The sequence below is a fragment of the Podarcis erhardii genome (assembly GCF_964252035.2).
Source record: "Podarcis erhardii genome assembly, chromosome: 16".
NCBI lineage: Eukaryota > Metazoa > Chordata > Lepidosauria > Squamata > Lacertidae > Podarcis > Podarcis erhardii.
The window spans coordinates 3,385,328-3,457,416 of record NC_138514.1 but is presented as its reverse complement, the minus strand read 5'-3'; the positions used below and the strand labels follow the sequence as shown (position 1 = coordinate 3,457,416).

At 44.0% G+C, this 72,089-nt stretch overlaps 1 protein-coding gene across 1 annotated transcript; it reads left to right on the top strand.

The window, feature by feature from the left end:
- Window positions 1–43,700: 43,700 nt before the first annotated feature.
- STC1 (stanniocalcin 1) lies at window positions 43,701–69,141 on the top strand. Its single transcript, XM_081843840.1, has 4 exons — window positions 43,701–43,997; window positions 52,010–52,152; window positions 55,698–55,909; window positions 65,049–69,141. The coding sequence occupies exons 1-4, from the start codon at window positions 43,880–43,882 to the stop codon at window positions 65,317–65,319; spliced, it is 744 nt and encodes a 247-aa protein (XP_081699966.1). The 5' UTR covers window positions 43,701–43,879; the 3' UTR covers window positions 65,320–69,141.
- Window positions 69,142–72,089: the final 2,948 nt, after the last annotated feature.

The following is a 72,089-nucleotide window of genomic DNA, read 5'->3' as shown; positions in this document are numbered from 1 at the left end:
GGGCGCGCCAGGCAGCCCCTCCTCACAGCCCCGCCGCCGCCGCTGCTGCAGCTGCTGGGCCATGTTGCATTTTCCTCGCCTCTCTGCCCTCCTCCTCCGGGCAAGCGGCGTCGTTTGGGCAGCAGCGCCAGCGGCAACTCGCCTCAGATCACCTGACACGGACCCGCCGTCGCCGCCGTGGCTACCTTACCGTAAATACCCCAGCCCAGGCAGCAGCAAGAAGAAGCTGGCAGCGGCGGCAGGTTAGGGGTTAGGGGCGCAAATTACTTGCCTTGAGTGTTTAATGTCTGGACAAAATATAAAGACTTATTAGAAAATAAGACCCCGAGGTGGTTATCACCTATGGAAGCTAAAGCAGTGAAAAGACCCAATATGGAGGTCAAATGGCCAAAGTATTGGGAAATATTAGAAAGAGATGGAGACAATTGGAGATTGCAGAGTTTGGAGAAACTAAAAGATAAAGTGCGAGATTGGCTACATTATGCTCAGATTAAAGAGGCTTTTAAATTGGATAAAAAGTTAGGATTCCAGGTGGAAAAATCGAAATTGGAAACAGAATTGTTAGAACCTAAGACTAAATTACTTTCAAGAATGTATAACTTGCTGCTGAGGTGGAATACACAGGATGAAACGGTTAAATCAGCTATGATAAAGTGGGCACAGGACATTGGGTATAATATCATGTTTGCTGACTGGGAAAAGTTATGGACCACCGGTATGAAGTTTACGGCATGTAATGCCTTGAAAGAAAATATTATGAAAATGATATATAGGTGGTACATGACCCCAGTCAAGCTAGCAAAAATATATCACCTGTCAGATAATAAGTGTTGGAAATGTAAGGAAACTGAAGGAACGTTCTTTCACCTCTGGTGGACTTGCCCTAAGGTTAAGGCCTTCTGGGAAATGATATATAATGAGCTGAAAAAGGTATATAAGTATACCTTTCCCAAGAAACCAGAGGCCTTCCTTTTGGGCATTGTTGACCAGAGGGTGTTAAAGAATGATCGAACATTATTTATGTATGCAACAACAGCAGCAAGGATACTCGTCGCTAAGTATTGGAAAACTCAAGATTTGCCCACGCTGGAAGAATGGCAGATGCAACAGATGGACTACATGGAGCTTGCAGAAATGACCGGCAGAATCCGAGACCTGGGAGAGGAAGCCGTGGAAGAAGACTGGAAGAAATTCAAGGACTATCTACAAAAACATTGTAAACTATATGAGTGCTAAGAAGGATGAGAGATTTGAAAATAACAGGGCCCATAAAGTTAGTTGATAAGATTATGAGAATGAGTGAATTTTATGAGAAAAATAAATTTTGAATAAACATTGTGTTAAAATTAGGTATTTAAGACCTCGATAAAAATATTCAAAGTTAGGGACAAAACATTGGAAATGTGTATAATAAGAATTGAAACAAGGTGACAAGTTGCTGGCTAAAGTTTTATAAATTTGGAATGCAAGAGCGGGAGATGTGAGGAAGTCCAAAAGATGAAGAAAAGATGGGTACTACAAGATGTTAAATTTTATGTTTGCTCTTTTTTCTGTCTATTATCTGTTTATTCTGTCTTTTCTCTACTGTATCAACAAAACTCTTAATAAAAAAAAAATTATTTTTTTTTAAAAAAACAAATTACTTGCCTTGCCCCGGGTTAGGGGGCGCAAATTACTTGCCTTGCCCTGGGTGCTGACAACCCACGCTACGCCGCTGCCTGTCCCTGAATCTCAAATGGATTTTTTAAAAATGGGAAATGCAACATTGAGCCCCCAAATCAGATTGAACCTCTGCTGTAAAGCACAGGAGGCTTTAGTCCTTTTCTGCTGTATTGTTTTCCCAATTTAATTCAACCCCCTCCCCAAACTGCAATTTGCCCTACTGTGGACAACATGCAGCTACCATGCAGGTACCTGTCTCATTTCTCCAGCCTTCTCCACTCTTGGCAAAGAGCTGCTTAAGGGAGAGCAACTCAGATTGAGAAAATGCCATTTCATTCCCTGATCCTGGACCAATGTTTCAGAGAAACCTAATCTCATCTGCTTTCTGCCCTCTTCCTCTCCAGTAATCAGTTCAGAAATACAACAGCCCTTGCATTGCTGAACAGGGAACATTAAAAAATGCCTTTCAAATCTGTTTCCAATTCTGGGCACCACAATTTAGTAAGGATACTTAAATCCAAGCTGGAATGTGTGCAGAGGAGGGCAACCAAGATGATCAAGGGTCTGGAAACCAAGCCTTATGAGGAACGGTTGAAGGAGCTGGGTATGTTTAGCCTGGAAAAGAGGAGCCAGAGAGGAGATATGATAGCCATCTTCAGATATCTGAAGGGCTGTCACATGGAAGAGGAAGCAATCTTGTTTTCTCCTGCTCTGGAGGGTAGGACTCGAACCAATGGCTTCAAGTTACGAGAAAGAAGATTCCAACTAAACATCAGGAAAAACTTTCTGACAGTAAGAGATGTTTTGACAGTGGAACAGTCTCCCTTGTGAGGTGGTGCACTCTCCTTCCTTGGAGGTTTTTAAGCAGAATTTGGATGGCCATCTGTCATGGATGCTTTAGCTGAGATTCCTGCATTGCAGGGGATTTCACTAGATGACCCAGGTCCCTTCCAACTCTGCAGTTCTATGATTCTGTGAAATCACACACACACACACACACACACACACACACACAAAATTGGGGAAGGAAGCCATTTGTGGGACTTGAATAGAATAGAAGCTCAAAAACTGAAACATACAGGGAATTTCCAGTGCAGGAATTAGAACCATCACAATGGCTGATAAAGTGAATGCATTTGCCAGGCAATAAATAAAAAGTTGAAATTATATCCAAAAGGTTGAAAGATAATGGATTTGTGTCCAGAAATGGTTGGATTGTGGGATTATCACTTTGTATGAAAAATGGTGACCCTGAAGTTTTTATGGCATTTCTGGCCAAGGATTTATTGGCCTATAAAACATAGTTTTAGCCCAGCTCTAAACGCTGCTTTGCAGAATCTCTCTCTAATGCAAACGACTCCATTCCTCAAGTCACTTACTAGAGAAGAGTCCCACTGGAACTGCAGCTTGGAGATAATGGCAGAAGGCTAATTTCAAGCCTAAGATTTCAGCCTATTCATGCTCTTTAAGTATAAGAGAATTTGATTTGTCATGGTTCTTTTCTCTCCCCCCCTGCCCCCCCCCCCGCTACCATCAGAGAGAAATACAGCAAGTGCCAAATGGATTCTTTAGGGAGAAGAAACCATTTCGATTTAATGGGGAATGAATTTGCTTTATATGGTAACCAAACCCAGCAGAAAAAGATTGCCCTTATTAAAGGTTTTCATTAAACTGAATGTGCCTCTGAGTCTCTTCCTGCTTTATGTTCCACCAAATTGAGTGTTCTGTTTTTTAAAGAGCTAGATCCATCAGCTGGTAGATACTGGAGAGCAACTCGAGCAAAGGCATTTACTTTTGCAAGGGAATCCAAAACCACCCCACTGGTTTTGTGCTGATTAAGGGGGTGGGGGTGGGGAAGGGAATCCTGCTCTCAAAACTGTTAAAAATTGAAAACCGATGAGTTTTAGTTTGGGTCTGGAATAGACGTTTCCACTGCAGATGCCTTGTTGCCTATGGCTTCCCTTCAAAAAGAATATTGTAGAGATGGAAAACTTCCAGATAAGGGCAACCAAAATGGTGGAGCAACTATTCCCATCCGTTGTAGCATTTGGGATTTTTTAGCTCAGTGAAAAGGCAAGGAAGAGGTGACAGCACAGAAGTGTATAAAATCATGAATGGTGTGGAGGGAAGTGGAAAGAGAAAAGTTTTTCTCCCTCTGTCACAACACTAGAATTTGAGGGCATCCAATGAAGCTTTGCTGGATGATTCAGGATAGACAAAAGAAAGTACTTCTTCTAATAGTATATATTTTAACTATGGAATTACAGTATATAAGAGGCTGTGACACCCACCAACAAATTCATGGAGGACACAATTAAATTCTTTTATATATATATATATAAATGTTTATTAAGGTTTTACATAATAAAACAGATATCACAATCAGAAAAAAGAAAAGAAAAAGACAATCAAAAAATAGCATGAACCAAAAATGACAAAAACAACAAAAAACAGAGAAAAAATTATTCCTTGCTTACTATCTTTATAACCCTCTTTCCTGACTTCCTCACATCTCCCTTTTCTGTGTTCCCCTTTACACAATCAAATTCAGCAATTTCCTGCCCTCTTTCCAATCTTATACCCTATTATACATTTCAACCTATTATGCCTTTGGTTTCTTTTCCTTTTAAAGCCATTTATCACATGTTCTTTATAACTTAATCCCTTGTATCATTTGTTTAGTCTCGACATAATAATACTCTGGTCTTACCCCTTTTTTCTCAAATCATTTTTACATATTTCTTTTTACCATGTCACTGATGCCATATTATCTTTATATCCAACATCATTTTAACATTCAAACATTTTACAATGTTTTTGGAGATATTCTTTGAACTTCTTCCAGTCCTCTTCCACCGACTCTTCTCCCCGGTCTCGGATTCTGCCAGTCATTTCTGCCAATTCCATGTAGTCGATCACTTGCATCTGCCATTCTTCCAAAGTGGGCAAATCTTGTGTCTTCCAATACTTTGCGATGAGTATTCTTGCTGCAGTTGTTGCATACATAAAAAGTGTTCTATCTTTCTTTGGCACCAATTGGCCGACAATGCCCAAAAGGAAGGCCTCTGGTTTCTTTAAATTCTATACAGTATATTGTAGACTCTGGGGAGCTGCTGCCAGTCAGTGTAGACAATGCTGAGGTACATAGATCAAAGCTCTAACTCAGTAGAAGGCAACTTCCTGTAGCCCTGTGGTTAAGAATATGGAGAGTGCTACCACTTCAGGGTGCTTCTACCACATTCTTCATGTATGGACCATACCTATATGTGTCACCTCCCTCCTTGAGAAGGGAGAGGGCATGAAACCTCTCCCTCCCTCCCTCTCTCTCTCTCTCTCTCTGGCATGTGCTTTCTGTAAAGGCTGAGCCAAAAGCAACTGTCAGGGGCAACTCAGGAGATTAGAAGCAGGAGCCAAACACTGAACCAGACAGTCAAATTTGAGGGATAAAGCTAGGAGCTAGAGCAGGGAAATGCGCAGAAATACACCAATAACAACTCACTAATGCAGCCATATCTTGCGCTTCAGTCCTTGTCCTCATTCCAGTTTTACTTTCCATTCCATCCCATAGAAGCCACTGCCTGTCTATTCTAGAACCATAGGTGCCAATTCCCTGGGTGCCTGAGCACCCACAAAATTCCCCTTGAAGGGGCCGGGCACCTACAAATTTTTGTGTCAGGGCCATGCACGCTGCATCGCACCCATGGTCCTGTGCACCCATGGTTGCATGACCAAGCTGGCACTCCTTTGTGCACACACACACACATACCCCATGTGTGTGCAAATAGTAGGCACAATTCATCTGGAAGCTCTCCTGCACAAGACCCTTTGAAAAGCCAAGAGTAACTATCCTGATCTGGCCTGCATACACACCATATATTCAAAGCACATTTATAGCACACACACAAAGGTTCCTGGGAACTTTCGTTTCCCCACCACAGAGGTACAATTCCCAGGATCCTTAAACACTGCAGTTCATATGAGGGGGGTAAGTGTGCTTCAAATGTATGTTGTGTATACAGCCTGAATGGATTCTTTCAGTTAATCAGGATTGACTCCAAACATTTGCAGTACTATTTACTGACTTATTTATTTTTATTTTTATTTTTGTTTTTGTTTTTATATTTATATTTATTTTTACTTTATTTATTTATTTAGTAAGGAAGGAAGGAAGTATACTGTCCTCGGAGTGGTTCACACCAGAAAGCACAATATAAAAATACAAAATACATGATAAAAGCAAGAATGGAAAACACAAATCAATAAACCTATCTCCAGTTTGCGAACAAATTTCAGCTCACTTAGTCCAGAAAATTTCACTTGGTTAAAATGTTTTAGCGAGCACAATGAACTAGGTGTGAAAGAGGAAACTGATGCAGAAAGCCATATTTCACTTTCATTGTTCATTGCAAGGCGAGGAGGGGAACCTTCATTTCTCCCTTATGAATTCTACCTCTATCCATTCCTTCCTGTGTGAATCAGTAGAGAGCTTTGTGTTAAATGTAAAGGTTCAAAAAAATCTTTGTCCTTGTCTAAACTTTGCATTGGACACCTTGTTTATGAGCTGTTTAAAGAGGATCTGGGAATCAATGAGACAATGTTCAATAAATAAAGGCCAGAGACATATAGTTTTTCATTTCTTTTACATTAGTGCCTGAATATAAGAGACGATGCATTATACCTCCTAAATCATAGTAACACTGATATAATTTGCTACAATATGACAGGTTCTCATCAAAATCTGTTGCTACCTTGGCATTGTCACTTAAAGTAATTTGTACACCGCATTAAAAAATAAACCCACTTGGAAAGACCCCTGCTATGTTTTAGGACTCCCTGAGTACACATAAGCAACCAAAATGAATTTATTGCCATTCCAACCATTTATAGCCAGCCACCTGGTTAACCAGAACTGGGTTAACTATTATGCTAAATACCCAGTGGAATAGTGATCTAGCCAAGGCAGGGGACCCATCTATGTTGCAATCTGTGCTGTGCCAAAACGTGTCCGCCAAGTTCTTGAAGGTTTTCCTCCTGCACAAAACAGGCTTCTGTCTTGTTTGGAGAAGTCCTTTAGGTGGCCCTGTGACTTACACTGCATTCCTCCAAACAATCCTAGAAACTTGTTTACCCTTCAATTCCCTGCACCCTTAACAAACTACAGATCCCAGGATTCTTTGTGGGAACCCATGTGCTTTCAATGTGTCGTAAATATATAGCGTGCCTATACGGAGTCTTTTTTCCATTCTTGACCTAACCCCTTTAGATCCAAGATTTCTGATCTTGCATGAGCATACTGATAACCCACTTGCTTCCACGGAGACAATACTGGAGAAAAGGAATTGCAGTCAGGAAAAGGCGTGCTGAGAGGAAGGAGTAAAAAGTACTCAAGCCATAAGGTTCCTGCCTTTGCAACCTATCCCAACAATATCTAAGTAAACTCCAATAGACAAGAAGGGAAGGCTCAAGAACAGCAGTTGCGGGCCACAGAGCACTCTAAGGAGGCTTTGGAAAGTACAGCACATAGAATGATTCCTGCCATTCCCCAGAAGAGGAAGAGACGGGGGTAGGGGTGGGGTGTAGGTGATATTCTAAACATAGTTCACAACATATTATTATTATTTAGTTATTTGTCAGTACTACAAAAAAGGCCCCAAAGCAACTTGCCACTGTAAAAGCATTCATGAGCTAGGGTCATAGGATATGATGATACCCAAACCTGTAATGGTGCTCATTTTTTAGTAGGGCTCTGTCCTTCTTTGTTATTGGTCATCCTGCAATAACATAAACAAGGACAGATCTTACTCTACCCTACTAAAAAATGAGCACCAGTACAAGTTTGTGTATCATCATATCCTATGAGCCAAATGCCTGAGTGAACTGGATTTGCCTGGTGCCTAACAGTTGATAAGGTGAAGACACCAGGAGTATGTCTCTAAGAAGAATATTAGGCACTTGAGGACCCACCACTGAAAGAGTGACCATGGGTCCTACTTTACAGAGGACAGCACTTTATTGAACACTGGTCCAGTTTAAGCTGAGTTTAAAGATAAAGGACTTGAAGTTCCCCTATCAGCAGTTTGCACCCAGATAGCAAAACTCAGCAGGTACATGTCATTGTTCTCTGCTATGGGAAGATGTATTGTGTTTCTATATAAATTATAGTAATTGTTTCTAAATTTGCATCTACACCATATGCAAATTTTAGGCAAATCTGTGCCCCCACCCCCACTTTGGCTGATGCATAAATGACCACTCTATTGTAACAGCACCTTCCTTTCTCTGACCAGGGGCAGAGAATATGAACTGCTAAAATTCATTCAGAAAATTCCAATAAAGTATCCAAAGTCCAATGCTTGGGGAGGAAAAAACCACTTCCAGGTATTAGCTGCATTACCAGAATAAGAACAAGCAGTAAGCTCTTGAATGCAAGCCATTTGCCTATGACTTATAACTTTTTCTTTCCCTATAGCCCTTAGCATAGCAAAGAGTTTCACTTTAATTATAAACAGGATTGAAGAAGCCGCAAGAGGAAATCACACCGTATTGGAGCCGGCTAACAGCTGCTTTGCTGATTGCACAGGGAGGTTTATCAAAGCCGAGACAAAAGTAGGGGGGGGGAGCACAGGCTGGGCTGGGAGCTACCAGCACTGCAGTTAGTGCGTGGGAGAGAGCTTGGAAACGGATGTAATTCTGCCGAATTGAATTCTCCATGGAGAACCTCTCCCTCCTCTTTGGGCCTGCCATTAAAGGAAACAGGAGAAAAATGTGAAGCAAATCCCAGGAGGACAGAGGGAAGAGAATCAAAAGTGCAACCTCCTGGCTTTTAATTTCAATGTCAGGAAAGAGGAAAGTCTTTATCATAACACAGAGGCTAATTATTTGCAAAGTCTAAAGAAAACTTCTGACTCGCATCTGCAAAATCTCCCAAGCAGTCGGTGATAACTACTGTTTAGTCACCGTCCCACTGTTCAGCAGGACTTGGCCACACACCTTGGTCTAAAGATTGTGACAGAACCTATAAAGCAGAGGGGCTGAAGGTGGATGCCCCCTGTCCTGCACCAGACCGTGGCAAGAGGGGTCAGATCCCCGCCAGAATCAAAGGATTCAGGTGACATTTGAGGAGTGCCATGTCAGGTTTCAGTTTAGGAAGTGGGAGATAAGATCCACCACACGTTTCAAAGGTCTGCTTTTGGATGTATTAAAAATTAAAGCACATGCACACAAAGCAATGGGCTGTATCCAAGGCTAGTCCTACTCAGAGTAGACCCATTAAAGTTAATGGACATGACTAACTTAGGTTTATTAATTTCAGTTGATCTACTCTGAGTAGAACTTAGTGGGGTACAACCCCACCCAATGTGTTTTAAATTTGTGTGGGTCAAAATTTTGGTCCATATTTGGGTGGTGATTTGGGGGGAAAGCTAAAGTTAAACTTCCTCTCCTCATTCACATTTTGAGGGTTGGGGGCACATAATTTATGGGAAGAAACTTATTGGACTTCCAAGGTGCCCATCAGCGCATCATAGGGTAGTCACATAAACATTGTCAAAAAAGAAAAAAAATGAACCACCCTCCAAAAGACGGTAAAAAAGCACAGATATGCATAAAATTCACACATGCTAACTTATATGTATGGGGGAAAGACTACAATTTAAATTGAATAAATACATCTCACCAGACCTGGTCTCGTTGCCGCTTCAAGTCCCCTCCTCTCCCTTCTTATGGTCCTTAATTTGGAAATCAGTCTTGGAATGGACAGACCTTCCCATAGAAGATGCCTTCCAATACAGGACAGGACTGGCAGTCTTTCAAATAAATGGGAAGGGTCATAATTCAGTCGTAGAGCATCAGCAGTGCATGCAGAAGGTTGTAAATTCAATCCCTGCCATTGCCAGGTAAGGCCTGAAACCCTTGACAGCTGCTGCCAGCAAAGACAATACTGAGCTAGATGGACTAGTCATTTAATTGGCCATACTGTTTCATTGATCATGGGCAAGCACCATTTGCCATGGTCCAGAACAGAGGGCAGTATCCAATGTCCCCATTTATGACAGAACTTTCCCCCTCTCCTACTCCATTCCTAGCCCCACATTCTCCTCAGATTTGCTCTGAAGGGTTCAGATTTGCTCTGAAGAACAGATTTAGGGGTGCATGGGGACAGGAAAGGGGGATTTCTGTTTGGCAATAATAGAACGAGAGACTTAGTGCTGCTTTGGATACAAGGCAGAGATATTGGAGACCCTGCCTTTCCCCCATTTCCCCATTGCATAGAGGCAGACTATGCCCCTAAGCCATGTCCTCACCTTCTCCCGAATGTGTGATGGAGTAAGGAGTAGAGATAACAGACCTGATCCCAATTTCCTCTTTCTTTCTCCACATGCCCTAACCCACACGGGGGTGTGGCTATCAGAACAACATACAGGAAGTTGAATAAGTTGCAATAAAAATGAGTTTAACATTTTGATACACTCCACCCTATATAACTAAAAGTAAACTCATTCTCTGAGTGTCTTGTGGAATCAAAATGTCAGCATCCATACCTAAGAGGGAGCTATCAGCTGGCTTTGGGGAAATGGGGACCCCACCGCTGCTTGCCAGAGTGCAAAAAATATTTAGAAAAATGCACATTAAAAAATAAACTCTCTTGGGAAGACCCCTGCTATGTTTTAGGACTCCCTCAGTACACATAAGCAACTAAAATAAATTTATTGCCATTCCAACCATTTATAGCCAGCCACCTGTTTAACCAGAGCTAAATACCCAGGAGGCTACTGCTTCTGACCATGGAGGCAAGGCATAGCCATATCTACATCCATGAATTTGCCCAATCCTCTTTTTAAAGCTATCTAAGGTGGTCTTGTTTCAGAAAGTGAGAATTAGGTAGATTCACCTTTAAATGTAAAGGGAATCCAATTTTACCCCATCCGTCCTTAAAAGGGATTTCCCCCCTCCCCCAAATCTGTAATAATAGGATTCCTGGAAAGAGCAAACCACGAGTTGCTCAGCCTACTTGTTTTGCTGGATTACAAAGCAACTCAAAACAAATGCTATCATATGCAGCTGCTTGCTGAAGCGCCTTCTTCCGCTGCTTGGGACCTGGCTCAGATCCTCGATGTAGACTGTGGAGGGTCCATTATTATCTCTCCCCCCCCCATCATTGCTGGAGAGAGAGAGAGAGAGCTCACCCACATGACGCAAGTGCATCTTGTATAAATAGTGACACATTGAGAGGATGGGTGGCTGGCTTGCGGAGCGAGGCAGCCCACTTTTCCGGGCACATGCAGTTAGCTGACGTCAAGGAGTAAGAGTGTCATAGAGTGGACAGCATAAACAGCTAAATCTTTACATTTGCCTCAAGAGCCTTTTGGCAGACAGGAAAAATAGAAAACAACTAGGACAAAGAAGAATCAAACAAGTGGGAGCAACAACAAAATGTTGCAGAGTGGAGTGCTTCTGATCTGGGATCTTCCAGGTGGTGGAGTTTGCTCCATTAGTGAATTGTTCTGGAGCTGTAGAGTGCTGAGAGACTGTGATTGGCTTGGGCTGAGCTGGGAAACCAGGCGAGAGAAGACTGAATGAAATACCCTGGAAACAGTGGTGTCTGGTGCCCATTTGGACTGATAGGGCAGAAGGCATGGAGCTCAACAGTAGGTGGAGCCAGATCCAATGCCAGGCAGTAGGACTAATGTTGGCTACAAACCTGAACCATTAAATAGAAGAAACCATACATGTTCATTGAACAATAGCCATGCCATTCTGTAATTAACAATGCGCAGGTCTTGGTTTTGATTTAAAGACAACTTGTGTTTGCAACAGAAAGCTTAGAACCTCAAAAGAGGCAAACTAATTGGTTTCTTAATTAATTAATTAATTAATTAACATCAACAGAAGTATAGTGTCCAGATCTCGGGAAACAATAGTACCACTCTATTCTGCCTATGTCAAACCATACCAATCCTGGGCACCACAGTTTAAGAAGGATGTTGACAAGCTGGAAGATGTGAAGAAGTGGGCGACCAAGATGATCAAGGGCCTGGAAGCCAAGCCTGAATTAAGAATGGTTGAAGCAGCTGGGTCTGTTTAGTCTGGAAAAGAGGAGACTGAAGAGATATAATAGCTATCTTCAAATATCTAAAGGGCTGCCACAATGAAGAGGGAACAAGCTTGTTTTCACCTGCTCTGGAGGGTAGGACTCAAATCCATGGCTTCAAGTTATGAAAGCAGATTCTGACTAAACTTTTCTGAGAGTAAGAGCTGTTTGATAGCAGAATGGACTCCCTCAGGAGGCTGTGGACTCTCCTTCCTTGGAAGTTTTAAAGCAGAAGTTGGATGGCCATCCATCTGTCATGGATGCTTTAGCTGAGATCCCTGCATTGCAGCAGGATCATCACTAAATGACCTTCAGGGTCCCTTCCAAGTCTACAATGCTATGATTCTATGAACAAAGAAGCTCTGGTACATCTCTGCTGGAGCTGGAGAAGCAGCTGTCTTCTCCTCTGCACTCACGCAAATTAAAATTAAGTGTTTGATGAATAAAACATGATGTGGCTAATTAAAAAAAAACAAAAAACTTTGTGGGATCACCCCAGCCAGAGAATTTTCCACTGTCTTTGTGCAATAAATAACAGCCTTGGGTTTGTTGTTTTTAAGCCTATAAATAGCCACTCCACGCACCACTGAAAAACAACAACTCTGTTTTATGATTTAGGCACGCTCAAGCGCTGGAAAACGGCAGTGCACAGCAGACCGAGAGAGGGTGCGCAAATATTTGGAGCTGTCCATAATTAAGCAAAGCACATGGACTCCAAATGCTGCGAGGGAGGTGGGATGTAGAGGCGGAGTTGAGGCCAAATGCTGCTGGGTTCCAAGCACTACTCCACTGAGACCAAGGAGGACCGCAGTTGTGTAATCAAGACCAGATTTTCACATCTGGCAATGGAAACTGTAGCTTAAAATTAAAGGGTTCTTCCCCCAAAAAGGTGTGACTCCAAAATACCAGTATAATTGTTTTTGTTTTACAAAACCCCATGTTATCCAAAAGTTGTCTCTAAGAAAATTCATTGTTCATTTCCCTCATGATATGCACAGCTTCTGCCCCTTGTTCATAATTGTTTTCCTTTTTTGCTGGCTGGTTTCAAACATCAACTATTGCAGTAGAGGCTGGTCCATTAGGGATAGCAGAAAAAATATTCCAGCAACCTCAGCCTACCCTCACCTGCCTGCTTACAGCCAGTCCAGGGGTGGAGGCACTGCCTATCAGCTTCTTCCTCTTCGTGCTCAGTCTTGTCTCATGTAGAACTCATAGAACAGAATATAGAATCTAACCATGTCTCCTGAAATGCAAGTCATATTGAATTCAATGGGGATTACTCCCAGTCCCAGGAAAGTGGGGTTAGGATTGCTGCCTAAAGTGAGGATTGGGGCCTTTGGTAAAAGGAAAGATGCAGAGAGACAAACACAGCTGCCTGTGGAGTCAGAAAATGGTGAGTAGAGTGTTGTGTATGTTTGTGTGGGTGTAGTACATGCAGTGAATCAGGGCTTCATCCACCACCATCTAGAGTCCCTGCTTGGCGCACACACACACACACACACAGAGAGAGAGAGAGAGAGAGAGAGAGAGAGAGAGAGAGAGAGAGTCAGAGATGTGAGGGCTCCTCCATTCAAAGAAAATGAAGTGTATTCTGCCTACTATCCAAGATAAGACCCCATGAAGAAGTGAAATAGTATTGTTTTGCTTTTAAAATAAAATAAAATAAAAAGAGAGCTAAACAGTAATTAAAGTATTTCTCCATACAGTATAGGAGTAGAAACTGACGCTGGAGCAATTCAGAAAGGCAACTTCACTGATCCTCCATTTGTACTCATTAGCAAGTAATAAAACAAGCTGAACTGGCAAAGAATAATTGATTGATTTAAGAGATCTCAAATCATAGCACTGTAGAGTTGAAAGGGACCAGTGCAACCTCCTGCAGTGCAGGAATCTTTTGCCTAATGTGGTGCTCAAACCCACCGCCTGAGATTAAGAGTCTCCTGCTCGACCAACTGAGCTGTCCCAGGACTTTATGTCTCCATGAAGCTTCACCTGTCCAAGGTGCTGCATTTTGCTGCTGCAGTTAATGTGTTTTGAGTTTGTTTGTTTGTTTGTTTGTTTGTTTGTTTGTTTGTTTGTTTGTTTGAAGAAACCATCAAAAAACAGATCTGATGGAAAATCATGGGAGGGTAAGGCAAAAAGCACTGTGATGCAACAGTATGATAGCATGGATCCATAAAATGGAGAGAATAAAGGACAGCCAGCAGTTTCAAAATTCATAGCACGACTAACAAAGTGTGCAGCATTTTTTCCATGGGTTAAACCCATGGAAAGTAAACCCACATTAAAGTGCACAGTCCCTAAAGTTCATAGCAATTTTCCATTAACTTGCACACCATTCCTAAAAACTTGATCATATAGTATGAAGTACACACACAAAATCCCTTCTTATTAATCCTTGCAGAGAGCAACTTTTCCATCAACAAGCGATGGCTTCAGTCACCTCGTTCACTAGGCTCTCATTAAAACCATCACATACACTTACAGAGTGTATAAATGTTTTGGCTAACCTCTTAGAGAACAAAATCAGGGAGACGATTCTTTCCTAAGGGTGATCCCAAAATGCAGCTCATCTAAATTTCTCCCTGGATTTTGGAGTTGTAAATTAGTTGGTCTTATTTCTGAACTCAAACTGCTATATTAGGAATTCCTCCACCCACCCGCATAATTTATATTTCTGAATTTTGTACCTAGAACTGTGGATATGCAGTTTGACTCAGGTTAGCAGTTCTTTCAGTCCAATTTAGGTTCCTACCCCCCCCCCCCCGGCTTCTGTTTATCAACAGACATGTGCAAAGTGAAGGGCGGGAAGCAATCTTGGTGCAAATGTGATGGTTGTATCCATGGGCCTAGCCAGGTTTTTTCTTGGGGAGGGGGCACGTCTTTTGTTAAGGGGGGCAGAACAGATGTGATTCCTCAGTTAGTTAAGTATTTCTATTGTTTTAGTTGATCTGGGGAGCAGTTGCCCCCTTCCCCCCCCCCTTGGCCCATGGTTGTATCTGTTGGTGTTTCAGGGAGCAAATCCACAGCCAGCGCAGAATATGGAGGGGGAAAGGCCTCTTTGTTCCACCAACATGGGAGCAAAGAGGCTCAGGTGGGACTGTGGCTGTCAAATGACAGGCATGTGGCTGGTGCACAATTGGGGATGGGAGCATCTGTCAGTTTTGATTTTCCTCAATTTCTTGGGTGTGTTCCCCCCCCCTTTTTTTTTTTTTTTTTTTTGTTCTCCACATTTCCTTATCAGTTTGCAGGGTTTTGTTTTATTAATGGTGTCATGAAAATTCATGAACATTCTAGTGTGAATTTTTCCAAATGTATGCATGTTTGTATCCAATTTTACCTAATATAGACATTTTTGAAAAGCGGTGTCCCCCAATATAATGTGTTTTCCACAAGTTATTTTCACCAATGTATGCATTTTTAAGCACAATTTAAGACAATATTGATGTAGATGAACCAACGGTCTGACTCAGTATAAAGCAGCTTCCTATGTTCCTTTATGAGTGTGTATGTGTTTTAAGCTGGACCAAAATATCAACCCATACATTTTCATCAGGGGTGGAGGGTAGCGGTGAGAAAGGAATCCCCTAATCTGTTAATTCTCATTGGGGTATGTCTTACCATTATTGAAGAAAATGTGATTGAGGTTTCCACCCATTCCCTCCCCCTTAAACAAGCTTTGCCACCACTGAATGCAGCTCTTCCCTAGAGATGGGGGGTGGGGTGGGTGGGGCGGATCTGCAGCTCAATAACCAATCATGCTAACCAAAACACAGCTATCTTTGAAAAATGGCACTTCTCCGAATTTTGTGCTTCAGTTCTCATACCAAACAAGTATGGACTGAATTGCATTTATTAGGGGAAAGTGTGCATACTAGTGGACATACCTTACAAAAAATATGGTATGTTAGGGGACATTCCTTGCAGAAATATGTTCATCAGGCCTGCAAAAATGCACAGTCTATATATATTGGAGAAAATAGGCACTAAATCACTGGCAAATTTATAAACGCAGTGAACCAAACTTAAGATTGGATAAATGAAGAACTGAGAGAAATGGAAACGGATAATCTGCCCCCCCTCCCTTGTTTAAGACAGATCAAACTCTGTTGCCTCATTTTAAACAATGGTGAAGCCCTCCCAGTTGCATTTTACTGTATAATGTTCTATGCTGCTTTGGACCCAGATGATGAAAGGTTGTATATACATTTTTCCAATAAATCAAATCAAATAAATGAAAATGAGTGGATGCCAGCCAAAATGTCCCCTTCCCACTTTGGAAATGGTGGTGGTGGAGGAGCCTGTTCAGCTCTGCTGGGGGTTTCCTTAATGCACCCGTGTGCTGATTAATGGGGGTGGGGTGGATGCAAAGGACACAAAGGGGCTTGAAGCTGCTATAGCAAAATTGTGCATACTGTAATGCCAGAGTTAATTTTAGGAATTCTCCAAGTTAGCAAGAGCAGAGTAGAGGGCAGAGCAAATTCATGGAAGAGTAAAGATTGTATGGGTGGCTGAAGGAATACACTCCTGCCTACACTTTCCTGGAAGGAGCAAATGGTCAGATAAGATCATTCCACTGCTTATTCCCTTTTTGTGATCTTTGCCTGGAAAAGAAAAAAACAAAGAAAAAAGCACACCTTTCATGTGCTGGATTTACTGCTTAGACTACTGCAGTGCATTGTATGTAGGTCTGCCTTTGAAGACATTCCAGAAACGATTGTTACTGCAGAATTTGGCTACTAGGTCCTGAGCAGATAGCACTGGGTCTGGACTGACTGCCCTGGTTTCCAGTTTGTTTATGGGTCGAGTTCAGAGTGCTGGTTTTGACCTTCAAACATTAGGAGTCCTGTACCTAAAGGACTACTTTTCCCCATATGAACCTGCCAGGATGCTGAAATCAGCGATTTATGCTTTTAGCTTACAATCTGAGGAGGGGGGTGGGGGAAACTGGCCTTCTCTATTGTAACCCCCCATCTTATGTGAGGCTTTCTTCAGGGAGACCTTCCTGGAAGCATTTTGGTTTCATATGTTAAATGTGTTTTTATTATGTTTATGTGATTTTAACATTGTGCTTTTCTTTTTTACTTGGTTGCGATTTTTTCATAGGAAGTGATATATAAATTTAATTAGCCAAAACCTAACTCTATAGTAGCAAATGTTTTGCATCATATGCAAATTAGATTTTCCAGATTTTGGAGGGAGCAGAGATATGGCCACCTTATATCCTGTTACAGCCACCCCAATCTCCAAGCAGCAAGAGATGCTTGGAGGGGTGTGGAATGAAGGTCAGCCAAGACTGTGGGATCTTTAGGATATACGGTGGGTGGGTGTGGGTGGGTGTACACACACACAACCTGAACATAAGGTGGAGGGGCTCACAGCATATTAAGATCTTGCTTCCCCATTCGTTTTCCAAAGGACTTCCAAAGTCTCTCCCAGCTTCCAACTGACACACAATAACTCTGGCTATAGTTTGTCTCCCTAGGATCCCATAGCCTCCAGCCAAGTGAAGGGAGTGGGGGAAATGTCTCTTCTCTTGCCTGGAGAACAACATCAGTTAGTTCACTCTTTAAGATGCTGATAAGCACCTGGCCCTAAGCCATTCCTCTTATACATTCCACCTTCACAGGTGAAGGATTGCAGGTTTGGAGGGAGAGCCACAGTTTCATCCAGATGGATCGCCCTCCGAAGAAAACTCATACCAATACATGTCTCTCTCTCTCTCTAGCATGAAACAAGAGAGAGGTATTTACCCTAAAGAAACAATAACAGCAGCAGCTCAATAAAGACTAAGCATGCTTGATAGCTAAAACATAATACAATATACATTTCAAACATGGTGATTCCACTTTAATGGTGGTGGCTCCCATGGGCATAGCCAGGATTTTTTTAGGGGGCAGGCTTTTTTAGGGGTGGCAGAACCTCAGATTTATATTGATTTTTGGATTTTGATTGACTTGGGGAGGCAGCTCCCCCTTGCCTGCCCCCCTTGGTTTCACCCATGATTACTTCCCCCAAAGAATCCTGGGAACTGTAGTGTGTTAAGGGTTCTGAGAGTTGTGAGGAGACCTCTATTCCTCTCTCAAAGCTACAATTCCCAGAGTGGTTTAACAATCAATCCTTCTTCCCAGGGAACCCTGCGAATTGTAGCTTGGTGGAGGGAAAAGAGGTCTCCTCACAATTCACAGCGCCCTTAACAAGCTACAGTTCCCAGGATTCTCCATCACCAAGAATGATACACCACCAGGAAAGATCTTTGTATTGTGAATGCTAGTCCTACTCAGAGTAGAAATTAATGAACCTGAGTTATTCATGTCCATTAACTTCAATGGGTCTACTCTGTGTAGAGCTAGCATTGACTATAACCCATTCTCTCCCGCACCCACCTCCATCACTAGGCATCTGTTTCAGCAATACCACTAATTTTAAAGATGGGTCAAACAGGACTTTTGCCACCTGCAAGGCTAACCTCCAAGCATCAGTGTTCCTGCCTCTTTCACGTCCAGTAGACAATGGGCCTGGGTGCTGGATCCGTTCCTGAGCAATGGATGTGCTGAGCAAGATGGTCCTCACATTGCTCTTCGTAGTAAAAAAGAAAACAAACCTTCACCATCTGTACTATGCAGCAGCCTTGAATTCCAAAAATCATATGCTTATTTAAAGCATCCAGATGATTACAAGAATTCCTGGGGAGAAAAAAGAAATATAAATATAACCAAACACACTATCAATACTGACCACATTTCCAAAGAGCTTTCAGCCCCTTCTCTATTTTTTAAGTGTCAAATGTTTCCATATAGTTTTGGAAAACTACTGGGTAGTACAAAATTAGAAGGAACTGGATTTACGGTTGCATGCATGGACTGGATTCAATTGAGACCCCACCCAGTTTTCTCTACTCAGAAAAGCTGCCAGGAGTGTTCCACGAAATCCTTGGCCTTTTCAGTTGCCTTTGTTATTGTCACAATTCTGGGTTTATCAGCAGGCCACAGCGAAAGAAATGCTGCAGTTAAGGAATCCAGCACATGTCTATCTGAAAGTCAGCTCCGTTGGGTTCCAATGGGACTTACTCCCAGCTGGTGAGATGGCACAGATGTGGCTTCCCAGCACAGCTGCCTACTGCAAGGGGGAGGCTCAGGGAGCTCACCGTGGTACAGTGGCACAGTGCATGGTGGCAGGAACATCCGATTGGCCCCACCACCACACTGCACTGGCCTCCATGTGTTTTGCCTCTCCCCGTCAGTCAACAACAATGGCCCACTGTGTGCGGAAGCAGGGTGGGCAATAGAGGCAGCCTCACATTGCCTCTCGGCCACTACTGCTCCAAGGTAAGTGGCTACAGGATTGCAACCTAAGTGCATGGGGAAGGGATATCAATTCAGGTGAGGGAGAACCTAAATACAGCTAGTCCAGTCTGTTGAAGGATCTTGAGCTGTGTTCAATAGGCATGAAATAAAGTTTCAAATAAATGAAGGACATCATACTTGATCCAAGTTAAAGATGCAGGTGCAGCTGGCATCAGTACCTAGCTTCAGTGTATAACTGTTGGGGCTCCAATACTTTGAAAAGGATTAGAGCTGACACAAGCCTTGTGGCACACATGCCAAAGGCCAAGTCTGTAAGCTGCCCACCATTTTAATTACCCACAATGCCTTTGAGTGACCTCTGCAGCTAGCCTTCTGAAATTTAGCAGGGTTGGTGGCCTCAGAAAGGACAGCCTTGCCTGCAGTTTCATCCACTTGTGTCCTAAAATAAACATTTAAAGAGGAGGAGGAGGAGGAGGAGGAGGAGGAGGAGGAGGAGGAGGAGAAGAAGAAGAAGAAGAAGAAGAAGAAGAAGAAGAAGAAGAAGAAGAAGCAGCACCCAACATGAAAGTAAATTGCCTGTAATTTGGAAGACTTTATCCATTCTAGAGGAGCTAATATAGCTGCAAATTTCATCAACCTCTGACAAAACTGAAAAAGTTATAGCCATTTTCAAAAAATCAGTAGTTAAAAGGGATGAAATGAATTGTGCTTTGGTGGACCTGAGTTGAAATAGGCAGCCTACAAAGCACTTAGGCCTGCGGCAGACTGTTTTCCAAAGCACCAAAAGGAAATCAAAATTGTATCTTGTAGTTAATACACACCCATAATTTAGACCCTGTCCAATCACTGGAGAAAGAAATAAAATGACTTGCAAAATTTTAGAACACACACAGACAAATTCAAAACATACTGACTAAAAACATGCAAAAAATACTTTAAAAATAAATTCAACAAAAGTAGCATAAGACAAACTCAGCCAACATGAAACACATCAAAGTACTGTACCCAATGTAGGTGTATAAAATAGTGAATAGTCTGGAGAAAGTGGATAGTTAATTTTTTCACTCCCTCTCTCCTAATTCTAGAACATGAGGACATCTAATGAAGCAGTGTGTTGGAAGATTCAGGACAAAGAGAAAAAGTACTTCTTTGTACATAATTAAACAACTGACTTCTCTCCCAAAAGAGGCCGTTGTGGCCACCAAATTGGATGACAAATACATGGAGGATAAAGCGATGTTCTACCTCCACTGTGGAGGTCATATGCTTCTGAATACCAGCCACTGGGAAATGCAGAAGAGGAATGTGCTCAGGTCTTGCTTGCGGGCTTGCCCTTGGGGCACCTGGCATCCACTGTGACAACAGGATGTTAGACTTGGTCCAACAAGGGCTCTTCTGGTGCTCTTATCAGCCACTTGAAGTAGCACAACTAAATCAAAGAAGGCAGTTCAACAAGGAATAATTCAGAGCAATATTTGGAGCAGGGACTCAATGCTATAAAGTGTTAGATGTGAGAACACTGAAGATACCTGGCTTTAATCTGAAACAGTAGCAAGTGCCTTTCGAGTGAACTTAGTCTGGTGTGGCTTGCCACAGCAATGCTGGCAGAAAACGACTGATCCTCTTGCTTAAGAGAGGCAGACAGCAAGGCTGCCCTGCTCCACCTTTTAATCCCACGATGCCGACTCTCGCTGGTAGGACACAGAAGCCTCAACCACAGGGACCATTGTGGTGGCTGGCTTGAGGGTTCTCTCCCATGTAAGCCTTCTTGGCTGCTAACAAAAAGCGGTGTGGGTTTCAGAGAGGGTTTTTTCCTCTCTCTCTCTCTCTCTCTCTCTCTCTCTCTCTCTCTCTCTCTCTCTCCCCCACTTCCCTTGGAGCTCAACCCACAGTTTCTCACTGCCAAAATGCAGATGAGAATAGCCCTGTTATAATGTGTTGCCCAAGATGGTGTTTAGAGTTGATCAGGTCAAGGCAGACAGAGACTGTATCAAAGAGTCACAGCTTATTTAACAATGTTTCAGATTGTGTGTTGGAGGGGTGGTGTGTGTGTTGGTGTATGCACATGCACACACTAATAGGAGAACAGGCACACTGGAGTTTTCAGCCAACTGCCAAGAATAAATCTCATCTGCGGTGTGAAGTGGGAGTAGGGGTTAGGATTCCTGGAATCTATTTCCAACTCTCATAAGAAACAGCACCCAATGGTTGGAAGAGAAGCAAGGAGTCAGAACTTGAAGAAATACGATGCCAGTAGGGACCTTCAGAGGTCATTGGTTGATCCCCTTACAGAAACTGATGATTTCCCTTTTCCTAACAGACCTGTTTGTCAAAAACCTTTTGCAATTTAATGTACAATATCTTGCTATATTTTCTGTACTATATATTATTTGTTGTGGTGGTTCTTAGTTACTCGGCATTGCTTATAGAGGTTTTATTCATTCATATATCTATGTACAGGAGTGTAGCACAGGGGGGCCATAGTCCTGGGCGCACAATTTTTAGGGGGTGCAAGCCAGGTGTCTGCACGCAGTGATCCCTGACCCACCCTGCCTGCTGCCAGGGGCCTCTGAGCCCTGAGCCCAGCCCGGCCTCATCACCCAGCCCCCGGCCGCCTTGCTGAAGGGCTGCCTGGCCAGTGTTAGGGTGGAGTTGCCTGCCAAGGGCTCACTGGCGGAGGAACTGGGGTGCAGAGGGAGCAGACCGCCCCCAGACCACTATTCCAGTAGGGTGCCATTGTGCCCCCCCCCCGACACACACCACACATTCCCCCCCCCGCGTGGTGGTTGCCATGCCCCCAGAACGTGCACCATGCCCCTGCAGGCAGTGTACCATGTCCCCGGGATACACGCCACAGAAAAGCTGTTCAGGGCTCCCTGATTGACTTTGACATGATGTCAAGGTGTCCTTCTGTCTTTTAGCATTTTATTTTTTATTGTACATCTATCCTGCTCTTCCTCCAGGGAGCTCAGAGTAGCCCACATTATGGCTATCATTCAGTCTCTCATTCAGACAGCTTGAAGAGTGGGGTCTGCTTAGCTTCAGCTATAAAATTGTCCTGTGCCTCCAGAACCAAGCTCTGGATCCATTTTTTACATTACCCCTACAAAATGGACAAGTCTCAGAGTGTGTCCTTGTTCTTTCAGTCTATTCTGTATCTTCAGTCCAGCCAGGAACAGGGATATGCAAAACCTGACTCTATCTTTCTGCAGTGTTTCCCAGTTTTCCACCTCACCATTCAAGTATTCACAGAAACCCTAGTTCAGGCATAGGCAAACTCGGCCCTCCAGATGTTTTGGGACTACAAATCCCATCATCCCTGACCACTGGTCCTGTTAGCTAGGGGTGATGGGAGTTGTAGTCCCAAAACATCTGGAGGGCCGAGTTTGCCTATGCCTGCCCTAGTTAGTGTTGGTCGGGTACCCAAAAGGCATAAAAGGAAGGGGTATAGCTCAGTGATAGGGCATCTCCAGGTACATCTGGAAGAGGAGTGCCAACTTGAATAAAATATTGTGGGGGCTCAGGTAAGCCCTGCCCCGCATGATCAATCACATGATGCAGTGCACACACACTTTTGAATGGGAATGCCCATCAACTTTGTGGGGTCCAGCCCCCTCAAATATTTTATGGTGGGGGCCATAGGAGTTGGCTCCTATGTCTGGAAGAGACTCCTGCCTAAAACCCCGGAGAGCTGCTGCCAGTCAGTGTAGACAATACTGACTCAGTGTAAGGCAGTGTCCTTTGTTCCTAAATCAGATATGCATCAAAATGCACAAAGTGCCATCAGAAGCTATTCTTTTCTTTCAATGTAACACTCCATTCTTTAATGGCCAGCTGACTTGTGGAAAAGTTTGCATTTTGCACATTTAGTTACTGCTGTGCTGAAAATGTCTCCTGCAATTTTTTTCTTTAAAGGAGGGGACATTTATCTTCAATTAATAAGAAAAGAAATTGCATCTGAAAATTGTCAAAGGGGAGATAACGTTTCTGTGAAATTGTGCAGGAGTAAAGTTTTTCTTCCTCTCTCATAACACTAGATAGGGAACTTGACTAAATGAAGTCCTTTTTTCATGCAGCACAAACCTTATTAAACTGTGGGATTTGTTTCCGCAAGATGAAGCGATGGCCACCAATTGAGATGGCTTTGAGAGAGGATTAGACAAATTTATGGGGGGAGAGGCTACCCCTGGCTACTAACCATGATGGTTGGAAACCCAAGAGGGAAGGGTCCTGTTGCACTGAGGTCCCATTTGTGGGGTTCCCAAAGAGGTGTTTGGCTGATCCAGAAGCCAGGATCTTCTGTTTTTAAGTTCTGTAGGAACTCTGTGAGTGAATTCTCCCCGCCATGTTTTCATTTTACTTAAAATGCAGTCACAGTACGTGTGTGTGTGTGTTTGTGTAAAGGCCCTGCATTATTGCAGCTGCTCCTTTGATCAAAAGTGAAGCCGTATCTCTCTCTCTCTCTCTCTCTCTCTCTCTCTCTCTCTCCACACACACACACGTAATCTATAACATAATATGCAGTTTGGCTCCAAGACTATAAAGTATTCAGGGCAGAGACCTGCCATTTTATTTCATTCCATTTTATTCCTTGTCTAGCTCCATAAATGGTCCTGTACATTGACAGTGAAATAGTCATTTTTACCAACAGCTGTGAGATTAGACCATTTTTTTTACAGAACAAAAATTCCATTTGTTAGCCCTGATCCAAACTGTGCAAAGTATTTTCCAGGCTATTTCATGGTAGGATCTAGGCCCTGCATCCATTTTCTCTCCCCATTTTCAATTAAGAGCTGGCCTCCAGGCTACCGGTCTGCTGATTCACTCCCCCACAGTTATACAGCTGATGGCTCATAAAGACTTTGTGTTAATCTGATTCCGTAAATAGCTCTGGGCTACATCATAGTCACAGCGGTGATTTTGCTCCTAAAATCTGAACTTTATTCCTATTAGCCTCTGAAAGTCAAGTCAAGAGCTCTTAGAGGAACTGTCTGGGGCATCAGAGGGCTGTGGATGCAAAAGGGGGAAGCCTGCAGCAGTTTCTAGCATGATATGCCCTGAAATGGGCAGAGATACGAAGTCAAAGCTCACTGGAATCAAAGGGGTTCTCTCTAATGTTGAGAATTTGGAGCTACAGAATTGCATTATGTCTGGGTGCTCCAGCTCTGTCACCAGGACTGACATCAGAACCTGGCAGCCCAGGGCAGCTGGCTGGACCCCAGGCACCCAATGGCTGCCCTTGACCCTCCACCTTGAGCAGCTGGACCTGCAAAACTCCGTTTGATTTTCCCTGTGCCAGGGATGGGGGACTTCAGGCTTGTGGGCTAACTGTGGCCCTCCATGCCTCTCTACCTGGTCCTTGGGACTGGCCACAGTCCCTTCTTGGCTATGCCCTCTCTGGCTTGCTGAAATGTGTCCTTGGTAAAATGACTCTTGCTTCACTGGACAGATGGCAAAGAATGGCATGTGAGCATGTGAAGAAGGTAGCCAACAAAGGAGTAACTATACAAATACAGTAATAAATTTGTTGCTCTGTCTACATTTGCCCGAAAACCTACCCACTACAGAAATGTGGCACCCACAAAAGGTTACCCAGAATAGAATGTGGGCCTTGAGTGGAAAGACGTTCCCCATTCCTGTCCTATACCTTAGAATGTCTGGGCACACTAGAGCACTGTGGGAAATCTGAATGACAGCTCCCAGCCTCCCTTGGACTGTTTCTGCTACTACCAGGCAAGCCTCAGAACCTGGGGCACATACTCCTTGCTTCCTTTGGGAACTGGCTGCCCTCCCTTCAGACCAGAGAAGCTCTGTTCTTCATTCTTCCTTTTGCCTCCTTCAAGAGGCAGCCCAGTGCCCCCCACCTTAAGACTTTGGGGTCTCAAATTTCAGCAGTGCCCTGTGCAGTGCCAAAATTCAGTGCCTCCCACCTCTCATAGTCCATTCTAAATAATTGTTCTGGCATTCCCTGCGGTGCCCCAAGGCTCTGGGGCCAGTGCGACTGAACCGGTCGTGCTCCCCCAAATCCATCTCCGGGCAGCCTCCACTTTCTTCAGCTCTATCCTGAAGGAGTTTCCATGCCTCCCTCTGAAATTTGTAACTCCTCTTCAGCTCAGTCCTGCGGCTGGATCAGAGCAAAAGCCCATCTAGTCCTGCATCCTGTTCTCAAAAGGTGGATAAACCAGGTGGGCTAACCAGATGCCTCTGGGAGTTCTGCATGCAGCACTCTCCCCACTTGTGATTCCCGGCAACTGCTGTTAAGTAGTGTATTGCCTCTGAAAGTGGACCTAGAGCAATGCATTGTCCTCGTGGTAGGAGCCACGGGTAGCCTCCACCATGAATTTGTCTAATCCTCTTTGAAGGCCATCCAAGTAGTTGGTCATCTCTACATGGCTACAGGAGTACCTGGCGTGCTCTGGACCATGGGGTCATGAAGAGTCGGACATGACTAAATGACAACAGCAACATGGCTAGATCACACTGAAAGTCCAGCATGCTGTTCTCACGGTAGCCAGCCAGATGCTTCTGGGAAGCCTGCAAGCAGGTCTCAGCTTAGTTACCCACCCTTATCCACCTGCAGCCCATCCTGTTCAGGCTACTCATGAGCAAACATCCATGCTTCATCCTCAACTAGACCTGACAACCAGCAGGAGCACTGGATTGACAGTTGTGGTGCCAGCCATGCAGCCCCAGCCATGCCATTGACCCTCCCTGGCCCCATCCAGCTAAGCAACAGCAACCTCACTCCACACACCTTGCTTAGATAGAGAACATACCAGTCAGGAAGCTACACAAGAACTTTAGTTTCTTTTTCCAGAAACCTCCTGACTCTACCCAGGGACAGTTAAGTCCAGTGCCACCTGGCGACTTAACTCTAGTATGACACCACAACTGGCAATGCATAAGACAGACTTAGGCAGACATTTCCAGGTGGCAGACTCTGGTCAGAAAAGTGAAGAGAAGTAACTGCAGCTGCTTCTGGGTCTGGCAAGGGATCGTGAGAGCCCCACGAAATCTTGCAAGAGCCCTGTCAGATTTCACAAGAACCTCTTGAGATCTCACAAGATCTCTCCAGAACCTGGAAGCTGCATGACCCCAGCCCATGAGGCTTGGGCAGGGGCAGCGGTGGGGGTGCCCGGCAAGTGCAGAGGGCAGCAGCACCTCCCCATTCTGCCTCAAGCAGCAAAAGAGGACAAGCTGCACCTGTATGACACTCTCCACACAAAAGCTCGTGAGCTGGCTTGCACAGGGCTTGCCCTCTCCCAATCTGCCTTTCAATGATAAATTTGAAATAGCACATTTGTTCCTTAGTATGTGCACACAGATAAACACTTCCCAGCTGATAGCCTCAGATGCTCAAAGAGCAAATACGCCATACCTGCAAGGCATGGGCAACTCTGTTAAACAGTCTGGACACCCTTGAAAGGGTTGGGCTGTTCTAGACCTTGGACTACTGTTCAGAAAAAATAACTCCCCCACACCACAAAAAATAACACTTGGCAATCCCTGTGCCAAGTACTGAACACAAAAACCCACCTTGGCTCAGATCAAAACTTCACCTAGCCCAGCCTTCAGTTGCCAAGGGTAGGGTTGCCGTACGTCCAGAATTTCCCAGACATGCACGGAATACTGCAGTGTCTGGGCAGAAATCAACTAATGTCTGGGGAAATCCGGATGTATGGCAGCCCATGTTGGCAGTGTCGTTTTTGCCAATTTTCCCTTTAAAAATAGCTCAAAAATGTCTTTTTTTGCACATACAAAGAACACCTCAACAACTCACTCCCCCCCCCCCAAGAAAGCTCAACAATTTAGATTTTCACTGTTTGAAATATGGCAACCCTACCAAGGGGCCTTTGGGGAGCTCCCAAACACCACACACTGGAAACAGCCTTCCACTGACCTCAGAATTTTGGTACTTAAAAAAGAAAAAGATGTGCTTCTGCTGAACATGGAAGAACCATTTAGCTCATGCTCATTGATGGACTCATCCTCCCTGAATTTGTCTACTCCAGTCTTTCTATTTCTTTCTGTCTTTGTTTATCTTAAATTTGCCTTTAAATCTCACCTTACCCCTATGGAGTTTGAGATGCTATACATGAGTCTCCCCCCCCCCCCTTAATCTTCACAACAACTCTGTGTGGTGGGTTAGGCTGAAAGATAAGGAATGACTTCAGTGGAGATTTGAACCTATGGTCATCAACATCATCATCACATCTTGTGTCTGGGGGGTCCATAATTATGTGCTGTGTAAAAAAATATTTTCTTTTGCCCTCAAACTGAATTCCAGTCAGTTTAATTTGAAAAGCCTGAGTTCTTTCATTGTGAGAAGGGGAGACAGGATTTCTCAGGAAAAGCCTGCTGCTGAACAGAACCAAGATTTCAGGAAAGAATTCAGATGTATTTTAAACAGTCCTGTGACTGGATCTGTGATTCATAGCTGGTAGGTAGCATTTCAACAGGGGCTTCACATCTGTAGAGATTAGGGGGGAAATGTGTGCATTTGCTTCTACTTTTCAAACAGAGTGAGAGAAATATCCAAGGATAACGTTGATGGAATCAAACCTTAGTTGTTTTTGTTTTAGTAAAACAAGAAAGATTATCAGCCAGTTAAGAACTAAATGACTTCCTGCTATGATGCTGGTAAAAAGCTTTTCAAAGCTTTGCTAATCTTTTTCAGGATTAGGTATTCATTAGCCCATTCGATTCTCTTATTACAACAATCATGATAGAGCAATTGTTTTCACTTTTCAGAGCCTGGCCAGCCTACCTGTCGCATAGCCTCAATGAGAAATTTGCCAACTGAATAAAGTAAAAGAAATCTGAGATTCCTTGAGCATTGTCATAAACCTGAAAGCACTTTGACTGTAGCAAGTGAAACTTTTTCCAGCTCACTGGCTAGGAAGTCATGGAAAAAACTTTGGGGCGGGTGGAGGGGTGGTCATATAATCCTTCTCTCTAACGGGCCAAGATTGTATGCTTCCTAGGGCTTTGTCCATTCTAAGTATTAAATATCACAGGCAGCGAAGCTTCAAATTGCCCTGGCGTTTTTGTCAGGCCAAATCTTTTCAAGTGCTGTGCATTTTTAAAGAGGGGGGGGGGCAGGAGGAAGTCTATAAGTAGAGGAACACAGAATTTACTCTTCCTTCAAGAGAGCTAGGAGAGTGATGAGGACTGTACATACACAGGGATTGAGTGATGCAGTCAGCACCTTGGGAGCAAGTATCATAGAGCTCCCTCACTGACCTTCAGATGACTGTAGCTGATATAGGACTCTTGCCAAGATCCATTACAAACAGGTTGTAGGGTTCAGTTTTGGTCTCCTACTATGCTCTCCTACTTTCTTGAGTTAGCTCATTGGCAAACTAAGGCCCGGGGGCTGGATCCGGCCCAATCGCCTTCACAATCCGGACCATGGACAGTCAGCTTGTTTTTACATGAGTAGAATGTGTGCTTTTATTTAAAATGAATCCCTGGAGTATTTGTAGGGCATAGGAATTCGTTCATCCCCCCCCCAAATATAGTCCAGCCCCCCCCCAAGTCTGAGGGACAGTGAACCAGCCCCCTGCTGAAAAAGTTTGCTGACCCCTGAGTTAACTTGTTTGAATAATATGGAGCTATTGGTTTATAGAGTGGCTGGGGAAACTCAGCCAGATGGTACATATAATAAAATTGCTGCTGCTCTTTTAAAGCATTTGTCAAGGCCACCAGGAGGGTAGAATGGGGCAAAGGTGGGGGGGGGCAGCTGTTTCCACATCCAGGCCCAAAAATGTTCTCCAGCCCAGGATCCCAGATACTAGGAGGAGGAGCTCCCTGTTTATCAGTGAAAGGCAGAAGACTAGGATTTTCATCTTTATTGGGCCTGGCCAATCCAAAGGCCTCCCAGTTGCAGGGGCTAGTCTTACAAACCTCTGTCATTTGCTAAAATAGCAAACTTGGGCGGTCTCATGCCCATCAGTTTAGATACAAGACTGGACCATCCACAAACAAAACAGGGGTTTCTACATATCTAGGGAAATTATGAGGAACACAGCACTTACGTGTTCTTTAAAATTAGCTGAACACACATAGAAGGGGGACAGAAAGAGGTGAAAAAATTAGTTCTTAAAAACTATGGATGAGTGTCATAGCCTCTGTATGCTCTATGACAGGCATGTCCAAAGTCTGTTTCAGGGGCCTAATCCGGCCCGCTGGTCAGTTTAATCCGGCCCCTGTGGCAGTGTATTTCCTGGGGTAAAATCCTTTTTAAAAACCTGCAACAACTTCAATCTTAAAAAAAGTTCAACAACTTCAATCCTAAAAACAGCTCAACAACTTAGGGTAAAATCATTAAAAAAACCTCAACAATTTCAATCCTAAAAAAAAGGTTGGCCCATTGGTCAGCCCTTACAGCCCTTCACTTCATCAAATCTGGCCCTCTTTGAAAAAAGTTTGCACACCACTGCTCTACAACAATTCACTTTGCTTGGGTCTTGTGTGTGCACATTGGGCCAGATTCAGTTCACCCAGAGTGCAAGCAGAAGCCAGTGCAAGGGCTCCCACTAGCCCAACAAGGCTTTACCTGCTCTCCTTCTCCTGCATGTTCCCCAAACCTTCTACAGTACAGATTCACCAGGAGAAGAGCAGGGGGGATTGTTCTATCTTGCAAGCAGAAACGCTTGCATGAACAGAATGATCAGAAGAGAGCAACCCTGAATTCTTCCCATTGTTGTTTTGCAACAGGCAGGCAGACCATCACATGCTCATAATGATGAGGGAGAAAGTCACCTGATATACCTGTTGTGCAGAAACACAACCATTTCATTCCCCTCCCCCACTGCTTCAATAGACTCTACCTGCCTTAGTGAGACCTCTAGGACCCTCCAGATGTTCACAGACTCCAACTCCCATTAGCCCCATTCTAGCTCCTACCATGACTCAGTGGGCTTTATCTAAATGACATTTAATGTCATACACCTGCATGATGATTGCATTAAGCAAGTTAGCTTTTACCATGCTTGTCACGAGCCCCATGATCCTGTCTGGTTCATTGTAAGAGTTGCTGGCAGATGAGTCAGAGGAGAAGAGCACAGAGGGTGCTGCTGCTGGGAAGGAGACCCAAGGTAAGGATGGCCAGGGGGTAGAAGAAGTCCTTCTGCCTCCCTGTTACACTCCATTCATGGAGCAAAGAGCTTCCCTAGCAAAAGGGGAGGGCATCACCCAGCCAGTAGGAGAGGCTGGTTGGCAGGAGGAGCAGCCAGAGAGATGGACCTCCAACCCATCACCAAGAATACACCACTGCTCTGCCGTTGACAGGTGTGATGGACCTCATCCGTACGTTCTTGTGTGAAGGTCACGTTGGTGTGTGGCGATTCAGGCAGAAGTTGAACAAATAAGAAAGGATTATTTTACAGAACAAAGTTGATAAAATGAATGATGTGTCAGGAGATAATAAGTTAACTATTTCCTCAAATAATAGTAATAATCTTACTAAATCTAGTAGATTTTTCAGGCTTCTAAATAAGGTTGCAAACACACAGCTTCTTTTAAGTTTGGTTGCTTATTTTCAGTTATTACGGTTCAGTTAGATGTTAGAGGTTTCTAGACTAGATAGTACTGTAAATGCACAGTTTCTTTCCAGTTACTTCAGTTCCTTAAATTTATTTGCAGATGTGTTACAGCTTAATTCTTTGGTTCCTAAACAAGATAGTACCTTCTGTCAGTTACCCAACCTTTTCTCCATAACATTCCTGAGTTACTTCCAGCAGTATAACAGACTCAGAGGATCACCACACCCCTCTTAATGGGTCTGGGAGTCTTCTCTTTCTGGAAGATCTCTCCCATCCTGACTGACATGAGACCCATGGAGACGGTATCCTCACAGCTTCTACTTCTGCTCAAACTCAGCCCTCCAGTTAACTCCTCTCTGAATACTCTAAGTGCTCAGAGACCCCTTTCTTAGCATAGCCTTGTGGATAAGTTCTTTTCAGATGTCAAAGGCACAGATCCTATGAACAGTTACCTGGGACTAAACTCAATGGGACTTACTAATGCATAGGATTGCACTGTGATTTATTTCTGTTTGGAACTTTCTGCAGGTTTCTGTGTATAACTGCTTTCCAATGATTGCATGTGTCCTCTCCTTTGTGTTTTTTTAGAAGGTGCAGTTTTATTTTGCTTTTAAACATCAAATACTATAGATCCCAAGTACAGATAGGTAGCCGTGTTGGTCTGCCATAGTCAAAACAAAATAAAAAAATTCCTTCCAGTAGCACCTTAAAGACCAACTAAGTTAGTTCTTGGTATGAGCTTTCGTGTGCATGCACACTTCTTCAGATACACTGAAACAGAAGTCACCAGACCCTTCTATATAGTGAGAAGGTGGGGAGGGGTATTACTCAGGAGGGTGGTGGGAATGGGTGATTGGCAGATAGCTGTGATGAGCCTGTTGACGACTCTTAACGACTGCAATAGGTCTTACAGGAAAAAGCAAGGGGTGAGAAGGTGAAAAATGGCTTTGTCATGTATAATGAGATAAGAATCCAATGTCTTTGTTCAGACCCTCCCTAGACAAGGTCCTCGCTAGCACTGACTCACATTCTCATTGAGTGTGTGAAACATGTCCCTGAATTCTGACAATGCTCTTTGCTTGCCAAGATGTAGGGGACAGAGGGTAGTGTGAGAAACTAGTGTGAGAGTCATAGAATCATAGAATCATAGAATCATAGAATCATAGAGTTGGAAGAGACCACAAGGGCCATCAAGTCCAACCCCCTGCCAAGCAGGAAACACCATCAGAGCACTCCTGACATATGGTTGTCAAGCCTCTGCTTAAAGACCTCCAAAGAAGGAGACTCCACCACACTCCTTGGCAGCAAATTCCACTGTCGAACAGCTCTTACTGTCAGGAAGTTCTTCCTAATGTTTAGGTGGAATCTTCTTTCTTGTAGTTTGGAACAATTGCTCCGTGTCCGCTTCTCTGGAGCAGCAGAAAACAACCTTTCTCCCTCCTCTATGTGACATCCTTTTATATATTTGAACATGGCTATCATATCACCCCTTAACCTCCTCTTCTCCAGGCTAAACATGCCCAGCTCCTTTAGCCGTTCCTCATAAGGCATCATTTCCAGGCCTTTGACCATTTTGGTTGCCCTCCTCTGGACACGTTCCAGTTTGTCAGTGTCCTTCTCGAACTGTGGTGCCCAGAACTGGACACAGTACTCCAGGTGAGGTCTGACCAGAGCAGAATACAGTGGCACTATTACTTCCCTTGATCTAGATGCTATACTCCTATTGATGCAGCCCAGAATTGCATTGGCTTTTTTAGCTGCCGCGTCACACTGTTGGCTCATGTCAAGTTTGTGGTCAACCAAGACTCCTAGATCCTTTTCACATGTACTGCTCTCAAGCCAGGTGTCACCCATCTTGTATTTGTGCCTCTCATTTTTTTTTTGCCCAAGTGCAATACTTTACATTTCTCCCTGTTAAAATTCATCTTGTTTGTTTTGGCCCAGTTCTCTAATCTGTCAAGGTCGTTTTGAAGTGTGATCCTGTCCTCTGGGGTGTTAGCCACCCCTCCCAGTTTGGTGTCATCTGCAAATTTGATCAGGATGCCCTTGAGTCCATCATCCAAGTCGTTGATAAAGATGTTGAATAAGACCGGGCCCAAGACAGAACCCTGTGGCACCCCACTAGTCACTCTTCTCCAGGATGAAGAGGACCCATTGATGAGCACCCTTTGGGTTCGGTCAGTCAGCCAGTTACAAATCCACTGAGTGGTAGCATAGTCAAGTCCTCATTTTACCAGCTTCTTTACAAGAATATCATGGGGCACCTTGTCAAATGCCTTGCTGAAATCAAGGTAGGCTACATCCATTGCGTTCCCTTCATCTACCAGGCTTGTAATTCTGTCAAAAAACGAGATCAGGTTAGTCTGACATGACTTATTTTTCAGAAATCCATGCTGACTATTGGTGATCACAGCATTCCTTTCTAGGTGCTCACAGACTGTTTGCTTAATGATCTGCTCCAGAATCTTCCCTGGTATTGATGTCAGACTGACTGGGCGGTAATTATTTGGGTCCTCTCTTTTCCCCTTTTTGAAAATAGGGAAAACATTTGCCCTCCTCCAGTCTGCCGGGACTTCGCCTGTTCTCCAGGAATTCTCAAAGATGACTGCCAGTGGTTCTGAGATCACATCTGCCAGTTCTTTTAATACTCTTGGATGCAGTTCATCTGGCCCTGGAGACTTGAATACATCTAAACTAGCCAAGTATTCTTGTACTATCTCCTTAGTTATTCTGGGCTGTGTTTCCTCTGCTGAATCATTTGCTCCAAATTCTTCAGGTCGGGCATTGTTTTCTTTATCGGAGAAGACTGAGGCAAAGAAGGCATTGAGGAGTTCAGCCCTTTCTGTGTCCCCTGTTTGCATTTCACCATCTTCTCCTCTGAGTGACCCCACTGTTTCTTTGTTCTTCCTTTTGCTACAAACATACCCATAAAAGCCTTTTTTGTTGCCTTTAACCTCTCTAGCAAGCCTGAGTTCATTCTGTGCTTTAGCTTTTCTGACTTTGTGTCTACACGTGCTGGCTATTTGTTTGAATTCCTCTTTGGTGGTTTCCCCCCTTTCCCATTTTTTGTGCACATCCTTTTTTAATCTTAACTCAGTTAAAAGTTCTTTAGATAGCCACCCTGGCTTCTTTAGGCACCTTCCATGTTTCCGTCTCATTGGTATTGCCTGAAGTTGTGCTTTTACTATCTCCCTCTTAACAAACTCCCAGCCATCATGAACTCCCTTTCCTTTTAGTATTACTGTCCATGGGATCTCACCCAGCACTTCCCTAAGTTTTATGAAGTCGGCTTTCTTAAAGTCAAGAAATTGAGTCCTAGTATGCTTGGCTGCTCCTTTCCGCTGTATAGTAAACTTCAGAAGAGCATGATCACTCGCGCCTAATGATCCTTCCACTTCTACCCCACTAACCAGGTCATCAACATTGGTTAGGACCAGATCTAAAATGGCTGTTCCTCTTGTTGCTTCTCCCACTGGATTGCTTAATTAAAAGAATCTAGTGAGTCATCAACTACTTCACTATAAGCTGCAGGGGAATGTGCTGATGTGGTTCCAGAACCACAGGTCAGACACTCATCCAGAACCAACAGAGGTGTTCCACCATTATGGCTGTCCTACTTTGTAGGGTCGGCGTTACCTCAGGAGCCTTCCATGTGGGAAGAGATAGAGGAGATGCCAGCTGCGGAAGCCCGTCTCTGGAGAAAGGCCGCAGAAGTGAAGATTGATGCCCTGCATCAAAGCAAGACGTGGAACCTTACTGAGCTACCTCCTGGAAAGAGGTAAGTCAGTAAGCGAGTCTTTAAAATTAAGAGGGAAATAAAGGGGAAATTTACCAGGAACAATCCAGACTGGACAAGCCAGACTGGATTGCTTAATTAAAAGACTCTAGCGAGTCATCAACTGCTTCACTTATAAGCTGCAAGGGACTGTGCTCTGCTGTTTGCTTGCTAGCACCAGTAAGGAGGGATAATATCAAAATAATATATCCTCTCCTACCTTCCTAAACATTCCCACACCTAGCAGTGCCAGGTTTAGGGTAGTGTGGGTGGTTCCCCTGCACAAGGTGCCTAGCTGAAGGGGTGCAAAACTGAGAAGATTCATAACTGAAAAGATCCATTTGGGGACACCAGATTTGGCCTTGCATAGGGCACTACAGGTATATTACCAAAGGTTATCAAAGTCTTCCCCAGCACCTAGGAACCGTATGTATGCTGCTTTGTGTTCCCTGACAGAAGAAAGGAAGGGGGGAATGTAAGAAACTAAATGGACTCCATTGGGAGGTTGTGGACCCTCCTTCCTTGGAGGTTTTTAAGCAGAGTTTGGATGGCCATCTGTCATGGAGTCCCCCACTTCTGCTCACCCCCTGTCTCCCAAAAACAGAACTTCTGCTTTGTTGAGATTCAACCTCCATCTGTTAGCCAACATCCATCTTCCAACCGCCTCCAAACACTCATACGAGACATTTACGGCCTTAACTGCTTCTAGTTTAAATGAGTGGTAGAGCTGAGTATCACCCGCAATCAACATGTTGATTAATAAATGTCATATATGTGTGTGTTTGTGTGTGTGTGTGTGTGTGTGTGTGTGTGTGTGTGTTATTGGTATTATTAATAATGACAGAATTAATCTGACCAAAGGTAATACTTTTAGTACTCACTGGTTTTAATGTGCAAGTGCCATGCCCTTGCTTAACTCTCCCCATAGGTCACAAAAGTGCATCACTTTGACTAGATCATTCCCATTGGTTTCATTCCCATTGGTGCAGGTTACATTATACAGTAAATGTACATTATACATTTACTGTATAATGTAAGAAACACTCACTTAGACAAGAACTCCTTAGAGAATGTTCAAAAGCCTATTCAATCCAGTTCTAGTCTTGAGCACCCAACAGCTGTCCTCTGAGGAATCTTCTGCATACCATTGCTCCATCTCTCCAGCCATACCCTACGACAGTGACCTTTAACCTTTCCTTTTGTAATCACTTTCTTAAGAGTATTTCCATCGTTGCACCAAATAGAGACAAAATACTTCAGCGGATGCCCACTGATTTCCGGCAGGAAGATCCACTCTTTTCCAGACATATTTTCAGTGTTATCATAGATCTCTGGCATCTGCTCAGGAGCCTGAAGTCTTAGGAGTTGCCTATGAATGAATGATTAAATAATTGTTTAATGACTTGCCCAATTCCATTTAATTCACTAGCTATGCATGAATGACACTTGTGTGGTCATATCATGCATCTCACTAGCAGCATTTGCTAACACTGTTTGCTAATGAAATGCTCTCAGGATGATGGATGAAACAGAAGTCTTATTCAGCAGAACAGAGTGCACCATTTTGCTTGGAGGCTGCCCTAGAACAATGAGATGTACATCACTAAAAGAGGCTCCCTAAAAATGCTGTGGCCGGAGACACAAAGCACAGGCTAAGATGACATGACATTTTTGCCATATTTGTGGACAGCAGCCCCTATGAATAGTCTTTTAAAATAGGCTGTGGAAAAGGAGGGGGAGGACAGCCTCATCTCAGCCACCAACCAGAGGACCAACAAATTCATGAAAAAGGGGCTATTTATATAATAATATAATATAATAATAATTTATTCAGTCTTTACTGAGTATTTGTTCTGATTTGATTGCAGGGAGGTTACTGTATATGACAATGAGTATTCATCTGGATTTGCCTGTGGTGTGGTGTGTTTATATGTCTTCCTGTTAATCATTTGTCCATTCCACACTTTTAAATGCATCACTTTCCTAACTGCAAAAGGAAGGCTGCTTCTTTTGTTAAAGAGGTTGTGTTGCACTGGGGCACTTTAATCCAGGGGCATAGCGTGGGCTGCTGGGGTAATCACCCCAGCCACATTTCCTGGAGGGGGCACCCTGCACCCATCCTGAACCAGCCCTGCACCACTGTGCGAGGCTGGGATCTGATCAGATCCCAGCCTTGCAAAACTGCTTGGGGAGGGTGATATTAGAAAGATCTATGTTCCCTTTATTCGCAGCTTCACCTCCAAGGGACTGGGACTGAAGGGCATGTAGCTGTTGTGTCCTTCTCGTGTCACCACTCTGCAAGTACAGCAAGCTACTCACTGCAGACTTTTCCACATCAGCACGTGGGGAGCACCAGGGCCAAGCAATGGGCTATGACAGAGGAGGTGGGCCTAGAGTGTCGCCGCTCTCCCCTTGTGCAATTCTAAGTCCACAAGGAGAAGAGCGCCTCTTGTGGCTCCATCAGGGCTCCATCAGGAAGGCATTTTCTACTCCTTTGTTATAGGTTTAAGTGGAGGACCTCTCTAAATCGGAGAACTGAGAGAGGGGCAGGCTCCTGCCTTTTGTAACACCTTCTTGCCCAGGAGGGTGGGTGGGTGGAGGAGACAGCCCAGGGCCTGAGGGTGGAGTCAAAAAGTGGTCAGAATCTAAAGTAGGTGGCATCACCCCCTTTTCTTTCATTCTTTTAAATAATGTAAGTAGCCTGCTGTATCAGGTCAGTGGGGTTAAAGTTATAAGTGTAATGTAGATTAAATGCTGTGTTTGAAAGCGTTGTACTTGAAATGCTGGAAAGATAAGTCTCCCTTAAGTGAGAGGTTCCACTCCGGGTGAAAGTGGAAGGTTGGTGTTTTCCCATTTCAGAAGGCAGGAGAGGAAACTTGAGACGCCAGAGATGGTAGAAGCAGCAACTGCAAAGAAACTCTGCAATGATGAACATACTAAGGATCACTCTCTGGGACCAGAGAGAGGAAAGAGTATTGAACTGCATAAAGGACTGAACCACATTGCTTTTTGCAATGTGTTGCTTTCTTATTTCATTGATGTAATGCTTATTTGTGAATCAGCCAGGGGCCATGTGAAACTTTGCCAGTGGCCACATGTGGAAAATCACTATCCTGTAAATTCATGCGATGATCAAGCTGTGGGACTCAGGCACCTTGCTGTTATGGAAGGGCAGGGTTCTTAGCAGGTACAGTAACCCTTCAGGACAAAAAGGGTTGAAGCTTTGGCTTCTGTTACACACCCATACACTCTAAAGTTGAAGCCAGCAGTGCTGGTACAGCTGAAGTGACGTGAGAACACCCCTTGCACACCAAGCTTCAGGTTAATTTGGCAAAAGTAGTGTTGGGCAGAGCCTGTTGGAACCATGATATCTGCACTGCAATTCTGCCCATCAGCACCTCAGGAACATGGAAGGATGAAGGCATCTTTCTCATTCAGAGCCCTCTGACCATAGATCTTTATGAAGAAATGTTTGGCAGCTCAGCTGAGAAGCCGGGTTTTTATTTTAACCTTTAAGAATGACGCCAATTTCACAGCTGTTAATGGTATGTGGAACTGACTCTTTCCAATGCAAATTATCCATCAAGGGCTAAATGCTTGGAGGGAGAAATCTCCATATTAATGTGCTAGTATCTTTGTCCATAAGTATCTAATTTTATGCCTTAATCAGATCACCTCCTTTTTCTGATTAAAATGCTTCTTAAAGAAAAAAAATATGATTTGGATATACATTGGGAGCTATTGGCCTCTGAGATTTTGGAAACAGGGGTGGAAATGTGGATTTTGCTAAGAAAACAAAGGGGAAATGTTGCCAGCTCAAGTGGATCCCCAGCTAGTATGGCTAGTGATCAGCAGTGATCCCATCCCTGTGTTCTCATATATACTGTACTGGATTCCATTCTCTCTCCTCCACCTAAAAAAAAATGATTTCCACAACAAGTTGTCCTAAACTCTTTTAAGAAGAAAAAGGTGTGTGACCTAGCAGCCTAACTTGAAACACCCACCCACCCCAATAAGGACATCAGAACTGAGCATTGATCTCTACATTAATAATAAGAATCCATCTCCCTACCCCCCCCCCCAAAAAAAGACCCACAATAGATAAAAGAGATCACACTGAAAGATAAATGCAATCTTTTATTATCCCTCTCCAGACTTCCAAGATGCTTTGATACTTTGTTAGGGGCTCACATTGCCTACTCACCCTGCCCCCCCCCCCCCCCATGCATACATTTGTTTCCTTTCAGGACAGCCTTGCATGCTGCAAAATGTGGCCCCGGCCACCCAAGACATTAGTTTTTCAAGGGGCACCCTATACTTGGGCGGGGGCACTTAGGCCAGGGCCTCAAATGCAGTGCTCTGGGCCTCTCTGTCTGGCCCCTTGGATTATCCCCAGGCCACACCACTCCCTGCTCTAGTTTCTCTCTTCCCTCCATCTAGAAAAGCAAGAAACATTCTCACAGTTTAAGGACATGTCCCACCCAGGCCAATGCACTTGAGTGTCTTGGCCTGACCGGAATGTGTCTTAGAACTCTGATAACCCCTTTTGCTTGCCTGCATGGAGAATAGTGATGGATGTGTGAGCATGTGTAAAAACTAGCCTATTGTACAGAAGTAAATATTTGCATTAATTTCTCTTTTTTATTTTAAATAATATTTATTCAGAGTTTTGAAGATTACAAAAAGAAAAAAAGGAAAATACAAAATACAGAAAAAATACAACAACAACAAGAAAAAAAATACAGTCATTTAAAAAAAAGAAAAAGAACAGATTAAACCTTTACATAACTTTCTTCCTTTACTTATTTCCTTAACTTCCTCACACCTCCCATTTTTGTATTCTAGTTCAAATTGTTATTTCAGCAAATCCTTCCAACCTTGTTTTTATCTTAATAATTTATTTTAATATATTGTAGTTTTATGTTCTCTCTTTCATCAATTTCATCAATTCATTTTTACTTAATCCTTTATATCATTTCTACCAAAATCACATAGTTTTCTTTTTCCAACATCTTTCTAACAATCCTTAATTTTACAATATTTTTGAAGATATACTTTAAATATTTTCCAATCTTCTTCCACCAACTCTTCTCCTTGGTCCTGGACTCTGCCAGTCATCTCAGCCAATTCCATATATTCCATCACCTTCGTCTGCCATTCTTCCCGGGTGGGTAGATCTTGTGTCTTCCAATACTTTGCGATAAGTATTCTTGCTGCTGTTGTGGCGTACATAAAGAAAGTTCTATCCTCCCTTCGCACCAATTGGCCGACCATGCCCAAGAGAAAGGCCTCTGGTTTCTTCTGAAAGGTATATTTAAATACCTTTTTCATTTCATTATATATCATCTCCCAGAAGACCTTAATCTTTGGGCATGTCCACCAAAGGTGAAAAAATGTGCCCTCAATCTCTTTACATTTCCAACATTTATTATCGGGCAAATGATAAATTTTTGCAAGCTTGACTGGCGTTAAGTACCACCTGTAAACCATTTTCATTATATTCTCTCTTAAGGCATTACATGCCATAAACTTAATACCTGTGGTCCATAACTTTTCCCAGTCAGCCATCATAATGTTATGTCCAACATCTTGTGCCCATTTAATCATAGCAGCTTTAACCATTTCATCTTGTGTGTTCCATTTCAACATCAAGTTATACATTCTTGATAAATTCTTGGTTTTAGGATCTAACAATTCTGTTTCCAATTTTGATTTTTCCACCTGAAAACCAATTTTCTTGTCCAAATTATAAACCTCCCTTATTTGATAATAATGAAGCCAGTCTCGTACTTTAGTTTTTAAACTGTCAAAGCTCTGCAGTTTTAATCTATCTCCATCTTGTTCCAAAATTTCCCAATATTTTGGCCAATTTGTCTCCTTATTAAGTTTTTTTCAGAGCCTTAGCCTCCATTGGTGACAGCCACCTTGGTGTTTTACTTTCAAGCAAATATTTGCATTAATTTCTCTGCCCACTTTTGCCTTGGCCCCATCTACTGCTTGACTTGCGGCCCCTGGAATGGCAACATATATGAGGCCACAAGCTAGCTAACCATCATCTAGGGGGTCAAGCCAGCCATGCAAAGGGTGCACATGAGAAGGGTGCGGGGGGGTCTGTCCTAAGGATCCCCAGTGTTATGGAGCTCCACATTTGAGGGGGGGGAAACAAGCCTGAAGCTCCCCCCTCCCTGTTTTGTAGATTTAACAAAAATCTGGGACACGTGTGAAATATATACTTCACCTTTGGCTAATGAGTTCTATGCCTACACCGCCAAAATTTCACAGAAAGAGGGAGGGCTGGCCCACCCATGAGGTGAGGTAAAAGCACCTGCCTTGGGCAGTGTCAGCTCCAGAGGCAGAGCCCACGCAGGGCAACCTTTACAGTTGGTGGAGAAGTCATGCCAGAACCTGCCGGGATGCTTCAGTGGAGGCAGCACAGCAGGGCAGGGGCGGGGTGGGGCAGGGCAGAGCAGAGCAGCACTTCCCATTTCACCCCAAGTGAGCTGTGCTTTTGACACGCTTATTGTTTTTCTGTGATCACTGTCCAAGCCCTACACCCCACCATTCCGTACTGCAGGGATGGGGAACCCATTGACCTCCAGGCTTGCTGGACTCTAGCTTCTATCATTCCTGGTTATTGGCCATGCAGCTGTGGCTGATGAAGGTTGGAGTTCAATAACACATGAAGGTCCATGGCTTCTCCTCATCTCTGCTCTATGCCATTCACTGTGCACTATATTCGCACATAGATTCTCTTGGTTAAATATATGCTAAGAAGCCATGATTGTCCTATGATGCGTTCCCCATAGTGGCAATATGGAAAACGGCAGGCTGAGCACTGCCTTAGTGTTCATCAACCCTAGTTGTTTCAAATGTGCACTGGAGACAAGATGCACTATATTTCTGCATGCAGTGTGGATGCTCTGCCACTGGGTTACAGTCCTTCCCCCAGAAGAAGAGTCAGGTGTATCTTCTTCCAATGTATTGTTGAGTAACTGATCAGTTAACGCTGGATAGATAAGAAAAGGGCTAGATTTCTCAAAACGAATGACTGTTTCACTATTATAGAGCATGGACTGCTGGATAGCTCAGTTGGTACAGCTTGCAAATTTTAATCTCAGGTTCGTGGGTTTGAGCCCCACATTGGGCGAAAGATTCCTGAATTGCAGGGGGTTGGACTAGATGATCCTTCAAACTCTATGATTGTATGATTCCATTTTTTAGCAGATGTAACGCAACTGAAATACATGGAACCTGACCTTATTAACTCACCTGCATCTGTGGGATTTCTTCAATCAGTTTACACTCCCTGCACTTACCCACCTATCCAAATCAACACAAGCAGTCGAAATTGTCATTACCATGGAAACAAAATCAGATTCAACAGTAGCAACTTATTGCATCATGTTTCTTTCTGTTCTGGAATTTGTGTAGTAGTGAGATGGGGAAGCCACAATTGACAATTATTATTTTAATCTACCCGCCTAGCAGGTTCCTAAGTTCATTGGCATGCATGTCATGGTGATCTCCAGGCTATTTGGCAGAGTCTTAACTATTTGAAATAATTTTCTTTCTTTCTTTTTTTACAAAAACTATCTTTGGGGGACATTTTATACAAGGGAATTTAGGGAGCTGCCTTACACTGAGTCAGACCATTGATCCATCTACCTCACTGTTGTCAACACTGACGGGTAGAGACTCTCCAGGGTTTCTCCCAGCCCTACATGAAGATGCCTAGAAGTGAATCAGGTACCTTTTGCAGGCACTACTACAGGTAGACTACAACCCTTTCCTTGATTTTGTGAGTTTTGTTCAAGTCTTGGCACTGCTATGGCAATTCTCCCTGAAAATGCGCTGCCACCACACACAACTGTTTGGGGCAGCCTACACGTAAGAGCTGTAATGTGTACAGCAGGTATCTGCATAAAGAGACAGGAGGTTGGTTCAGGCATGTATGTTCCCTGCTTGATGACTGCAAAAATCAAGGAATGATTTAACGGGCCATCACAGGTAGCACACACTGCAGAGAGAACTTCCATATCACTGCAGAGAAAATGATTTTCAGTGTACAGACATTCCACCATCAGTCATCAAGGGTTGCTGGTTCATACATGCGTGTTCCTCAGCTGATCACTGCAGTATCAAGCAATCATCTGTATGTGTGGAATTGATGGAACATCACAGATCAAACTTTTGCAGCTCCTCAAGTGCAATGGAATCAGCCCACACAATCCACTGACGTCTATCTGATGATGCATGCATGGAAAGCTGTATCACATTGTTTGTTCATCTGGCCCTGGTGTGGGGAACTTTTGACCCTGAACTTCAACTCCCATCATGCCTAGCCTTAGGTCACACTTGCTAGGGCTAATGGGAGTTGTATTTCAAAAACATCTAGTGGAGATGTTGGGGGACTGAATAGGGACAGGGTATTGCAGTGTATATGATACACTTTGGACACCTGTCTGAAGCATTATACATAGGAAGCTGCCTATATAGGAAGCTAGAACCAGAACCACAGCAAAGTGGTGCGACCCACCCCTAAGCTGCTCCAGAGGATACCATGGTTGATGGTACTGAAAGCTGCTGAGTCATTGAGGAGAATTAACAGGGACACATTTCCCCCGTCACAGAGGTCATCACACAGGGTGCCCAAAGCAGTTTATGTGCCAACACCAGCCCTTAATGGATCTAGAAAATCAGTTTCCTGCAAGAGTGCCTGAATCTGGTCCACAACTACCTTGCCCAAGAAGGGAAGATTGACAAGTGTGGTGAGTGGTAAGAGTGTTGAACTAGGAGCTGGGAGATGAGGGTTCAGATTCCCATTGGACCATGACCCTGGGTCCCAGCTGCTGTCTCTCAGCCTAACCTCCCTCATTGTTTGTGAGGATAATATTGGAGGGGGGGAGACCCATGTGCCCCACCTTCAGGAAAGGTGAGATAGAAATAGAGCCACAAGGTAGTTTACTGTTGTTATGAATTTGTTGGTCTTTAGAGCCACTCAGTTCATAGCATGCAGCTTGAGTTAAATTCTTCCCCCAACCACCCCATCAAATGAAAATTCATGCTCCTTCTTTTCTTTTGGTTAATATCCCTCTTTGGCAGGTTCTTTTAATGGGCTGGAAAAAATTCTTCCTATGAAGTTCCAGGCTTCCTGTGCTTGAATGAGCACAGCTCCCCATTGGCTGCCCACCGCGTCTCCTGATTGGCTCTTGAACTTGGAGGTAGGGGTGGGGAGGGGGAAGGAACCTCTTAGGGTGGCTATAAAAACTCCAGGTTGGTCACCTGCAGCGAGGAGGAGGAGGAAGGGGAGTCCAAGTGACGGCGGAGAGCAGCGGCTTGGACGGACTCGGCGCGTCTGTCCATCGGTTGCTCCTTTCTCAAGCCCCGTCCGCTGCCGCGCGCTCTGCTGCGTCCGGCTCCGCGTCTTCGCTCCAGCTCGAGAGGGGGCCAGAAAGCGAGAGAAGCCCGAAGCGAGAACTTAGCGGAAACTTAGCAGAGAATGCTCCGAAAGTCGGCGGTCCTGCTGCTGCTGGCGGCCGCTGCTGCTGCGACTTACGAAGTGGAGCAGAATGACTCCTTCAGCCCCAGGAAGGCCAGGCTGGCCGCGCAAAATTCAGGTACCCTCTTTCTCCTTTGCAGGCAGGAGCCCGTGCAGACAGCTGTTGCGGCTCACTTTGGCCGCAAACGCAGGCGGGAAGTTCTCCTGCGCAAGCCGCTGCCCCACTCAAAGAAAGGACGGGAGCTGTGTGCAGGAGGGGAGCTTGCGCAGGAGAACTTAACGCGCTGCGTTAATATGCCTCCTGCTTCTCTCTCTCTCTTTCTGCCGCTTTTCCACAGCCGAATGAATGGGAGGAGAGCGCTCGCTCGTTTCAGGAGCTGGTGTAGTGATCCTAAATGCGGGGTAGTATTCGAGGTGGTTCACACTGCGCCGTCCACTTCAGCCACAGCGGAGACCTCCAGTCTTCTTGGAGAACTGAACTGAAGCAGAATGATTCACCCATCTCCGAGTTAAGCACCATTCTAGCGAACACTTCATGCCTCTGATGAATTGCGCCCCGCCCCCAAAACAGCTTCTGCTAGAATTAAATTGGCTGGTCTTCAAGGTGCCCCGAGACTTTTCGTGATGTTAGCTGCAGCAGATTAACAGAGCTAACCTACTACTCTGGAAATAGAAAGATGGTGTGTGGCTGTGTATGCACCATATACTTAAGGCGTTCTCCCTGCCCTCCCCCCGAAAAAAGAATCCTGAGAACCGTAGTTTGTTCGGGGTACTAGGAACTGTAGCTCTGTGAGGGAAAACTACAGTTCCTAAGATTCTTTGGGGGTGATGTGTTTTACATGTGTTTTAAGTGGATGGTGTGTATGGAGCCTTAATAGCTGTACTGGGAACAGTGTACCCCATGTAAGTACCTACATCTGAAAATCTACACCTTCCCTTTCTGGCTTCTAACTTTTAATCCTCCCTTGCTCTACAGTCAAATCAGAAATTCTCATGTTGCATGTTACCAATACACAGTCTTAAAACAAGTTAGTTCCATTTGAGAAATGGGCTGTATATGTTTTGCTGACTTACCTAAAGCTAAACACTTTTGAAAAGGCTAAGTTGTTGGCTGCTGCTTATGCTTCCAGCGCTGGCAGGCATCACTTGTACCCATTTAAAATAAAGACATTTATACTCCTCTGATTTGACACTTGCCAAGAGAGGCTGCTATTTCAGATCTGCAAGACTCTGCAGCACAGTTCTAGGGTATTTGCTCAATTTCCTTTTGTACTTGGTTGCTATAGAAACAAAGGGTCTCAGTTATTCCACTGTGCCTAAAACAATAAGAACCCTAATACATATTAAACATGCTAAGTGCCAAGTTATAACCTGAATCTATGGAAACATATTGTTATAAAATGAGTTGTTTTATTCATTCATTCATTCATTCATTCATTCAATTTCTATGCCACTCTTCATCCAAAGATCACAGGGCAGTTTGCAATATAAAAACACAAAAATGCAAAACTTAGTAACAAATAATAACCCCCACCCCCACACACAGGGTATTTATTTCTGAGGATAGTTAGGGATGGTTTGCAGAGAGCTTTGTCTTATCAAATAGTTCTTTTTCCTTGCATATAAGTTAGCATTGAAACATGCAGTGTTCTCATTTAAAAGGTACTCACGGCAAGATGCTACACTTGACTAAAAATTAACGAGCTTTTTCACTAGGTTTCTAGAACTACAGTACTGTCTAAAATCCTCTGCTTCCCTGCGAAATAGCATCCCAATTTTTTAAAAGTCCTGGTTTGCACGTCATTCCTAACATATGAAACATGATCAGGCAAAAAGTAACAGATCTCCCTTTGCATGACTGAGTAGAAATTCAGCTTGGAGAAAAATGTTATACCAATTTACCTGCAGGCAGGGGAGAAATCTGGTGGATTGTCAGCCAGCTTCTGGAAGAAAATTGTCCTGCTGACATATTTAAATAGTTCAGCCTTGTGCACAAACTCTGGCGGCTCTTCCTAAGTTCTTTAGGCTGCTCTACTCGCCTCCATGAGCTTAACTACTGGGCTTTAACTACATTTACTGCATTACTCTACTAATTTTCCATCAAGGAGCTCAAGGGGATTACATGATTTTCTCCCTGTACATTCCATCTAATCCCCTTCAACAACCCTGTACAGTAGGTTATGCCCAGAAATGACTAGCCCAAGGTCACTAAGTCAGTTGTATGGCTGAGTAGGGATTTAAAGCTGGGGTCACATCAATCTTAGTCTGACACTTCAACCATTTCACCACCATGACTGTCTGCAAAATCTTTACTAGAGCCTTACACTCAACTTAGTGGGATTACAAAGCCTGCATTAGTGACAGCTTTTCAAACTGGAGTTGAAAGATAAAGAAACATTTGTCCAAAATGCTTATAGTGATAAGGTAAGGTTAGACTCTGGGTTTATGGGCCCCCTTCAAATGAGAATTTAAATAATAATTACTATCAAATGTGGCAAGCCAGGAAGCCCTGTGCTCATCCCATCAAATGGGGCCCTGCCTTTTTGCTTCAAAATCCTTTCCTGGTGGCACCATTAGGTCCTTATTTAAGCAGATGGACATGTTCACAGTGCATCCATTCAAACATCCAACATGATTTGGAAGCGTCAGCTTCTCTACGTGGCTGATGAAGGTGAGCACTTGCTATGAGCCGATGTGCTGGTGCTCTGCTCTTGGCCACTGAGCATCCTAAGGCAATGGTAATTTGCCTCTTTCTACAGTATATACTCATCCCATGCTTCTTCCAGCTGTGCACTGCAACACTCAGCTGCCAATTCCATGACACCTCCACATAGAAAGCAAACAACGCAATGAGTGTAGAATGCATTATCTATTTTTAAATGTAAGGGACTGCAGTTTCCTATATTTAAACTGTTTTAGTGTGTCACACCAGAAGCACGGGATGTTCAATTTCGGAACAGAAAGGATAGTTGTGCAAATTGACCCCCTTCCGTAGTGATTCTTTAGGCTAAGTTATAAAGTTTATACCATAATACAGCTGTTTTAGATGGGAGGTTATCCCCTGCTGGAGACCTGACTAACCCAGTGCCAGTAAATAAGGGTGTACGCCAGGGTTGTATTTTAGCCCCGCTTCTTTTTAACTTATTTATCAGTGATATGAGGAACCCTTTAGCCATCTCACATAAATTTATCCACTCCCCTCGTATAGCAGATTACCACTGTCCTTTACTTCTCTACGCAGATGATGCGGTACTACTCTCTTACTCCAGAGTGGGTTTAAGGAGGGCACTAAAGATTTTTGCGACATATTGCCATTCTAATCATCTGTCTATTAACCACACCAAGTCCAAAGTACTGATATTTTCAAGGAGTCGAAAACTTTATTCATGGAAACTGGAGGGCACGAAAATCGAACAAGTACGCAAATTTAAATATTTAGGAATTTATTTTCAATATAATTTAGGGTGGAAAGCGCATGTTGAATATCTTCAAAACAAGACAAAAGCCCTATCACACTCCCTCCTTCGTTTTTTCTACTCTGAGGGGGCCTTATTCATCCCTGCGGCCCTGAAAGTGTATAGCATCAAAGTGATGGCCACAATGGCCTATGCGGCAGCTTTATGGGCTGCCTTTGCAAACCTCTCACCATTAGAGTCACTTCAAAGCCAATTCTTACGCCGACTTTTAAAATTACCAACATGCGTAAGTAATGCGGCTATTCGCTTAGAAATGAAGATCCCATCAGTGGAGTTAGTTATATGGAGGAGAGTTTTGATCTATTGGATTTCCCTGTGGCATAAACTCCCGAACCACTATCTCATTCAGTGCATGTGGCGAGATGACTTCACAATTTGTGGTCAGGAAAAATCCTTGCCAAATTGCAGTCCTATGAGATCTCGCCCACTGAATTGCTCAAACTGGATTTAATGTGGCAAAAAGGTGTATAAATCAAAGGCTGGATGATGCGGAGCTATACCAAAATTTCGTAGCTGGTGGTGGAGCCCGTTCGCCGTTAAATTTCAGCATAACCCCTATCTACCGCACTCCGTCCTACTTAACATCGCTTATGGCCGCATCTCACCGATATGCCTTCATTAGAGCTAGGTTTAATGTCTTTCCAACAAACGTGCTGAGACATAGATTCACTAAGGGCCAAGTCCCTTCAACGTGTGCTTGTGAAATGAAAACATCTGAATCTCTATATCATGTTATGTTTATCTGCCCTTTGTACAGTTCAGCCCGTGCTAGCATACTAAACTCCATAATCCAGCCAATGGCTGACAAACCAGTAGACCTACAGCTTGCCTGGGTTCTTCAAGATGTGGATCCTTATATTACCCTACAGGTTGCTAAATTCCTAACAGCCGTCCTCTCGTACAAGAGACGGAATGGAATGTTAGCTGATTATTGATAGTTATAAGAATTTTCTATAACGACATCAGATATTGATTTTAGTGTAGTGCAATTTTTTTTTTAATTTTAATTTTAATCTTAATCTTAAACTTTTCTTATGAATGGCTGATATTTGTCCTTGTGAGTTGTAAACTGTGTTATACTACTTGTGGCTTGTACGAGTTCGCTGTTTTATTTGATTTGTTTTGTTGTGTTGTGTTTCATGATGGGCGTAAAGCCGAATAAACAAACATTTTGATTTGATGGGAGGTTTGGGGCATCATTAAGGGTGACTGAATTTAAAGCGGGTAGAAATGTCCAATGGGGCATCATCCATTAGGAAGTTCTCCTGAACAAAAATAGACAAATCCTTCCCACCCCACTAAAAGATGAGCACTAAAGGGTCAGAAAACATAATGCTACCTGCTCAGTTAGCAACTGGAAGCCTGGGTAAGTAAGAATCATAGAATCTTTGGGCTGGAAGGGACTCAAGGGACCCCCTGTAATACAGGAAATGTTTCAGCTGGTGCCAAAAAGCAAGCAATGATGGCACCATGTGTCCTTCTCTGGGGAGAGCATTCACATCAAGATAGTCTGGGTCCCACATATGCAAAGTAGCTCCTCTCGCTACATGAACCCCTTGCTCATTAAGGTTAGTGACAAAGGCCCCTTGGAGCATCAGCCCATTATTGGCAAGGTGAGGAATGAGGCCACAGTTTCTCCAGAATTACCTTCAAGTGATGCCCAAGACTTTGTGTCGGTGCATGCTTTCAGGAGGTGAGTTAAGGCGCCTTCTTTTATTCTGGAATGCTTGTAGTGTTCTGTAAGAGTTGGAATGCCATCAGGTGTGGCTTAGGTTCTGTGATGGTTTTTATTTTATTTTTCTATGCATCTCAGAGGTAATCCTGGTTTTTATAAAGAGCTGGGTGATGATTTATTACTTACACCCCCTGCCCATTCAACCAGGTTGCCCCAGTCAGGATATACATATTTGACAGTACTTAACAGTCCCCAAATGGAGAAGAAATTAACTTCAGTTTACATATACTGTAAAGGCAAAGCTACCCAGTACTTACTTTCCAAAACATTATTCAAACTAGAGCACAGCCATCCTTCAGAATTTGCACTTCTCCAAATTTTGCAATGCAGTTTTCCAGCATGTGATGTGCATGAGAATGTACCTAATACAGTGTGCATATAAATGTATATATTGGTGGAAATTGCTTTGCAAACTGAATTTATTAAGCAAAATCATGTCTAAAATATGCATAGGGAAACTTGGCACAAGAAATACTGACTAATTTCAAACTGATGTGTAAATGTGGAGAACTGAAATTAAGGTTGGAAAAACGAGAAACCAAAATTAGCACAGTCATGCATTGCTACCCAGAAACAAAAGAGGGAGAGCACAGCACTGAAGCAGGCATTCAGAAACTCTTTTCCAATCAAGCATTCCATAGAAACATGCCCATTATGTATGCATTGCAGCCACACCTCTAGTCCGTAAAATGCTAGGTATTCCTCTGCTCCTCTTGGCTTCCTGTCCTTGAAAGGTTTACTGACTTGCCACCCAGAATTTTAGCAATAATTCAAAAATGCTTTTTCTACAAATAATCTCTCCCTTGTCTGTATGTTGACTTGGAATGGGAAATTATCATTTCCCTATACATGCAGAAACACACTCATGCTACATAATCAGAGTTTAAAAATTGGAATGAAGTTGGAAGCCAACAGTCCCATTCATGTCTACTCAAATGCAAGCCCTCAGTGAGCATAATGGTCATGTGTGTCTCTTTAACTGATGAAACCCATAGTTCATAAACTCATTGAGCGGCCTTAAGCAAGCCATTATAGAATGATAAGGAGTAAGGAACGGGATCTGGCAGGCAGGTAAGCATGATCCTTGTATCCCCACCCCCTTCATGCCAAGCTTGACAGGGAGTGGGGTCACCTATTTGTCAACCACATTGACCTCTATTTTTGACTGCAGGGGTTGAAATCAAACTGCAGGCAAAGGCACAGTGCTATTTAAGCCCTGGTGGTCAACTGGTAAGCAGTGCTGGCAAACCCCATTTTGGTGCAGTTGAGTCTTTACTCACCCCACATGTATGACATCAGATCTAGGGCAGGTAGGTGTGGCTTAGGCAAATGAGGAGGCCTGGCAAGGCCTTATTAGGCCTGTGGGGTTGCATTTCCCCACTCCTGACTTAAGGATTTGTGATGGTTGTATTGGAGTGAGAGCCTGCATGGGCCAAAGTGTCCTTTGGCACCTCCTTTCTCAGAATTGTCATCATACGCAGCCCCTTTTCCTGGCTGCTTCTCAAGGAGAGGTGAGACAGCGACACCCGCTCAAGCAGCTCAGCTGGAATGAACTGCCACTTGGCTGCTCATCCACCCCATAATTGTCTTGCAGTGGCCATGACAACCCAATTTGCCTTTTCCCTCCTCCCTACCTGTCTGTCTTTGCATTGCAATGGCTGCTAAACTGTGAACTGTTAAAATAAAATGTGATGCTTCTTAGGTGCATTGGCAGTAAGCTGATATATCAAACTAGCAATGTCTGGAATTAGCACTTTGGGAAGGGTGTTTCTGTACATACTAACCATTTTGAATGTGCAGTTGTAATAGCCCCAAAGTCTGACATCCATTGCTTGTTGGAGACTGTGTCGCATTGCAGGACTGTAACTATGTGCTTGTTTCTTCCTGCTTTGTAAAATTGGGTTACATTGCTACAAACAGTGGACTTGTGCTATGGTTCTTGTTGCAATAAAAATGTTTTGCTATGTTAATAGTGACACACACAAACACACAAACTCCTCTCCACCATTCTCACTATGGCACTAGTGTGGAAGGGTGAGATGGGAAGGTTCATCTAATGCAGCCTTTTCCAGCTTGGTTGAACTACATCAGGCATGGCCAAACTTGGCCCTCCAGATGTTTTGGGACTACAGTTCCCATCATCCCTGACCACTGGACCTGTTAGCTAGGGGTGGTGGGAGTTGTAGTCTCAAAGCATCTGGAGGGCCAAGTTTGGCCAAGCCTGAACTAAAGTTTCCATCATCCCTGACTGGTGGGCTGACTGGGGCTTGTAGTCCAAGACAGCTGGAGGGTACCAGTTTGGGAGTGACAAATCAAATGTTTATAAAGTGGCATCATAACTGGGGTGGAGGCTTCTCGGCTTGGTTTGTAAAATGAAAGCACCAGAAACTTTTGTTTTCTTGGCAGTCATGCTTTCCAGTTTGGAGTCCCTAAAACCAGTGGTGCTATGAGGGCTGGACTTCAGGGCAGAAATCCACCTCACCAAAATGAACAGGAGGACCCCCAAATACAGCATGTCTGACTTACTGTGTTTGTGATGAATAGGCAACAGTGCCTTCAGGAACTTAGTTTAGTGCCTGTCACCTGTGGTTCAACTGTCCAATTATGCACTAAGACTTTCTGGGATGGTGTCCTCCTGGTGTATTTCACACACAAAAAAGGCTTGATGCAGAAAATGTACTCTCCAAGGTGCTGGAAGCTGACTCTTACAGCAGAAATGCATTTGAGGTGTGGTGGCTTAGCTGTGGGTGCTTGTTAAAGGTGATGTGTAGAATATGCACACTCCAAGAGGAAAGCAATGACTTAACAATTGCTGGCAAATGCCTTCAATTGAGTTGAAAGCTGCTATGGAAACATGAGGCATGGCAGAAGTCTGTATTAAGATGGACTCTCCTTCTCTCTACCCCTTCTCTTTTGCAGCGGATGTGGTGCGGTGTTTAAATAGTGCCCTCCAAGTAGGGTGTGGTGCTTTTGCCTGCCTGGAAAATTCCACATGTGACACAGGTGGCATGTATGACATCTGCAAATCCTTTCTCTACAGTGCAGCTAAATTTGACACTCAGGTACAGTATCAGCCTTAACCCCTTTTCCCTTGCAGCTTCCTTGCTGATGGATAGGGGGAGAAGGGCCAGGGCTCCATGGTGGTGCAGTGTTTGCCTTGCAAAAGACATCTCCACTTAGAGATAGGAAAGTCTCCTGTCTGAAACCCTTGAGAGTCTCTGCTAGTCAGTGCAGATCAGTGGGTGGAGAACAGCTGGTCCTCCAGATGTTGTTGGACTCCAGCTCCTATCAGCCTCATCCAATATAGTCAATGTTCAGGGATGGTGGGAGTTGTAGCCCAGCAACAGCTGAAAGGCCACTGGTTCCCCTTGGTGTAGGTGCTATTGAGCTATATGAGCCAGGGGTCTGAGTAGGAGGCAGCTTTCTTTGACTCATATGCCCAGGGGTGAGACGCTGCTGCAACCAATACTATTGTATTGTACATAAGTTCTCAGAATTCACCTAGTTTCATATAGTGCAACTGATGGAGAGTGGACTTGGCTTGGCTGAGACAGCCTTACAGGCCAATCAGGGAGGCCTCAGTGGCCTAAATTGGCTTTTGGGCTGGAGCCTCCCAACCCGTGTCTTACAACAACTGCAGATATCAAATGCAATCTTAAAAAGAAGCATTCTCTTATTCCACAGAAGGAAATGCTTCTTCTAAGATGCTGGTTGCTGTGATGCATGTGTGTATCCTCTTAAAATGAAGTGTCTTGTTTTCTTTAAAACAGGGATAGTGGAACCTTTGGCCCTCTAGATGATGTTGGTGTCAACTTCCCTTGGCCTCAGCCAACATGGCCCACTACTGGGGATACATAAATAATTTTATTTGTATATGGCCCATTTTGTTCTTAAGCCTGGTGAAGTCCCAGCTATTTGAGCAAATAAGGGTTGTAGCTCACTGGCAGATAACTTCCCAAAAGTCCAAGGTTCAGTCCCTGTTATCTCCAGGTAGACCTAGGGAAGACTCCAGCCTGAAGTTCTGGAAGGCCACTGCTGGTCAGTTATCAATGATACTGAGCTGCAACAAAGCTGCTGGTTGCATGAAGAGCTTCTGAATTGTCCTTTGTCCCTTAAGCACCTATATTTTAAGTAGCTGCAGATATGTCGGGTGCTTTATTTGCTGCAAATATGTGATAACTTGTACCCAGAGACAGTTTATTCAGTTGTTGTTGGTTTTTTTTAAAAAAAAAATTATTAACACAGCGGATACATTCAAGTGGTGGGTTGGGACTAGGGGTCCGTTCTATGACAGTACATTTTCCACTCACTGTGTGTGAAGGCTTGGCAGAGGATGTCTTGTGGGGTGGAGAATCAAGCTTCCCTTTCAAGAGGAAACAAATGTTCTTTTCACACAGCCACTCCTACTGTGGGAGCTGGCAGGGAGATGTGCAGTGCCAGATCAGCCTGACATGACTTGCGACTTCTATTTCCCAGGAGGCTAGGAAGTAGAAACTTGGCACCTAACCCACCAAGTGTAGAGCCCTGGCCATTCCTACCATTGGACAAGGTGGAGTGGCTTTCCTTAGGCTGGAGATTTTAAGATGCCAGTAAATAAGAACAGCAAACTAGCAAATTTTAAAGTTCATTATTATAGGGTGTGGGTGTGTTTGTTTTTTACTAACGGTGGATTTATTTTTCATTTATTTATTTTTTGCTTTAAGCATCACTGAGTAGCAGAGTATCTAAAGTAGGGACCATGGCAAGAGACTATGGCCTACCAGATATTGTTGGATTTCATTGCCACCCGCCGCCCCAGAAAAAGTCAGCTTGGCCAGTGGTCAGGACTGATGGGAGCTGTACTCTAGCAATGCTTAGAGAGCTGCAGGCTTTCTTGCCATCCCAGTCAGATGGGATTTCATATGCAAAGCATCTATATCTGCAGGGTAGAAGATTACTGAAGGGGGATGCCTTTGGAACTTGCATAGCCCCTATTCTGAAACAGCTGTTTTGGCTGCCAGTTCCTTTCCTTGAGGTGTTTAAAGTCTTAAAAGGTCCCAACTTTCGGAGAGACTGCCTCATTCCTTTCAGGTGATATGATCGGCTGAAGTGGGGGGCTCTCTTGGTAACTCCTCCACCCTCAGACATTCATGGGGGGGGTGAAGTCCAGGAGAGGGCCTTCTCTGTGGCAGCCCCTAAGCTGTGGAACTCCCTCCCCACAGAGATGGGTGTGGCACCATCATTATACAGCTTTCATTGTATGCTTAAGGCATTTCGCTTTACCCTGACCTTGGACACCGGCTGGTGTGTGTTCTTAGCATGCATCCTATTCCTATGACCATTTTAACTGCTTTTAATATTTACTTTTAAATTGTTGTAACCTACCCTGGAACTTGCTGATAAATGGCAGGTAAAAAAATTAATAAAAGATCAAAATGTAGGAAGCCACTTACACTAATTTTGCTTAAATGTTCTCTCCTCAATAATATGTGCTATGTGAGTATATTACATAGTGTGGTCTTTTCTTTTTACAGGCAATCCCCAATTTGTGTGTGGGTTGCAATTCTGGGCCCCCATGTGGGTCAGCGGAGTGTGTGTAAGCCTGCCCCACCCCGTTATGCCTTGTTACATCCCCACCCTACTGCACCCCCTCTTCTGCTAGTCCCTAAAAAGCACAAGTCTGGGAGTTTTTCCATTTCTCCCAGGCTTTCTAGGCACAGGTCTGAGTGGTTTTGCCTTTCCCTTTCTGCTTTCTCCCAAGAAACCTGCGATTTAGTGCTAAATCATAACAAACAGCAACCCACAAAAGAAACCCAATTGCTGTTTGTTCCGATTCCATGCTAAACTGCAGGCTTTCCCAGAGGAAAATGGAAGTGTACATGAGCCCTCAGTGTTGCCAAGTAAGCTTTGTATGTACTGAAGCTTTAGTTGCAGTTACTGATATACATGCTAAGGGTGAATTTGGTTTTCTGAATTCTCCTTAAGTAGCCAAAACAGCACCACCCATGAACAGCAGGCTTAGGGAAAAACACAAGTTGGCAAAAGTACATTTAAAAAAAAAAATTATATAGGGCGAACCAAAAAGGGGGGAGGACTAGTGAATTTGGGAGGAGAACAGGGGAATGGAGTATCTTGGGAGAAGGCATTGCTGGGTGTCCAGAATGCTGAAATGGAGTCATCCCCACTGGCAGGGGTAGAGGAGAAATTCAGTCTAGTTTGCATTTAAAGGCAAATCTACCTAACTTTTACTTCCCAAAATAAAATGCAAACAGAAACTCTGCTGTAATTTTAAAATTACCACTTCTCTGAATTTTGCAATGCAGTTCTCCTGGAAAGCAATATGTGCAAAAATGCATATAGTTGTAAAAACAGACATATGTATATATAGGGAGAAATTAGCACTAAAATGCTTCTGAATTTTTATGAGAACTTAAAAAAACAAAACCTCTTGAACTGGAAATGTGGAGACCTGGAAAAATGAGAAACTAAAATCAACGTTCGCCCCTTGCTAACTGAGGTTCCCACTTGAGGATCATTAACTACATGTGGTAAAAGCATAGTATACAGTATAGATTCATACTCCTGTTCTTTTAACCTGGTCACTTACACCCTAACAATCAATTGGCAGGGGAAAGCCTTTGTGAAGGAGAGCTTGAAGTGCATTGCAAACGGCATTACCTCGAAAGTGTTCCTTGCCATTCGGAGGTGCTCCACATTCCAGCGAATGATTTCTGAGGTGCAGGAGGAATGTTACAGCAAGCTGGACATCTGCGGCATTGCAAAAAAGAACCCAGAAGCGATCACAGAAGTCGTCCAGCTTCCAAACCACTTCTCAAACAGGTAGGCTTGTTTGTGCACTATAAAAGACATGAGTACACTTCTTGAAAAAGCATGTTCAAGACATGGCCAGGGATGAGGGTTAACATAGCTGGGCACCTGCCACATGCCAGGGGTTCCACTGGCAAGAGTGGACTTGCTTTAGCGGTTGGCTCACTAGTCGGTGCATTGCTCATAGACCCTCCAAAAGCTGGCACTCACCCTGGTTCAAGTTGGGTTGATTGTGATGATAAAGTTTGGTGTGGAAAGAGGACCAGGTCCACCACTGGAGCTCCTGAATGGAAAGGCAAGATGCAAATGTAGTAATGAACTAAAGCTGTTCCACAATAAGTTGAAGGATGTTCAGTGGCAGAGCATCTGCTGTGTATGCAGAGGCCCCAGACTCAACCCCCAGCATATCCAGGTAGGGTGACGAAAAGTGCCTGTTCAGAAATGCTGTCAGTCAGAGTGAATGGCAGTGAGTTTTATGGACCAGTGTGGCTGTCATTCTGAAAGGAAATGGCTGCAGCTCTTCACTGCTGTCTTGCTGACTTGGTGTAAGGCAACTTCCTGTGAACTCATGGTCTTTCTGTGATTGTCTTAATCCTGCTAAAATTGTGAGAATGTAGCTAGGGAGGCAGCAATTTCTGCAGTGGGGGGAGTAAGAAGCCGCAGGGCCTCTTCCAACCTGCAGAACTCAAGTGACTGAAGGGGGGCGGGTAGTCCTTCGTGCTGCTGGAAACAAAGCCAACAGAATTTCCCAGCTAGTAAATTGACACAAGTTTTCCCAAAGCAATCCTGCTTTCTCAGCTGTCCCCAACAGAAGCTAAGCATGAACTAGATGGCACTGCAGTCAAACAGGAGGTCATTAAAAGGTCAGGGCACCTTTTCCATGGTTAGTCTTGAATGGTATCTGAAATGGGAGAGAAAAGATTGGCATGTGGGTATGCGTACTAGGCTAAAACGTTTTTAAAAGACTCCTATTTCACAATTTGATCTCAAGCAAGGCCTTCTTTGCTGAACTGTTGCATTGTATGATTTCAGGCCTGGCCGCTCTACTGTACTGTCTGCTTCAGGAAGGGGGAAGGCTTGTTCCCTCCACAAGTTATTTGTTTTAAAGACTTACAGCCCTTATTTTTATCATTGCTGATATCATGGTGGGGTGCAGCATAAAACTGCCATTAGCAAAGCTTAAATGGCAGCAGGGGCCTCTAAACGTAGCAGAGAAGTCTGAAACAGTCACTCATTTAGAAAGTCCTCGGGGAGGAGTGGGGAACCTTTGGCCCTTCACATGAAGGGCCTTGACTGTTGAATGTACTGGTTGGGGTTGATGGGTGTTGGAGTCCAATAGCACCTTGAGAGCCCAAAGTTGCTCACCTCTATTCTAGGTACACAGGTACATGTTTACTTAATGCTGAAAGGACAACAATGTCAGTTCCTTACACACCTGTATGGGGGCGGAAAAGATTCTCAGGCAAAAGGCTGCAGGCAAAAGCAGGTGGATCAACTAATATTCATTCTTGTACCCTTGTACAGCAGGCTAGTTTCTGCACACAGAAGTCACACACCCCTCTGTATCAGCCTTATCAGAGTCCAGGGGCACAATCCAGTCAGACAAACACTCAAGAAGGGTGTCAGGCAGGTCAAGTGCGGACTGTGACCTGGGGATAAGGGGCATGGCCCGGGATGAATTCCAACGGCCAGTAGAGAGGTCCAGAAGGCTACACCCCCCCGACCTGAGGTAGCCCACCCCCTGCTGTAAGGCAAGGGAGGGTAGTGTATGACCTTCTGGAGCAGTGGTTCTCAACCTTGGTCCCCAGATGTCTTTGGCCTACAACTCCCATGATCCCTTGCTCACAGGACCAGTGGTCAGAGATGATGGGAGTTGTAGGCCAAAAACATCTGGGGACCCAAGGTTGAGGAAGGCTGTTCTAGAGGTTCCTAGCCTACAACTCCAGTCTTCCCTGACCATTGGCTGTGCTGGCTAGGGCTGATGGAGTTGGAATCAGAGTCCAACAACCACGAAGAAGACTCTGTCCCATGTCGTCATCATCAACCAAACCTGCTGATTAGAAAGCACAGGCAATTGGTTATAGCAGGGGCACTTCTTCAGGTATTCAGGCCCTAAACTATTTGGGACTTTAAAAGTAAGCAGCAACACCTTAAATTGAACTTAGAAGTGGATGGGCAGCCAGGGCAGTTGTTTAAGGAATCAGTGTGATATCTCTCCTGGTGGTACCTGTCAAACCTCTGTCACGTGCTTTATTGACTCAGTGAAACTTCTGGGTTGTCTGCAGTGCATGGCAGTCATTCAAACAGTAGCTGATCACAGCATGGGCCACTGCAGCCCTGCCAGGAATATTTGTAGCTGGTGAACCAGCTGAAGCTTGGAAAGGACTCTCCTTGCCACTAAAGCCATCTGGTCCTCAAGCACCCTCAAACTATGTACCTATTCCTTCAAGGGAAGCACAGCCCTATATTCCCATATCCAGGAATTGGTTTATTGGCCCTCATCTAGCCCATTAGCATATCAAAGCACCAATTCAGTACCTTTACTGCCTCACATGACTCAGATGACAATGTGAACTAGATATTGTTGGGCTGCAACTCCTGTAATTTCTGGCCTTTGACCATGCTTCCTGTTGGGACTTTGAGTCCAACCACTCCAGAAGACCACAAGCTCACTGTCTCTGGCCTCCTCCAACTGGCAGCAGTTCTTCGGGGATCTGGGCAGCAGGATCTGCTACTACTACTCAACCAGCAGTGCTGTTAAGTAATATAAGACTCCAGGCTTAATGGTCTGTTGGAGAGAGCTTTAGATGTGTACTGTGGAAATATTTATAGTTTTCACTTGTTACTGATGAATCTCCCAGAGAACTTGTGTTAAGTCAGCGGGTGGTATGGAAGTAAATTGTAAATTGTAAGTACCAGTAAATGAAGTAAACCTCTATTTTTCACCTGCCTTCCCAAATGTGATAAGGGCAAGTATTTGGGGTAGGGGGTGTCCTATTCTTCCACCTCAAGCTCCTGCCCTCAGCACTGCTGTTTCAAGCCTTGTTGTCTTAGAACTTTTGGGGTGGGGTCGAACCTGGGACCTCCTGCATGCAAGGCAGGTGCTCTGAGCTATGCACACCCTCCGTTTGCGGCGCATGCATAAGGTGAGTTGATAGGGTGTGCCAATAAGTAAAGTGTATTGGCATAGCTAGAGGTGTAGATTATCGGTGAGAAGATTGAGTGGATGTTCTTTCCTTTTTAAAAACCATCTCAGTCCTGCACCGAGGTAAACAAATTCTTAAATTCTGGGATTCATAGAAGTGGCAGAACTGGTTACACTTGCCCAAACCAATTCACTCTGGTTTAGCTAGCTATGAAAGAAGGCAGGCAAAGACCTGCAAGGTTCAAAGGTTCTATATTGTGTTGACCATGTGAACTTTTTTCCCTAGTTTTGGCAATTTCACCATGCATTCTCTACAGAGTTCTTAGCCATTCATAGGTGTGGGATTATAATCATTTTCTAAAAATTGAAACTAAGGGTCAAATAGACTATCACATTCATGGAATGCAAGCTATGTTTGCAAAGGAGCAATCAGGAGCACCCACTAAAGTTAGGGAGAGCTCTGTTTAATGGCTAGATCTGCTCTGTCACATTACCCATTGCTAGGTAGCCTGCAGCTGGTTTTTAGAGCTGCAGTGCAAACTGACCCTCAGCCCCAGCCAGCAAGGTCATGGATGGTAGGACAACTTCATCAACACCATCTGGAAGGCCACAGGTTCCCCACTCCTGTCTTATATATGCAGGTATTATATATAGTTATTGCAAAGCTATTACATTATATAGGTATTGGCCACCCCTAAAAGCTGTCTTTTGTCTTATGGCTTGCTTCAAGTAAACAAATCCTTCTGTTGATAATCAGCTGATAATCAGCTTGATAATCAGCTTGATAATCAGCTGGAATAGCTCTTGCTCTGTCCAATTTATCTATTGCTCAAGAGCATTTGGGTGTTGGAATTCAGGGTCCTGTCTCCCTACCCATCACCTGTTCTCTAGTTCTTCTAAGAATGTTCCCTCAGAAGTTGTAAATAGCTTTCTCACTGTGGATCTTCATTTCACCATGGCTCTTGCTGTCTCTTATTAATTATATTCACAATTTAGGCTTTATATTGCAAACTGCCCTGTGATCCTCAACTGAAGGGCAATATATAAATTTAACAACAACAATAATACTATTATTATTTATACCCCACCCATCTGACTGGGTTGCCCCAGCCACTCTGGGTCACTTCCAACAAATTTAAACACAGTAAGACACCAAACATTAAAAACTTCCCTATACAGGGCTGCCTTCAGATGTCTTCTAAGTATCAGTATCAAACTTTATTTCAGTCACAGACCAGCATAAGATAAAACATACGAATAAACTGAACACATAAGACTTAAGCAGGTAAGGGATAAAAAACTAGTAGTTAAAAGATGATTATATCATACATAACTTTAAAAGATAAAAACAAGGACAAACTGTTAAGGAAGGGAGCATGAAGGAGCATAGGTCTTGCATTTTGGGCCTCGTTTGTGGTGCAAACCATCCTTCAACAAATATCCATCATGGCAGCACAAAATCTAGCAACTGAGTAGCAAATCTGCATTTTCATCTTGACATAGCAGAGAGGTATGAAGTTGGTTTGTGCAACTTGGAAATTTATGTAGCTTAGGCAAGATGAATCTAGATCTTTCCCATCATTTGCCACCTGATCCTTCTTAACTGAAAATGGCAGGAATCAAGCCCTGGGCCTTTCGTGTGCAAAACAAGTGTTCCGCCACTGGCTGGGAGTGAGGGATGCTGCAGTCCACCAGCATATGGAGGGCTGCAGGTTCCCCATCTCTGCTTTAAGGCTTTTTGGAGTCAAAGGTGGTTTGCTTTTTTCAGACTATTGAAAGTGAATCCAGGAGAAGCTGTTTTCAGTTTGGAAGTTGAATCCTTTTGTCTGTCAAGCCATCGGGTTTTAGAATAGGGTCCTTTGCCAGCAAAGTATGTAGAAAATTGCCACAGTCTTACTAGGGGATGAATCTCCCTCTTCAGTAATGGCATCTGGGAAATGAGCCTGAAACCCCATGCAAGAAATTCACCAAACACAATGCTGGGCCCTTGAATAAAGAAACCATAGATTCCAGTAATCTGGATTCACGCCCAGAACCAGTATTTATTTATTTATTTATTAAACTATTTCCTGCCTTAAGTATAAGGTGCCCAAATGCCAGGACCAGCTTAGGAGATTTTTCTCCAGGGGTGGAGAACACAATAGTTTCCAGATAATGCTGGACTACAACTCCCATCATCCCTGACCATTGGAACAAGAAGGGACAGAACCTCCAAGCTGCTGTCAGCTAATGAAAGTCGCACCTTGGCACGCACTCCTCTTTCAAAGTCCATGTTTATGCTGGAGCTGCCTGTGCAAAAAGTAATAGCAGGGAGGGAAACCCACATGCTGAATTCTTGATAGATCTTCTCACTCTCTGAGAGGATCATTGGAATAGCAAGACTAAATGCATATGACTACTCTGTCATTTGTGGGGGTCACAGAACAAAGGAAAACACAAAAGAACCATTGGGTGCAGATAACTATTAATTGTTAGCATTTCTGTGGTGCTTTCAGGTGCTCAAAGTGCTTATCAGGCCTTGATGGTAGGGGCAGAGGAGAAATTCAGTTCAGTACATGGTTAAAGGTGAATCTATAAAATATGTACAGCTATCCTTCAAAATTCACACATCTGAATTTTAAGATTCAGTTCTCCAACCAACTTTTGCAAAAATCCATATACTAGGATTGTGAATTAATAGTGGGGGGAATGCTTGCAAGAATGTGTACATTAGTCAAAACTACATATAAAAATGTGTTTTAGGATAAATTAGCATAAATTTTCATGAGGACTTAGTAATTTTTAAAAAAACTGATGTGAAAATGTGGAGAAGTAAACTTAGACTGGAGAACTGAGAGAAATCAAAATTGACAAATTCACCCATCCCTTGTGACTACTTAGCAAGGTGTTAAACTCAAGGTCCTCTTAAGCCACTACACTGCATCAGTCTCTTATTGACTACGTTTGAGTAAAATCTGGACTTCTGTCATCTGTTTCAGCTTCCAGCAGCCACTCCTCAGCTCAAAAATGCAGCAAGAGCATTCTTGAATTGACCAGTTGCATGAACTCTCAAGTGTTCTCTTGCATTTATTTCCTGTGTATGTAACTGAATGAAAAAGTCACATTGACCAGAGCATTAATTTCATTTAAAAGTTACTTTCTTTTTTTAGTTAATTCAGAATTGATTCATTCCATGCTTAAAAGAGGTTCTTAGTATCATGTGTGAAAACCTTCTTTCTCTAAATGAAAGATGTCTTGCATTTCTGGAGCAGTTATTGTAGGGCAGGACAGAATAGTTCAGATTCTTAAAACTCCACTGTCTGGCTCTTTGGAAGCAGACTCCACAAGTTCTATGAAGCAGTTTCCCCCACCCCCCAGTGGCTGGAGTCTGCAGAGGTTGAGCTGCTGGGAGGAAAGATGATGCCCAAGATTAGTTTCACCAATGTGGTTCTGTCGTTCAGATGCATGGGGCTGCCTCTGGGGAAACTGGCCCCTGTGTATTTCAGCCATGGACCAAACCGGATGTTGCCCTATTCATGCAACTAGCAACTGCAACAATAGCTTTCTTAAATCACGTTTGTCATTTATTGTATTTATTGCTCACCTTTTCACAAACTTCTGCAAACCAACTTACAAAAATGATACCAACATTAAAGCCAAATATAATCATGGAGCCTCCCTTCTCCCACGCAGAGTGCAGATAGCAGGCATCTGGGACCAGATCTAAATCAGGACTTCACAAGGGGCAAAGGAGCAAAGCTGCTCTAAGGAGCACTGCCCCACCAACCTTAGCCAGCTCCCACCTGCCTTTCATCCAGCCCAGGGGGCTACAAAGCCTATCACCTTCCTCCTCCTCTTCCTCCTTTAGTCTGTGTTTTGCCCTTGCAGAAGTCAGCAGGGAGAAGGATGGGGGCAAAGCCAGAATTAGTTAGCTCTGTCTATTAGTGCCTCCAGCTTCACCTGCCATTGGCTTCAACAGCTGTTGGTCTTCCTGCCTTGTGTCTTACTAATCCCAATGGGCCAGTCACCACCGCCTGTATGCCATGGTCCTGATGTGCTCTGCACCTGAAATTGCTTCTCAAAAAGGCATACATGAGGGTGGCACTGTGGTTGCTAATTGCATGGGTGGGGTTGTGTCTAGTTTGGCTCTGCATTTCAATGACAATGCTCTGCATTTCAATGACAATTGCATGTAAGACATTCCTAGTTAGCTAGGTTCTAGTCAGGGACACAGGGAATGCACAGGGAATGCAAAAGGCCACCTCATGAGAGCATTCTGCAGATGGGAAGCTATGTTAGAAATGGCCCATTCTCTGAGAAAACTGGGCAGCACGGGAGAATGGATGGAATCCTTTGAGGAACCAAGAGACCTTTGCATTGAGAAGCTAGTGTCATATAGTAGCTGAGAGCCTGAGTTGTGAACTCTGTTGCTAATTGCGGCACAAAGAGGGGGGATTTCCATTAGGGTTGTGTCTGGGGTGCAAATGGTTAAAGCTCCCCCTTCTGTGTCTTATGCTTGAAATGAAAATTGCCTTCCATCTAGGATTCATTTAAAATAAAATATCCTCTCACATGGCTACAAGCCACACAATTATACTGATGTGAGGGCTCAGCCACACTTTTGTATGGACCCAAGCAGTTTTCCACTTGTCCCGTGCTTCTTAGGTATGTGTCTGGGCAGTTTTGTGTTTGCCTTGCAACTTTTCCCTGGAAAACAAACACTCTTTACCACTGAATCAGAAGAAACATCAAACCCCCAGAAAAACTGATCACCATTTGGTCCAATTCAGCCGTAAACCGTTGGTTTTCCTGGAGGGAAGTGGCAGGACAAGCGGATGTGTGGGAGAGTCCTTAGTTAGGCCCTGATCAGTGCTGTTTTTCTAGAACAAGAGGGGCTGGAGCTCATCCTGAGCTCCTCCTCTCTTCTCTTATTATGGCAATGATGCCCACCTGAGAGGTGTTAGAACTGAGTTCCAGCTGAAAAAAAAGCTCTGGCTCTGATACTGAAGTTTGTGGCAGGGTGCTTGTAAACGTTTTATTGAAGGTCCTGTGTGAGTGGCAGGGGGATGGATGGTGGCTAACAGATTGAGGTTGAATCCTGACAAGACAGCAGTACTGTTTTGGGGAGACAGGGGTCAGGCAGGTGTGGGGGATTCCCGGGTCCTGAATGGGGCAACTGTACCCCTGAAGGACCAGGTGCGCAGCCTGGGAGTCATTTTGGACTTCCAGCTGTCCATGGAGGTGCAGGTCAATTCTGTGTCCAGGGCAGCTGTCTGCCAGCTCCATCTGGTACACAGAATGAGACCCTCTGCCCGTGGACTGTCTCGTCAGAGTGCTGCATGCTCTGGTTGTCTCCCGCTTAGACTACTGCAATGCGCTCTCTGTGGGGCTACCTTTGAAGGTGACCCAGAAACTTCAACTATGCGGCAGCTAGACTGGTGACTGGGAGCAGCTGCCGAGACCACATAGCACCAGTCTTGAAAGGCCTACATTGGTTCCCAGTACGTTTCGGAGCACAGTTAAAAGTGTTGGTGCTGACCTTTAAAGCCCCAAATATCCTCGGTCCAGTATACCTAAAGGAGCATCTACACCCCCATTGTTCGGCCTGGACACTGAGGTCCAGTGCCGACGGCCTTCTAGTAGTTCTCTCACTGCAAGGAGCAAAGTTACAGGGAACCAGGCAAAGGGCCTTCTAGGTAATGGCTCCTGCCCTGTGTAACACCCTCCCATCAGATGTCAAGGAAATAAACAACTATCTGATGTTTAGAAGACATCTGAAGGCAGCCCTGTTTAGGGAAGTTTTTAATGACTGATGTTTTAATGTATTTTTAATCTCCTGTTGAAAGCCACCCAGAGTGACTGGGGAAACCCAGCCAAACGGACGGGGCATAAGTAATATATGGTGGTGGTTGTGGTGGTGAAATAATGCATATGAAGTTCTTTGGTGTGGTCCGAAATGCCACACAAATGCTTTAATTGTATTGGTGGGAGGAAATATGAACAACTAACTGTCTGATCTTAACACAGGTATTACAACAAGCTCGTGAGAAGCTTACTGGAATGTGATGAAGAGACGGTGGCAACCATAAAGGACAGTTTGATGGCAAAAATCGGTCCGAACATGGCCAGCCTTTTCCACCTCCTGCAGACAGATCATTGTGCCCAAATCCATCCGAGAGCAGACTTCAATCGGAGACGTATCACTGAGCCTCAGAAGCTAAAAATCTATTTCCGAAATCTGCGGGGGGAGGGGCCTGTTCAGTCCCACATGAAACGTTCTTCCTCAGAAAGTGTGTAATGTTCCTTGAGAGGGTGGAAGTGTAGGGCAGCCTTCACCAACCTGGTTTCCCCCCAGATGTTTTGGACCTCAGCTCTTGAGTTTTGTAGTTCAAAACATCTGGAGAGCACTAATTTGGTGAAGGCTGGTGTGGGAATCCAAGCTCTACCAAAGTAGGAAATTTACTTCTTCTTTTCCTTTAGCATTAATAAACACCAGAAATTTACTGTAATTGATTTTAAGGAACACTGAGCTAATCTACACATTCAAAACAAATAACGACATGTGGTATATTCCTCCTAGGACTGAGCTGCTTCATTGTGCAGATAGGAGAGATGCAAATTTAATGCACAATTGCTTGTATCCACCAAAGTTCTCCTCAGTGTAGCCCCACTGAAATTAAGGTGTCCATTGATTTCAATGTGTCTGCTCTGGGTAGGACCAGCATAGGGTACAGCCCTTAGATTTAACACACTTAAAAACAACAACTAGCATATCTCAAAAAGCTGTTCTAGGACCATCTCCATTGACCCCTGGGCTTTTCATTGACAAGGGGTTTGTGAATGTTCCCTGCTCATCTCTGCCAAGAAATACAATCCCCTTATCTGCACTTTGAAGTGGTATAGTCCCAGGAAATTTATCATATGTTTGAAATGAATGTATAGACCGGCCCCTGGAAAACAGGTGGGTTTTTGGGTGAGGGGTAGGGTATGGCAAGGATTTATTTTCTTTCGCTGTCTTCAGACAAGCTGTATGGACCTGGGATTTCTGGTTGGGGAGGGGATCCCTTAATTCCTGAAATGGAAATACCTTCTTTTCTTTCCACTCACCTTCCCATAAAGAAATCCAAAGAATCTGGGCTTTTCTAGAAAGCAATGTTAACAGCACTTCTTCAGCAAACACCAAACTATCACTGTACTGTAGCTCAAATGCCATTGCAGTTTGTGCAGGGAGGGAATGAAGTCAACTGTTGAAGGCTAAATTCTGCTGAACTAAGTTGGCAGATAAATGGTGGCGAGTCAAATCTACAGCAGTTGCACAGTCTATAGAGGTCAACTGGGAAGTCTCCTTATGAATGGTGCTGGCCAAGGCCAAATAGGGTTGTCGTATCTGGGCTTATGGTCTCATTGTTGTGCTCTTAATTTTCTCAAACTTGAAGATCCCTTAAATGCCTGATTTATACCAAAACTGATTTTTTGCACTGTGTTGACCCTAAAGCAAGAAAGGGGGGCACCTGTGATCCTCCATAAGTTATTGGGTTCCAGCTGACATCAGCTCCAGCCAGCTGGGGATGATGGGAGTTATAGTCTAAATGCACCTTTAGGACCACAGGTTCCCACTCCTGCCACGGAGAGAACCCCACTGCAACAGTTGCTCTTGGCCACACCTGCCCACACCATCTGAATGAAGGTCACCAAAAACAGGTTTATCTATAATTGGGCAGCCAAAGTTTTTCAGAAGGGGGGAGGAATGGAGGGATTCTGAGTACTTTGTTTTCCCAATCACCACACTGGAAAAAGGGGTCATTTTGCCAAATCTTTCCCACCTTTTTTTTTTTCTTCTCCTTGTTTCAGCTGCCATTTTTTTTCTTTACCAGAACTAGCTCTGGAGCTTTGTGGCGATGTAAAATAGCAGATTGGCTGCCTCTACTGCAGTTGTTGCTGTTGCTACTTTTAGCAGCAGAGGAGGAGGGAAACCTTAAGGGAAATGTAAGAAGCCATGTTGCCCCACCCCTACTAATGGCATGTCTCTCTCCCAGCAAATGGGTATAGCACAGCTCAGGAACCTCTGTCCAGATATTGTTAGACTCGAACTCCCATCAGCCCCAGCCAGTGTGGCCAATGGTTTGGATGATGGGATTTGGAGTCTAATGAGAGGGGCTGTGGCTTCCACCATCCCCGTGTTACAGATTTCCTCCTTCCATTGATAGATAGTCTCTATCAATTTCATTGCCACCAAACAGGGAGGAAAATGTTGGAAGGTCATGTATGTTCAGTTCTAGGACAGCCATGGATTGATGGTGTGTTGCAAGTTGTCCAGGTCATGGAGATGGGGACCCTGTGACCCTCCAGATGTTGGATTACACCCATCATCCCTGGTCATTGATCAAGCAGGTTGGGGCGGATCCAAGTTCAGCAACAGCTTGCAGGCCACAGAGTCCCTACCCCTGCTATAGATCATAGCAGTGGTACAAAATAGTTCCTGGTGTTGTTTTCATGTGTGTATTGGTGGGGGCGGGAGGTTAAATCTGTGTCTGGACTGTACCACTCATGGAAAGTTTGTACCTGGCATGGCTGAAACCCTTTGATGTGCTTGCAGTAGGCGCTCTTGGGCAATGGAGTGGACTCCCTCAGGAACTGATGGGCTCTCCTTCACAAAAGGTATTTTAGCAGAGGCCAGATGCATATCTGTCAGGGAACCTGTATGGCAGACCGTGCACTGAGCAAAAGGTTCCTTCCAACTCTGATTCTTGGTAGGGGGTGGATTAGTTGGTGGCTGTATTTTTAAAGACAGGTACATTCAGCCATGGGACCCCCATATTTGCAGCTGAAAGTGGTATAGTGCAGCCAACAGGTCTGCCACCTCAGTGACCACTAGGCCCTTATTTCTATTAGGGTACTTTGTCTGTGGTCAGCCGTGACTGTGGGAGTTGCATACCTCTTGCACTGCTTCAAAAGCAAGCAAATCTCCTTATGTACTGTATCTTAATTCAAAGCTTTAAAAAGAATCTTGAGCAAAAGGCAGTTGTTTTGAGAACAGAGTTTCAAGACTTGTTGTGTGGTATAAATAGTAGAACTCATGTACTGTACATAATTTCCAGAGGAGTCTGCTTTTAAATGCAGAACAGAATACCTTTATAGCATGCATTTTAATCTTGTACCTTGATTTTTTTCCCTCCCCCCCCCCCCCGGGCACTGGTAGCATTAAACACTGCCTGCATTGAAATAATGGCACTTGTTGGATAAAACTAAATATTCTTGGTTCTAAAACTAAATATTCTTAAGGCGTTCTTAAATTATCTATCCCCACAGTAAGTGGAGGCACACATGCCAGTTCTGCCCCCTCCAGACCTGGAGTCAGTAGTGACTAGGGCCCATTATGACTTGTGGGGTGGAAGCCAGGGAGCCAACAGCAGGTGGCGCCCGAGCCCTTGACAGGCAGAGCCAACTAATTCTAGTCTTATTCCCATCCTTCTCCAGGCTGAGTTCTGCAAGGGGCAATAATGAGACTAAGGAAGAAGGATCTTACAGCCAGGGCCATGCCATGGATTGGTTGTAAGTAAGAAGGCAGACAGGCAAGGGCTGGCTGGGGGCAGACTGAGGTTGGTGGAGCAGTGCTCCATTTACCCAAATGGAGCAACAGCCTCCACTGGTTGCTGTCGTTATGATCTGGAGCCTTGCGTTATGATGGGGAGTCTTCTAAGTGCATTCAGCAAAATTCACTTCCAATCACCTTTTAGACCATGCCATTCAACATGGAAAAATCAGGGGTGGAGAAGGCAGGGGGAACATGGAGGGCTCCATTGTTGCACCATGGATACTATTTAGGAACCACTGAGCAGAGCTCAAGTGCCCCCAGAGTGAATGAAGCTGCAGTCCCAAGCACACCGCCTGTGAGTGTGATGGGGGAACCTTTGGACTTCCAGATTTCATTGGACTACAACTCCCATCATGCCTGGCCACTGGCCATTCTGGTTGGGGCTGATGGCAGCTGGAGATCAACATCACCTGGAGGACCACAGATTCCTACGAAAGGAAAGGATTCCTTGGCCTACGAAAGGGTGTCAGCCCTATTGTACTTAGTAGGATTTACTTCTAAGAACCCTGCTACCGAGAGTAGGCAGCAGCAGCACCACAATCTGTAATAGACCTTCCCCCAATCATTGGGGGGCACCCAATGATTGCACCGCAATCTGTAATAGACCTCCCCCCAATCATTTAAAAATGTAAATAGTGAGTACTTTGCACAGCCACGTTTAGGTGGATCCTCAGCAGCTGCCCAGGAATGCTGTCTGCTGATACCAGAGCCAGTGAAACTGTTCCCATAAATTGTGTTTGAATTCAGAAAACGAATGTGTCAAAGAGAAGGCTAGTTTTCATCGTGCAAGTGTTGTTGTTTTCTATCCTGTGATGAGCTGCTTATCTGGACAGACCTTACAACTCCCCTGTATATCTGAGTTTTTCAAACATGCATGCTTTCAAAGTTTGAAGGAAGCATCCGAAGATATTGTACTTTCCTAATAAGACTCAAACTTTTCCTGCTCTTTCTAATGTGCATTTAGTTCAAAGATGAGAAACCATTTTGGGCATGCAGTCAAAATCAAGAGAGACCTGTGCATTCCAAGTGTGCTCAGTTGGGGGTGCTATAGCCAATTTGTAAATTGGTTAAGGAGGGCAGAGAACGTTTCAGAAGTACACCTCATGGAAAAATATACAAAGCAATAGAATATTTACCATGAAGCCTTTAAGCAGCAACTTACAGCTAATATGTTTCAAGCCAGGGGCAGCACTTCAGTCTTTGCTGACTTTATTTACCATATAGAGTATGTATCCCAGAAAGTGCTGTTACAGGATTATAAGCATCGAAAAGAAATTGCAGACTGTTAGGCATTTCTGCACTCTGTATTATGCAGTCAAGCTCAGTCTAGATGGGATGCTGTGGAATATAATCTTGACATTTTTCAGGTGAGCTAGATTCCTATTTTGCAGGATTGCACCCTTTCTATAGTGCTTGAAAATTAATCTTTGTGAGGGGGATTTTGGGTTCTAGAATGTCTGATCTTGAGCAGTACTTAGCACCCTGTGGAACAAATCTTGAAGTTTATATTCACTCAATAAAGGCCATCAGTGTGGAAGTCTGAATAGCCCAGATCTCAAATGTATGCTTGAATGGGAGGGGGGTTAACAATCTCTTTTGCAAGAGTATGCCATATTATAGGATCTTGCTTTACATTTCAGCTTTTTCACAGTTGCCATAACCCCCCTCATGCCCATATGTTTTGGTTCATGGAATTTAGCCATCACAGAATTCTTGCTCCGCCAAAGCCCATGACTCTTGCTATTTAGGGATGAGATTTCTTTCTTGAAGGGTGCACCCTGCTGCAGGTCTACCAATAACAGAAGCTAAGGGTGGTTCCACCCCATAGGCCAGTGGTAGCCAACATGGTGCCCTCCAGATGTTGCAGAACATCAGTCCCAGCCAACAGTGAAGCCAGCAACATCTGAAGGCCACCATGTGATGGTGTAGGCAGAACTTGCATTTGCCTGGAGCAGTGGGATTCCAAAGACTCCAGACTAATCAGCAAAATCTACTAAGAGGAATAACACAATTTTTCCTATTATCAGCTTCTTGAGGTAATATGGTTTAAGCTTTCCCAACTGCAGCCCCCCACCCCACCCCCGCTCTTCCATTCACTAGTAAAGAACAAGAAAGGGGTTTTCAACTGGGAAAATTGTTACATGAGAGAACACAAACTGTCCCCTCTCCTGGACTCTGCTGAAGAAATAGTTCCACACCTCATACAATAAGATGCAGGGCTAACGACAGGCACGGGCGCAATTGATTTTCATTTAGGGCATCAACGTTGTTTGAGATACTCCTAAGGCTGCTGTCCTGGACACATAGGTCCACTCAGAAGAAAGCCCACTGAACCCCTTGGGTCATAGTCCCAGGTCAACATCTGTAGGATTGCAGCCTTGGCTAGGAGCATGTGCTGCTGAAGTCACTGGGGCTTACTTCTGAGTAGGCATGTCTAGGATTGCACCTTAAATGCCTTTCACTGATGGTTAACTGCCCAGGATAGCCTTAACAACAACAAAAATGGGTCTATGGCAAATCAAGAACACAGCTCTGGAATAAATCCGTAGAGTTTTGATGGGAAATAGTAATCATCCAATGTAAAATATGACTGAATTTCATTCATCTAATTCTTAAATATGTTTGGCCTTATAAATTGAAGAGTCCCACTCCAAGATGGCAGTTGGCTTATCTTAGAAGAATAAGATTTGCATGATTTAATTGTGATTTTCCCCGCCCTGCACTTTAGATAATTTGTGTCATTTCCATACATATATAGATATATAAATTTAAGTATGTATTTATAATTTAATTTTTTTGCCAAGTACTGGAATAAACAGTGAGCATATCTGGTATATGTCATTATTTATTTATTAAATTGCATTTTTTTAAAAAAGAAAAAGAAAAAATAACTCCATATGTTCATTATAAAGATTTGAAATCTATCACAGCAACAAGAAAAGATGCAAGTTATTTTCTCTGCTTATTTTTATAATTAAAGGATGAGTAACATTATAAAACCTATGGTGGATTCCTTCTGAGAGAAAAATAAAAAAAACCTATCCCATGCTAAGTGTCTGTCTTCTTTTTTGCAAAAGAAAAAAAAAAGGTTTTCACTTAAACTTCAGGTCAGATCATCCTTTGAATGTCAGCTAAATAGACTTGCAGCCCTGGCTGAATCAGGATACATCCAGGGCCACAAGCCAGGGAGTGGCTTTTCCTGTATAAACCATCAGGACCATCAGGCAGCTACCAAGAATTTATGGCTGAATCTGGATCTCTACCAGGAACCACCATCACTTCCAGACGATGTGTCTATTGAGTCTTTGTTTGCAAGAAGATCAAATGATCAAATTTAATAAGAATTTACTCTGATTTGTTTGCATGGAGGACAGATGATGTTGCATCAAAGCAAGTGTTAATCCCACACTTGCTGATGCATTTTCCCATCACTTTCCTTATCGCCAAAAGTATTTTGGGGAAGCAAGTTTGTT

Coding starts and splice junctions, on each gene's coding strand:
- STC1 (XM_081843840.1), top strand. CDS start 43,880: ATGCTCCGAAAGTCGGCGGTCCTGCTGCTGCTGGCGGCCGCTGCTGCT. Junction 43,998..52,009: donor GCTGGCCGCGCAAAATTCAG/GTACCCTCTTTC, acceptor TCTCTTTTGCAG/CGGATGTGGTGCGGTGTTTA. Junction 52,153..55,697: donor CAGCTAAATTTGACACTCAG/GTACAGTATCAG, acceptor ATCAATTGGCAG/GGGAAAGCCTTTGTGAAGGA.